The sequence below is a fragment of the Capsicum annuum genome, chromosome 7, assembly GCF_002878395.1.
Source record: "Capsicum annuum cultivar UCD-10X-F1 chromosome 7, UCD10Xv1.1, whole genome shotgun sequence".
In the NCBI taxonomy this organism is placed as follows: domain Eukaryota; kingdom Viridiplantae; phylum Streptophyta; class Magnoliopsida; order Solanales; family Solanaceae; genus Capsicum; species Capsicum annuum.
Genome location: NC_061117.1, coordinates 163,936,841 through 164,008,929, shown reverse-complemented (window position 1 = coordinate 164,008,929; position 72,089 = coordinate 163,936,841). Strand labels below are relative to the sequence as shown.

The 72,089-nt window shown below is 36.3% G+C and overlaps 1 protein-coding gene and 1 long non-coding RNA gene across 10 annotated transcripts; both read left to right on the top strand.

Annotated features, from left to right (window-relative positions):
• The first annotated feature begins 38,753 nt into the window (after positions 1-38,753).
• Positions 38,754-39,589, top strand: LOC107877093. The gene is made up of 3 exons (XR_001676154.2): positions 38,754-38,952; positions 39,035-39,108; positions 39,199-39,589. It is a non-coding gene; the product is annotated as an uncharacterized LOC107877093 (long non-coding RNA).
• Positions 39,590-48,495: 8,906 nt separating this feature from the next.
• Positions 48,496-64,442, top strand: LOC107877805 (pentatricopeptide repeat-containing protein At1g71210, mitochondrial). Of its 9 annotated transcripts, XM_047415285.1 has the most exons (5): positions 48,496-51,421; positions 51,841-51,992; positions 52,074-52,156; positions 57,018-57,288; positions 57,408-57,629. In XM_047415285.1, exon 1 carries the CDS (start codon positions 48,700-48,702, stop codon positions 51,373-51,375), a length of 2,676 nt encoding a protein of 891 aa, XP_047271241.1. In that variant the 5' UTR covers positions 48,496-48,699; the 3' UTR covers positions 51,376-51,421; positions 51,841-51,992; positions 52,074-52,156; positions 57,018-57,288; positions 57,408-57,629. The 9 variants fall into 9 exon arrangements, with proteins under 9 accessions (XP_047271241.1, XP_047271236.1, XP_047271233.1 ...); XM_047415280.1 differs by lacking the exons at positions 51,841-51,992; positions 52,074-52,156 and adding an exon at positions 64,098-64,374 and having other exon boundaries at positions 57,408-58,411; XM_047415277.1 differs by lacking the exons at positions 51,841-51,992; positions 52,074-52,156 and adding an exon at positions 60,880-61,358 and having other exon boundaries at positions 57,408-58,411.
• The last annotated feature ends 7,647 nt before the right edge of the window (positions 64,443-72,089 follow it).

The following is a 72,089-nucleotide window of genomic DNA, read 5'->3' as shown; positions in this document are numbered from 1 at the left end:
TTTGGATGGCTCTATTGGAAGCTCTTGATGGTAGGAGGTGCAGATCTCCAATTGGTTGGTTCAAAGTTAGTGAGGCCTCATTTATATGGTCGGAGTTAGTATTCGATGCCTTAGAAAAAGTCTTGTTGATCAGAGAAAGACTTCAGGCTGCTCAGAGATGACAGAAGTCTTATGCAGATGTGTGTAGAAAGGATCTCAAGTTTGAGATTGGTGACTATGTCTATTTAAAGATTTCCCCCATAAAGTGAGTGAAGAGGCTCTACATGAAGGGAAAGCTCAGTCCCCGATATATCGGTCCCTTCAAAATCCTCAGTTACTTCGGCAAGGTAGCTTGTGAACTCAAATTTCCTTTAGATCTAGCCTCAGTTCATCCAGTCTTCCATGTCTCTTTGCTCAAGAAGTGTATAGGTAACCCAGCAGTTGTAGTCCCTATTCAGAGCATAGATGTTCAGATCAACCTATCTCATGAGGAGTTTCTAGTCAAAATTCTAGACTACCAGACTCATAGACTGAGGAACAAAGAAGTCCCTCTAGTCAAAGTTCTTTGGCGGAATCAGTCTGTTGAGGGAGCTACTTGGGAAGCAGAAGCAGACATACATACCAAGTACCCTCACCTCTTCTCCACTGACTCAAATCAAGATCAAGGTAACAATTCTCCTTAAGCTTTTCAGTTTTCATGTCCAGATTTCAGTTACATCTTGGTATCAGTCTCATGTTTAGGATTTCATTTTTAAACTTCGTACTAAGTACCATTGCATATCCAATTATATGTTCATGCATCGGTTTAGCCATGTTTTCACGCATCAGATATGCATTCTCCTTGTGAGAAGACTCATTTATTAGAAATCTCATTCATGTAATCAGTTTCATCATGTATTCATGCATCAGATATGTGTGATCAGCTTATCAGTAATCTCAGTCATGCATTAATGTATCAGGTCAGTCATAAAATCATGCATCAGATATGCATGCTTAGTATGAATCTCTGAAATGTCAGTTATGTCACTCATGTTTCATTGTTCATGTTAAGTATGTACTTTGGCTTATTTTTTTCCTCTCTCAGCCAGTCTCATTTGAGGATGAATGTTCCCAAAGGGGAGATATTGTAATACCCCAAAGTTTCCTAGCTAATTTTATCTCAAGAATGTCAAATGTTAGCTTCTAAATTTAATGGTGTTTACTCCATGAGGAATTTTCAATATTTTCACCTTTTGTCATGTGGGAAATTCAAGAAGCTTTCCATCGATATAAAATTTTCCTAAATCCGCTAACCGGGTGAGAATTATGACTATTTAAAGTTCCTTTCATAAAAATAGTGCCAAATTAGTCTATGGCGTGCCGTGCCACAAGATAAAATAACAATTGTCCTTTTTCTAGTGTCGCAGCGCTATTTATCCACATCGCACCAAACTTTCAGGTCAAAAATGAAGTGGCAGCACTATGGCTCTGTGTCGCACCATCCCTCAATTTCCCAGTTGTCAAATTCCAGTGACACGATGCAATAGCGGTGCGTCACGCCAAGGGTCCAATTCGGGAAATTTTCACTGAAATTAAAAGATGCACCCAGGGTTAAAAGGGTCAATTTCCCACCCCTATTTAAGCCCTTTATGCATGTCACATGTTTGATGAAATACTTCAATAATTGAATTATGAATTGTGATATGGGTCATGTATTCAAGAAAGTCATGCATTGTTAGTTTCTTACTATCGAGTCCTAGGGGTACTTGTACTTGATAATTTAGTTGTATGCCTAGAGCCAGTGTGATGTTCTTACGATATCCTCAGTCAATCCATGATCCATAAAACTCATTCAGTCATGTGACTCAGGACAAATCAGTAATACATAATCTCAGTACTATTCCATTAGTCAACGGAACTCAGTTAATTCAGTCCAGTTCAGTTCAGTAATCCATGATTAGTATCTATTTAGATGGGAGTGGAAATTAGCACCGAGTGAACCCAAGGATGGGAACACACACTTTTAGATGAGGGTGTAATTCTTAGAAGTCATCCTTGCATTCTAGAACTATGTAGCTAGTATAGGTTGAGAAATCAACACTGTCAGATGAGGGTTGATGAGGTGGCTAAGCACTATCAGATGAGGGCCCCACTGTTCTCTTTTGGGGACACTGTCAGATGAGGGTCACTCACAGCTTATCCTTGCCAGTAGAGTGGTATTGAAACCCTTCCAATTAGGGTTACAGATTGGACCCCAACTCAGCCATAATGTCGTATTAGGGGCATGTCGGTTAGATAACTACTTCCCACAGTTTTAGTTACAAAATCAGGACTGTCAGATACAGTCAACCAGTCTCAGTATTAGAACTCAGATAGTTCTATAAAATTTAGGACTGTCAGATATAGTCAACTAAGAAAGTACGAAACTCAGCTAGTTCCATCAGATTTAGGACTGTCAAATACAGTCACTCATTTTATTAGTTATATCAGCCATTAGAACTCAGTTATCAGTCATGTTAGTTATCAGTTAATTCATGTTATCATAATCTTAGATACAGTTAGTAAGTATTCATGCATGTATTCTCATGTTCATATTAGTCAGTTAGCTAGTTTGTTCATGCATATGAACTCCATGTATTCAGCCTACCACACATGCATACCAGTACATTCAAAGTATTGATGCATTTGCGCTATGGTGTCTTATACCATAGGTTTCGAAGCACGAGCTCCAGAGCATCAGTAGATTCTAGATATTAGTAGTCAGTTAGCACTGAGTCCTCATACTTCGAGGACATAATTATTTATTTATTATCTCATTAAGTAATTTATTAGTTAGAGTTAGTTGGGGATATGTCCCATCAACTCCTTATTTAGACAGTTCAGTCAGTTAGAGGCTTTGCAGACTATCAGGTTCAGACTATCATGTTTAGACAGTTTTGTTTTGGGTATTTATACCTCATCCCAGATGATATGTTATAGTTTTGAACCTGATGGCCTTTCAGTTCATGTTTCCACATTTATACAGTATATCATGCAGTATACAGGTACAGATATTAGTCATGGGTTAGCTTGTGGTCCTCGGGGTCACGAGCACCGTGTAGCATTTTGGATACCAGATTCGGGGGGTTTACAATGTGCCTGTAAATTATCACTACCTTACTAACACCTATTATCTGGCTTTCTCAGGAAAGGAGCGCTAGCATTAGAGAATGAACAAGAACTCCCCCACTTTTTTTTAGTCATTTGCTGCCATATCAACCACCGTGAGACTGAGCACCTCTCTAATAAAAAAATCTACTCCTCTTACCTTACCGATCTCCAATATCCACCTATTTTATTTTCTCATCCTCCACCTGCTGTATATGAACAATCAACATGGAATGTCCATATCTTTAATCAGCAAAGCAGTTTTGCATTCCAAGATCAAATCCCAATTAAACCTAGAAGCAAACTTTCTCATCTTCACTCTCATGTCAGCCACTAAATCAGGAGCATAGCTTGACAACTAATGAAATTTCAAGGCCTATTCCTTTACAAACATCTTACCTTGCTTGAGATTCACAAGTTCCTCCACTATTGCTTCCCTCAGCTCTTGAGGAGAGAAACAATCCAAAAGAGTACCAGAAAAAATATCCCATAAGGATGACTCCTCCACATCAACTCTATATCTATCCCACTCTTCATACCATTGCTATGCAACATCTTTGAGTTGATAAGCTATAAATTTCACACCTTACACATTTGTAGCCTACATCACCCTAAATATATTATCTATTTCATCAAAGGAACTTTAAGAATCCTCCTCCACCTTCACACCAATAAAGGTAGAAGGATTCAATTTCATAAACTTACCAACCCTTGAGTCCTCAACAGACGATCTACCAAACGCATCCCGCTCAGCCTGAGCAATAGCCAATTGAGCAATAGTATGAATACACTGGTGAAATTCTGCATTAGTAACCTCACCCTGAGGAGGAAGTGTAGAAACTGGAGTAACTCTATAACAATAAGAGCTAAGACCCTGAGATCAAAGATGAACTCCAAACGTAGGACGTACCCCATTAAAATTATCCCCAAATGGGACTGAAGAGTTTCCTTGTATTCCAGATCATCGAGGCATAATTTGAAAAGTGAACAACCAAGTATTAGAGAAGAATTCTAGGAATTAGACTCCAAGCTTTAAAATTAAATACCAAGAAAGTGAAATGTCCCTAAATGCCATGTAGCCTCTTTTTTATGAGTGTGGGATGCTACATACCCCTAAAAGAGACTCTACAAGACACGAATTTATGGACTCCCAATTGAACATGAACCTAAAGCTCTGATACCAACTTGACCCGACCTGACCGAAGCCTTGTCGTAATATGTGTCCCAAGTCAGATCAGGACCAGAGACCTTCGCCGTTACCTAACCCAACCTCCAACAGTCTGTCCTGAGTTGGCTGAATTTTGAACATATATAAAGATAGCGTAACTAGACAAGGACTGACTTTGGGATAGGTCTATTGCAAAACCAACCCTACCCAGTTTTCCCATCCACCAAACCGTACCAACCAAAGCACCAAGCCAAACCAATACTGAACCAAGGGCCATAAACCTGACCATAACCAAATGAGATACAAAGCATAATATAACTAATACCAAAATAGAATATGATGGAAAGTGAGAAAATATGTCTAATGATGTTATCCCAATACCAATGCCAATATTAAGGCCTACACTAATACCGATCGTACTAATACCAACCCATAGCAGTACCATAAAGACTCTAACCAAAAGAGTAAGAATATCTAAATGGGACATACTCCCAACCATAGGCAAAACCAATATCCATAAATAGATTAAAATTTTTAAAAATATCCATATCTTGAAATAGATCCTTCCAAAATGATGGAATCTCACCACTTTAATCCAAAAACTATTCCTAAGTCAATCACTATGTAGGAGAAGTAGAATGGTCGGTTCCTGTGTAGCATAGGTATATAGCCGCTCGAAGACGGGTTAGTGGGTGAACGCTAGCATGAACTCAAGATAAGCATAAAATAATGCCATTTATAAAACCAAGTAAAAACCATCCATATCCACACACTATACATATATATATAACCATTCTGGGAAGGGGAACCGAGTTTAGCATACCTTAAAACATTTAGCTAGGTTGTGTAGCTCTACCAACCTAAACCACCCATAGCTATATGGGTTCAGCTCCACTGTTGAAAGGCCCCAATGCGTGAAGTCACACGACCAGGAAAGAAAAACCTAGGATTACTAGTACATCCCCCCTCATATAAAGTGTGACAATATACATAGGATCACTTGGACCAAACCTCACATCGGCAAAATATGAGTTTCTAGTTTTGGTCTCCTTGGGTCCTCTAACTTCCACAGCTTTGCTATAAACCACACCAATTTTGCCCAATTAAAACCATTACCAAACAACCAACCAATCCATTAACCATTTATTAACCAACACCATTAGTAGTGTTATCGCCATAAAGATTATACTTGCAAGTTTTGTCCATAGCCTACCATATATAAGCTTAAGGGATTCTAGGTCCCCTTCCATTAACCAATATTAAACAACTTGGGGGATTCTCGTGTACCCTACAAGCATAACCATTAATCCGTTTTACCTTTCTAAATTATTTAAACCATGCATAATTCCTTTACCAAGTTTAAAACAAGTAAGATTTCCATTAAAAATATTAAATGCAATGAAAACATCCTTATAGGCATTCTATCAAACACATTGGGGGCACAATATAACCCAAACCAATTAAAATTACCATTTAACTATTCCCATGCAATCCAATTATTAAAAACCACAAATAAAACACATAAATAAATAATTAAAATCATGGAAAACCATAAATAATCATTTATAATAAAAAAACCCAAATCATAGTTGAAAACCCAAAATCATACAATAATGAAATAATGAAAACCATTCATAAAAACCATGCTTTTAGTTGGAACTAACACTGAGGGAAGAGAACTTGGATAAATTGACAAATTAGAAGGAGAGAAACCACTAACAAGATCCCTAATTTAATCCTCTAGTTGAAACCACAACTTTCTTTCCCAAAAGCTTTTGGGAGAATTATAGAGTGTTTAGAAAGAGTTTCTAAGTGTTAATGAATAGATTAATAGGGTAAATAACCTCTCAAGTAATATAGAAGTCATGGGACCTTATTAAGGTAAGTGGGGAAATGTCCATATTACCCCAACTTACGTTGCACACAAATCTAATCACAGGGTTATGACTGACCCTCACAAGTCGTACCCTTCGATACAAGTGGTACCCACCTCTCATGTCTAAAGCCTCAACCATAGGACTCAATATAGTCAAATGTAGGACTCATCCTACCCAAGTCATATTAACAACATACGATCCATACCCTTCACCCATATCCCTGAAAAAATAGAACCCATAAGAGGTTCGAACACTAGCCACCATATGAGTCCTAGGTATAACTCTTACCCTGGATTATGACTCATGGTGAGCCACTCATAGTCAAATCCAACTGTAGTTACCATGTATAGGAATAAGCTAAGGAAAATCTAAACCAAAATGATCTGTATCCAATCGTACACCTCGTACCATACAAGTCGTACCCTTTCTAGTAACAAAAATCCATCCTACCAACCAACACTGGCCAACATACAACTGGACCATACCATTTACACCCCAACATAAGACTCATACCTTTGAGTCATATTGGGTTCAGAGACTAGAATTCTAAGAATTTTCCAAGGTCCAAAAACCAAGGTGTTTTAATTTATTATTATTGTGTTTCTCATTTGGGGGATGGCAAAGTTGGGAAATTATTATTATTGTGATGTCTGAATGGGAGCTTTAATTGATATTATTGACCTTATTTGACTATTATTTTCCTTACTATTATCTCGATTCCTTTGCGTGGGGCTTGAATTAATGTTATTTGTCTTGTTTCAACATTATTTTCCCTTATCATTATTGTGGTGTATAAGTTAGAGGCTTTGATTGATATTATTAGTGTCTCACCTGAATTTTTATTACATTGATGCAATGTGATAGCTTATATCATGATCTATTGAGTTTTTAGGAGATGTAGAGCTCATTTATACCATTGTTGAGTTAATACGTTACATGATATTGGTTTGGTTATGAGTGTCATGAACCAACCCGCCAAATTATGCCGAAAACCTACCTATGCCTCCTCTAGATAGTAGAATATTTAATATCCCAACATTAACCAATGTAGAAGTTCCTACAATGTTCACTTAATAAGTATTGTGTAAGACCCCACAAAGTTCTATCGTAGTCCGAGCCTTTAGAGCGTGTCAAGTGAAGTATAATTCTAGACCTAAAAGATTAAGGAGTGACTTCCAAAGTGATTAAGTGTTTAAACCTTGTTGAATTTACCTAAAAATGACTTTTTAGTATGTGGGAAATTGAATTATCTTTCCAACGATACCCATTTTGTAAAAATTCGACATCGGAAGAGAAAGATATGGCCATTTTACAGAAAGTAGTAAAATCGCCCAGGTACGACAGAAAGGGACAATGGACCGTCGAGCTTGCGACGGACCATCGCCCAAACTATCGTAGATGAGGCATTAAGACCCCATTCTAGTTAAGAAAAACTGTTAGGGAGACGTACCATCGAGACATCGATGGACCGTCACACCCATCGTCGTTGACAGACAGTGAATCAAGTTCTGGCCCAGGTGCGATGGTCAGGAGTGATGGACCATTGAGTCCTCGATGGACCATCGCACCCACCATCGCATAATTTGTTTAGCGATTTTAAGTCATTTTTAAAGAGGGATTTTCGGTCTTTTTCCACCCTTTTAACACCTTGATATAACTAACACGAATTAGATAACTTTATTATCTCCCAAAACATCTCCAATGCTAGGGTTTCTCTCTCAATAACAAGAACAAATCCTTTCTTCAAGTACTCCAAGAATCCACCATAGCTTTCACAAATTGAGTTAAGAGTTGAGGTTCCCAAGATAAAAGTTTCAAGAACCCTTGCTCAAAGTACAAAAAGCGAGTCTCAAGAAAGCTTCTCCATCCACAAGTCATAATTTAAGGTAAGTGGGGTTTTAATAAGGACACTTCTTTCGTCCTTGTGCCCAAAAGTTGTTCTAATTATGAGAATATATGATTTTCTATGTTTTCTTATGAAATTGAAGTATAGGTTTATACCCTATGTTTTATTCCTTGAGATTTAATAGTTTCAATGTTCTAGAAATTGAAATACATAAGTATGTTGAGATTTTTAAGGCAAAATGCTGAAATTTCCAGATTTCTATATGATTTATGAATCTTTATGACACCTAGTATGCATTTTGATGAGCCATAACTTGAGATTGAATTATGGGTCACTAAGCCCTTCTTGAGATTTGAAACTTTATTAACTTTTATGCCATAAGCAACCATGAATTGAGTACTTTGAGATTATTGAGAAAGATTTTGGCCTTTTGGTCATAATAGAGTTGAAATCCTCTTTGAGTGTGATTTAAAGAAAATAGAAATATGTCTTGGTTTTCATTATAGACCCTTGAGTTATTTTGAGGTGGATTTTCTAAGAGTTCTGAGCTGATTATGGGAGTAGTATTTAGCACTGAGTTGGGTATGATTCACAGGTCTCATACCCCAGAACTACGTACCACCATAGGTTTGAGATTTTTGGGCCCTAGGCTGAGATAGTGATAACTAAAGATGAGGTTCTACTCCAATGCCAAGGATAGAATAGATCTCCCCAATGTGGGCGAGATGTTGGACTCCATGTAGCTCACATGGTTTATGTCAGTTAGAAGAAACTCCCGAGTATAAAAGAGTTTCAGAGTTCCTAAGTGTTAAAAGTTCCTAAAAGTTCTATAAGCTCTAAGTTTTAAAGAAGTTTTACCCTCCACAAGATAAAACCATGAGTTAGAAAGTATTGTTTAAAGCTTTCTTTAGCTTTCAACTACCAAGAATAAGAGGAGAGTATAGATTTTAAAGTTAAGTGTAATGACTCACGAGATTTGTATTACATGTTTCACTATTTATGATTTATGAGTTCTATATTTTAGGCTTATTCAAGCCATGTGAGTCATTCCTATTTGCATGCATGATTTTATTAAAGAGTATTGATATTGTTTTATGTAAATGCATACACCCCCATATACTCAATACATTCTCAAAGTGCTAATCCACATATACGTCTTTGTGCTATATTGTCTCATAATGTAGGTACAAGTGCTTAGTCCTAGCAGTGACAATAATCTCTGAGAATCTCATCTACATCCTTTTCCTTGGTTAGTCCTCATGGTTTGAGGACCTATATTTACAACTTTTCCTCTTTTGTAGTGTTTTGATTTTTACTTTCAGATCATTGTGAGTCGGTTGAGGGTTAGTCCCAATGGCTCTCTAGTCGAGTAGCAGAGGCTTTGTCAGACTAGATTGTCAGTTGAAGTTGTGTTCTAGACTATCAATATTTTTGCTATCCAGACATTGTTTCCAGTTATTTTGGATTATAGTTGACATAGTAAGGCATCATTGTTTAGATTATTTATCCTAAATAAAATGTTAGAAGTAGTAACAGGCTCAAAGGGTTAGATTAGAGCTACTTGTAGCCTTAAGCCTCGTGTGATCTCTTGGGATGAGATTTCGAGGCATTACAAACTTGGTATCAAAGCCTAAGGTTTAAGGAGTCCAAAGGACTCTGACAAGCCTTATTTAGTAGAGTCTTAATCATCGGTGTGTACCATGCCATATCTATAAGGAAGAGACTACAAGACATTTTCGGAAAAAGTCATCACTTTCATTCAGAATCTATCGTGCTTCTAGTGTATCTCTTTCTGCTATTAATTCATGCTCTGTTTTTTGAGAAAATGCCTCCCCGAAGAGCAAATGCCGACAGAAACAATGATTAACAACCTCAGCCTGTTGATCCCTTAAATGAGATTATGTCTTATGCTGAGTTTATGGTGGCCTTTCAGGCATTAGCCCAAGCAGTCACAATGAATGTTCAAGCCAATAACTAGGCTATAGTTCCACATCAGTAGGGAGATAACTTAGCTGCTGCTAGGATTTATGATTTTATGCGGATGAATCCGCTAGAGTTCTATAAGTCTAAGGCCGGTAAGGACCCGCAGTTGTATCTTGAGGAGGTGTAAAAGATCACCTAAGTAATGCATATTTTTGAGAAAGAGAGGGTAGAGTTAGCGTCTTATCATCTTAAAGACATTGCTTATGACTGGGTTGTTGTATGGAGGAAGAATAGAGGGGAGAATGCTGCTCCTATGACTTGGCAGGTGTTCCAGTATGCATTCTTGAACAAATTCTTCTCACTTGAGATGAGGGAAGCAAATATTAAGGAGTTTATGAACTTGACATAGGGTTTCATGATTGTTACGAAATACTGCCTTAAGTTCAATCAGCCTACTAAGTATGCTCCTTAACTGATTGCTAACAACCAAGCTAGTATGAGTGAGTTTGTGACTGGGTATTTAGGTTGGTATTGATAGAGTGAGAGGTAACAGGAGGGCTAGATTCGAGTAGCATGAGTATAGTTAGGCTAGGTCCCATGAAGGGAACTGCCCACAATTCTAAAGCCATTCATCTATGGCAACACCTGCATCAGCAAGTGCTCCCATGCCTAGAGGCAGGCAGGAGCAAGGGAACAGGTTTTCTATGTATTGGTCCTAGAATAGTGTAAGTAATAGACCTCACTATCCTTTATGTACCAAGTATATTCGGGACCATACCGATCGAGTGATTAGCAGACCAGAGGGGTTATTTTCATTGTGCTAAGCTGGGCCACAGACTTAAAGAGTGTTTGCATGCTAGATAAGGGAACCGAGATGCCCGACCTCAGAAACAGGCAACTAGTACACTAGCTCCTGTAGCCCATCCCACTCCTTCTCAAGGCACTTCATCTATCACTGTAGGCGGTCAGTGCCAAAATAGATTTTATGCTCTACCATCCCGTTAGGAGCAGGAGGACTCTCACAATGTTGTCACTGGTATGTTTCCTGTATTCCACTTTGATGTTTATGTGTTGTTGGACCCCGAGTCAAGTTTCTCTTATGTAACCTCACTTGTTGCTATGAATTTTGAAATGAGTCCCGAAAGGATTCCTGAGCCTTTCCTAGTTTCTACTCCAAAAGGGCAGTCAGTTGTTGCTAAGTAAGTGTATAGAAATTGTCCTATTACTCTTCATCATAAAGTCATACTTACTAATTTGATAGAGTTGGACATAGTGGATTTTGACCTTAGTCTAGGTATGGATTCGCTTCACTCTTATTATGTATCTATAGACTATTATACCCATGTGGTTAAGTTTTAATTTCTTGATGAACCAGTTTTTGAGTGGTCAGGGAGTATAGTATCTCCCAAGAGTCATTTTATCTCCTATCTTAAATACAAAAAAGTAATATCCAAGGGTTATATCTATCACATAGTTAGATTTAAAGACACTAAGTTCGAGGCTCCAACTATTCTGTCTGTCAACATTGTTAATGAGTTTCCTGATGTTTTTCGGAAGATCTCCCAGGGGTACCTCCCGATAGAGAGATAGAATTTGGGATTGAACTTCCTCTTGAAACTCAGCCTATTTCTATTCCCCTTATCGTATGGCACCTATAGAGCTTAAGGAGTTGAAAGAGAAACTCAAAGATCTTTTAGATAAAGGTTTCATAAGGCCTAGTGGCTCTTTTTAGGGCGTAACCATCCTATTCATGCAAAAGAAAGATGGATCTTTACGTTTGTGCATTGACTATTGTCAGCTTAGTAAGGTAATAGTTAAGAATAAGTACCCTCTTTTGAGAATGGATGACCTATTTAATCAGTGGCAAGGTGCAAGTTATTTCTCCGAGATAGACCTTAGATCCGGCTATCATCAACTTAAATTAAGGGATTGTGATATCCCAAAGACAGCCTTCCGAACCCGTTATGGTCACTTTGAGTTTCTAGTTATGTCTTTCGGGCTAACCAATGCTCCAGCGGCTTTCATAGACCTCATGAATCGAGTGTTCAAGCAGTATCTTGATATGTTTGTTATAGTGTTCATAGATGATATCCTTGTTTAATCCCGTACTAAGAATGACCATGCGGATCATCTTAGAATTATCTTGGAAACTCTTAGAGATCATCAGTTGTTTGCTAAATTCAGCAAGTGTGAATTTTTGCTAAGGTCAGTAGCCTTTCTAGGTCATGTTATTTTAGCCGAAAGCATTAGGGTCGATCCCCAAAAGACAAAAGATGTAAGAAATTATCCTAAACCTATTTCTCTGTCTGACATTAGAAGTTTCTTAGGTCTAGTTGGCTATTATCACTGTTCTTTTGAAGGTTTCTCTTTTATTGCATCTCTCATGACCCGGTTGACCCAAAAGAAAGTTAAGTTCCTTTGGTCAGATTCTTGTGAGAAGAGTTTTTAGGAGTTGAAGACTCGATTACCTCAGCCCCTATGTTGACTTTTCCTGATGGTACGAATGGTTTTATGGTGTATTGTGATGCCTCTAGAGTTGGTTTGGGTTGTGTGTTAATACAGTGAGGTAAGGTTATAACCTATGCCTTTATATAGTTAAAGTTGTATGAAAAGAATTACCCAACCTATGATCTTGAGTTAGCTGCTGTGGTCTTTGCCTTGAAAATATGGAGGCACTATTTATATGGTGTTTATATTGATGTGTTTACTGATCATAAGAGCCTGCAGTATGTGTTTAATCAGAGGGATTTAAATCTTAGATAGAGAAGGTAGTTAGAGTTGCCAAAGGATTATGATATGAGTGTGCTATATCATTCGGGCAGGGCCAATGTAGTGGCAGATGCACTTAGCAGGTTGTCTATGGGTAGTTTCACTCATGTAGAAGAAGGTAAGAAAGAGTTAGCTCGTGATGTGCATTATTTGGCTAGACTGGGTCTTAGATTATTTGATTCAGCTGAAGGGAGTATCTTGGAGCAGAGTAGTTCTAAATCCTCTATAGTTTTTGAAGTGAAGGAGAAGCAAGACAGAGATCCTAGTTTGGTCAGACTGAAGGAGTCAGTTAAGGACCAAAAGGTAGAGGTTTTCTCCCAAGAGGGAGATGGCATATTGAGATTATAGGGTAGATTGTGTATTCCGTGTGTTGATGATCTGAGGTAGAGGATTATGGCTGAAGTGCATGGCGCATGGTATTTTATTTATCCCGGCGCTACCAAGATGTACCCCGACTTGCGGGAAATCTATTGGTGGAGTGGCATAAAGAAGGATATAGTAAGGTTTGTGGAAAAGTGTGCAATATGCCAATAGGTTAAAGTAGAGCACCAAAGACCTGGTGGTAAGTTTCAAGAGTTTGGTATACTGACTTGGAAGTGGGAAGAGGTGAATATGGATTTCGTGACTGGTCTACCCCTTTCGCATCGTCATCATGATTCTATTTAGGTTGTTGTAGATAGGTTGACTAAGTCAGCGTACTTCTTATCGATGCATACATCTTATACAGTTGAGGATTATACTAGATGGTATATCCGGGAGTTAGTCAGGTTGATGGAGTTCCCTTATCTATCATCTCCGATAGGGGGTACTAAGTTTACTTCTCAGTTTTGAAGAGTATTTCAGAAGGGTCTTGGTACCCAAATACATTTGAGTTCCACTTTTCATCCATAGACAGATGGTCAAGCTGAGAGGACCATCCAAACTTTGGAGGATAAAGTTTGCTTATAACAATAGTTACCATGCTAGCATCAAGATGGCACCATTTGAGGCCTTGTATGAAAGGAGATGTAGATCACCCATAGGTTGGTTTGAAGTGGGTAAAAGTGCTTTGATTGGACCTGATACAATATTTAAGGCTATGAATAAAGTGAAATTGATTAGAGAAAGGTTGAACACAGCTTAGAGTCATTAAAATTCATATGCCGATGCGTGAAGAAGGGATTTTGATTTTGAGGTAGGTGACTTGGTGTACTTGAAGATTTCACCCATGAAAGGGGTGAAGAGGCTTGGTAGAAAAGGGAAGCTTAGTCCCCATTATGTTAGCCCTTATAGAGTTTTGAGTCGTGTTGGTAAAGTAGCCTATGAGATTGAGTTTCCCGCAAAATTGTCAGCTATCCATCCTATTTTTCATGTCTCCATGCTTAAGAAGCATATTGGTGAGTCCGTTGTAGTGGATCCTTCAGAGAGTACTGATATTTAGAATAGTCTTTAATTCGATGAGACTCCTGTTGAGATCCTAGATTTCCAGATTTGTAGACTAAGGAACAAAGAGATTCCCTTGGTCAAAGTTTTGTGGCGGAACCAGTCAATTGAGGGCGCTACTTGGGAATCAGAAGCAGACATGCGAGCTAAGTATCCGCACCTCTTCTCCGTGAGTTCAGATCAAGTCAAAGGTATTATTGTTCCTTAATTCAGCCCTTCCAATCTAAATTTCAGCTATGTATCTATTCTTACATGAGTTCTTGCAATTTCCAAAGTATTCAAGAGTTTAGAAAGGTATGGAACCAGCTAAGAAAATTGCTTTAGCTATGTGTACTTAGTTTTCTCTGTGTTCTAAGCCTAACTAGCAACATTCGAGGATGAATGTTTCCAAAAGGGAGATATTGTAAGACCTGACAAAGTTCCCTCGTAGTTTGAGCCTTTAGAGCGTGTCAAGTGAAGTGTAATTCCGACCTTAAAAGATTAAGGAGTGACTTTCAAAGTGATTAAGTTTTTAACCCTTGTTGAATTTTCCTAAAAATGACTTTTTATCGTGTGAGAAATTGAATTATCTTTCCAACGATACACATTTTATCAAAATCTGATATCGGAAGAGAAAGATATGGCCATTTTACAGAAAGCAGTAAAATTGCCCAGGTGCGACGGAGAGGGCCGACAGACCGTCAAGTTTGCGACGGACCGTCGCCCAAACTATCATAGAGGAGTCGGTGAGACCCCATTCTGGTTAAGTACGATGGTAAGGTCGATGAACATTAGAGACCTCTACGGACCGTCGCACCCATCACCACGGATGAGACAGTGAACCGAGTTCTGGCCCAGGTGCGACTGTCAAGACTGATGGACCGTCGGACCCTCGATGGACCATCGCACCTACCGTCGTATATTTCATTCAGTGATTTTAAGTCATTTTTAAAGAGGGATTTTTAGTCTTTGTCCACCCTTTTAATACTTTGATATACCCAACACGAATCAGATAGCTTCATTATGTCCCAAAATATCTCCAAAGCTAGGGTTTCTCCCTCAAGAACAAGAACAAACCCTTTCTTCAAGAACGCCAATAATCCACCATAGCTCTCACAAATTTAGTTAAGATTTGAGGTTCCCAAGACAAAATTTCCAACAACCGTTGCTCAAAGTACGAAAAGAGAGTCTCAAATGAGCTTCTCCATCCACAAGTAATAATCTAAGGTATGTGAGGTTTGAACAAGGACACTTTTTTCGTCCTTGTGCCCAAAAGTTGTTCTAATTACGAGAATATATGATTTTGTATGTTTTCTTATGTAATTGAAGTATGGGTTTATACCCTATGTTGTTATTCCTTGAGATTTTAATAGTTCCAATGTTCTAGAAATTGAAATACATGAGTATGTTGAGATTTTTAAGGCAAAATGCTGAAAATTCCAGATTTCTATATGATTTATGAATCTTTATGACACCTATTATGCATTTTGATGAATCATAACTTGAGATTGAATTATTGGTCACTAAGCCCTGCTTGAGATTTGAAATTTTATGAACTTTTGTGATATAAGTACAGTACTTTGAGATTATTGAGAAAGATTTGGCCCTTTAGTCATAATAGAGTTGAAATCCACTTTGAGTATTATTTAAAGCAAATAGAAATATGTCTTGGTCTTCATTATAGACCCTTGAGTTATTTTGAGGTGAATTTTCTAAGAGTTCTGAGCTGAGTATGGGCTTAGTATTTAGCACCGAGTTGGGCGTGATTCCAAGGTCTGATACCCCAGAACTACATGCCACCGTAGGTTTGAGATTTATGGGCCCAAGTCCGAGATAGTGATCACTAAAGATGAGTTCTACTCCAATGGCAAGGATAAAACAGCTCTCCCCAACAAGGGCAAGACGTTGGACTCCATGTAGCTTACATGGTTTATCTCGGTTAGAAGAAACTCCCGAGTCTAAAAGAGTTCCAGAGTTCCCAAGTGTTAAAAGTTCCTCAAAAGTTCTACAAGCTCTAAATTTTAAAGAAGTTTTACTCTCCACAATATAAAACCATGAGTTTGAAAGTATTGTTTAAATCTTACTTTAGCCTCCAACTACTGAGAATAAGAGGAGAGTATAGATTTTAAAGTTAAGTGTAATGACTCACGAGATTTGCGTTACATGTTTCACTATTTATGATTTATGAGTTCTATATTTTAGACTTATTCAAGCCATGTAAGTCATTCCTATTTGCAAGCATGATTTTATTAAAGAGTATTGATATTGTTTTATGTAAATGACTACACCCCTATATACTCAGTACATTCTCAAAGTGCTGATACACATATACGTCTGTGTGCTACATTGTCTCATAATATAGGTACAGGTGCTCAGTCCCAGTAGTGGCAGTGATCTCCGAGCATCTCATCTACATCCTTGTCCTTGGTAGTCCTCATGGTTCGAGGACCTATATTTGCAGCTTTACCGCTTTCATAGTGTTTTGAGTTTTACTTTTAGATCATTACAAATTAGTTGGGGGTCTGTCCCAAGGCTCTCCAGTTTGAGTAGTAGAGGCTTTGTCAGACTAGATTGTCAGTTGAAGTTGTGTTCAAGATTATCAGTATTTTTGCTATCCAGACATTATTTCCAGTTATTTTGGATTATTGTTGACATAATAAGGCATCATTGTTTAGCTTATTTATCCTAAAGCAAGTGTTAGAATTAGTAACAGGCTTAAAGGGTTAACTTAGGGCTACTTGTTGCCTTAAGCGTCGTGTGGCGTCTTGAGATGAGATTTCGGGGCGTTACATGTTGTCTGTTATCTTAATAAAAATTTAACATTTCAAAAATGATTGTTAAATCAATTCATTCCATAACTTGTTTTAATACATCAAATAAAAAAATAGATTTAGAAAACAGCTATAAGTGATTCCCTAGATCCAAATCAAAAATGATACAAGAGCATTAGACAATGAGAAGGTAAGTCCATGACACAACATCCATGCATAAAAATAGTAGGAGCTGCTGCTGAGTGATCAACATCGCTGCTATAGAAAATCCAACTAACTTACATCGTGGGTATACTCTCGAGTGGAGGTTAGTAAGTGTATCATTAGTACAACCACACGTATAGGTAAGCATCTATCATGACCTAAACCAGGTCCTGGCTGTGATGGGTATCTCAAATCCAAGGAGGAATGGAGACTAGCCCCTGCACCTAACCAAAAAGACATAATAACCCAATGTCGGATGAATTTGAAAAAAAATAGCAAGATAGTATAAGGTAAACTTAAAGACTTTAGGATAAGTCAATGGCCAACAACCAAATAAGGAAACCAAGAACCATCACCTCCCAAGTTCACAGTAATCTAACAAACACTTCTAAACAAATAGAAATCAATAAAGTCTAGGGACATGCCCCCGACCTTGACAATGAAAATAAAATGTTAATAATAATGTAAACTCTCAATTCTAATCTATGATATGAGCTGATGAAATGTCTATGCCTTTCGGAGAATGAAAGCTCACCACTTCACCACAATAAACCGTCAAACTGAGTTGATCCACCTAACTCTGCAAAGGAAAAGTAGAATTATCTCTGGTGCCTATAGCATGTGGGGATACAACGTTTGGAGATGGTTAGTAGGTTGAGCACTAGAATGTAACTCAGGTATAGGGGGTAAAATAAGTCAAGTCAAATCCAATTCAAAACAATGTGAACATCATCATATACATACATAAATAATATGTTGGGAAAGGGAACAAGGCTTAACACGCAGTTTAAAACTTTAGCTTAGATTGTGTAGCTCGAACATCATAACATAAGAAGGCGCCCACAGGCTATATGGGCCCAGATCTCCCCCAGTTAGAGAGGCCCCAGTGCATGTGGCCGCACGAACCAGAGGGTATACATATGCACTATGGGGGACTTAAACCTCGTGGCATACAAAGGTGACACAATTACCCAATCATGTAATATAATGTGGGGGACTCGTACCTCCCAATAATATGATAATAATAATGGGGACTAAAACCACCCGATTATACATTACCCCTACATCGGCAACTGCCATTCCAGTATTGGTCCCTCTGAAATTCCACTTTTACTAATCAGTTACATAACCCTTGTTAAAGCTAAATTAAATCATTTATCACACATTCCCATTAATTGAACCATGATACATATTTGGGCATACATTGTTGTTATCGTCATACCAACTACACTTGCAAGGTAACATTAACATCCTAGAATATTTTCATTATTTGGGGAAATTTATATCCCCCTTGGTTAAGTTATGCGTTAGCTTCAGGAATTACAACACCCCTTAATGTTCAATTCAAAATCATTATACTTTATAGACTTTTCACATTATATAATAGTTCAAGAGTATTTCAATAGACATACTTTTCATATTCAAAACCAATTTTGCAATATAGGGTTGGGATCATTTCCACTTCCAAAGTCACAAGTTAGGGGAAATCACAATTCCCTCATTTATTCATCATACATATGCACCCTACCAGTTCAAAACCATAATCAATGCATGAATAGTCATAACTAAAACATGGGAAACATTATTCAACAACAAACATTAAAAACCCTCAGCCTATGATTCAAAACCAAAGCCAAAACTATATGAATAATGCTTTAAAATGCCTTTTTTTAAACAAATAGCAATTAGGGAAGAATAACATGTCTGGAATACAAAGTTTCACGGAAAATAGTCAACACTTAAGCCCTTGGATGACCTACTTCTTGGAAACCCTAACTATCTTTCTTGAGAGGATTTGAGAGTATTTAATTATGTTATGGTTGAGAAATAATCCCCTTAAGTGTTTTATCAGTGTGGGGTTTTAATTGGGTAAGAAAAGAATTTTCTAAAGTGCCCTGAAATTAAAAGCTGGAATTTGGTCGTCGGTCTTTACGGGTCATGATACAACTCGTCACCATGATTCATAGACAAGACATTTTCAAGGGAACACACACCGTTGACTGTACTACTCAACTAATATGACTCATAAAGGGACTCTATATCTCGTGGGGTTTAGTCATAGTAAACATAATAACTATTTGAGGTAAAAACTAGACATCCTACGATTTGCAAAAAATGACTCGTAACGAGTCCTTACGACTCGTTGTGAGCCACTTGTACTCAAAATAGAACTTATTGACACATACACTAGTCAAGCTATAATTTGAGTCCAATGACACATCAAGACTCCCTATGACTCGTAGGGTGAGCCATAGTCAAGATAGTGAGGATAAAATTTCTGAAATTCTCAAAGATTAATGCCTGGGGTGTTTAATTCTCCCCATTAGGATCATTCATCCTCGAAGATAGGTCAATTCATCCCTTAGCATGATTTAACGTAGAAACATATCCAAACTAACCTTTAACAAATTCAGAAAACAAAAATATTATGATACACATACCTTAAGCATAATTTTCTTGAATAGGGAATAGGAACAAATAATTTGACTTCATGTCCTCCTCGACTTCCCAAAAGCTTCCTCAAACTTTTGGATCCTTCAAAGAACCTTTATCGAATCCACGTCCTTTATTCACAACCGATGGACTTGCTGATCCAAGATCTCCACTAGAACTTCCTCATATGACAAGGAATTTAAAATGCCCACACCTTCAAAAGGAACAACCAACGAAGGATCACCCACGTACTTCCTCAACATCGAGTCATGGAAGACCGGGTGAATGGAGCCCAAGCTTAATGGCAACTCTAATTCATATGAAATACTACCAACCCTCTTTAAAACCCAATGTAGACAAACATAACGAGGACAGTTCCCCTTCTTCTAAAACTGTAGCACGCCCTACATGGGAGACACCTTCAAGAACACCCAGTCACTAACATTAAACTCCAACTCTCTTTACCTCACATCCATGTAGGAATTCTAGAGACTTTGGGTGGTCTTATGCCTATCCTAAATTACCTTCACCTTATCCATGGATTGGTCAACAAAATTAGAGACAAATAACCTATTTTCACCAACCTCAAACCACCAAATAGGAGACCTATACCTCCTTCCATACAACGTCTCAAATGGAGCTATACCAAAGCTAGAGTGATAACTGTTGTTGTAGGAAAATTCTATGAGAGGAAAGTGGTCAACCTAACTACCACCATAGTCAATCACATAATATCTGAGCATATCTTCCAATGTCAGAATAGTTCTCTATACTTGCCCATCCGCTTGCGGGTGAAAAGAGGTACTAAGGCACATATTAGTCTTTAAACCTCTCTAAAAGGAACACAAAAAGTGAGAAGAGAACTGAGTACCTCGATCAAATATGATGGAAACTGTAGCACCATGCAACTTCACGATCTTCTCAATAAACAACTTGGCATAATCCTCAGAATAGAAATTAGTCCTTACTGGCAAGAAGTAAGCAGAATTAGTCATCCTATCCATAAAGATCCAAATTAAATCAAATTGTTTGCGAGATAATGTAAGACCGGTAACAAAATCCATGTTAATCATTTCCCTTTTCCACACAGACATCTCAATTTTTTGAAATAATCCATCAGGCCTCAAGTGCTCCACCTTTACTTTCTGACACACCATGCACTTAGCCACAAAATTGTCCATATGTTTCTTTAAGTTATTCCACTATTAATTTTCTCTTAATTCATGATACATTTTTGTCGAACAAGGATAAATAGTATAACATGACTCATGATATTTTGCCAAAATTCTTCCTCACAACCTATCAACATTGAGAATATATAATTTACCTTGGTACCTCAAGTTACCATCACCACCAATCTTGAAAGCCATCACTTTCTTCCTACATATATCTTTCTTGATCGGCATCAAGATAGGGTCCAACACTTGCTTCTCCTTTACCTCAACACCAACAAATGACTTGGAAACCTCTTGAACAATTACACCACCATCCTTAAAATCCAAGAGACGGACTACCAGATAAGATAAATGGTGAATATCCTTTACCAATTCCTACTTCTCCTTATCCATGTGAGATAAGCTCCCCATGGATAACCTGTTGAGAGCATCAACAACCATGTTAGCTTTACTAAATTGAAAGTTAAGATTTTTGTCATAATCCTTTAGCAACTCAAGCCACCTCATTTGCTTGAGATTCAGCTCTTTCTGTGTGAACACATATTGCAAGCTCTTATGATCAGAGTAAATATCTATATAGACCCCATAAAAATAATGCCGCTAGATCTTTAATGCAAATATCATAGATAACAATTCCAAATCACGAGTCAGATAATTCTTCTCATGAACATTCAACTGTCTAAAAGTATATGCAACCAACTATCTTGCCATACTGTATCAATGCACAACCCAATCCCCCTCAGTAAGTATCACAATAGACAAAAAAAACCATAAGTACCCTCAGATATTGTCAAGATAGAATTCGAAGTCAACTTATACTACAACTTCTTTAAACTAACCTCACAAGCATCATACCATAAGAACTTCACCCTCTTTTGAGTCAACTTAGTCAATGAGGCAACAATAGAAGTGAAACTTTCCGTAAACCTTATATAAAAATTGGCTAAACCCAAGAAGCCCTGAATATTTGATAGAGCCATGGGTCTAGGCCACATATTAACCACCATAGTTTTCTCTGGATCCACCATGATCCCTTCACTAGAAAAAACATGATCCAGATAAGTCACAACATTAAACAAAAACTAACACTTAGAGAATTTAGCATACAACTGCTGCTCCTTAAGGGTCTGTAATACTAAATAGAGGTGATCGATTTATTCACCTCACTCTTTGAATATACCAAAATATCATTGATTAACACAATGACAAACAAGCTCAAAAACTAACAAAAAGCCCAGTTCATAAGATCCATGAATGTTGCTGAGGCATTAGTCAAACCAAAAGACATCACCAAAACTCAAAATGACCATACCGAGTTCGGAAGGCATCTTAGGGACGTCCACCTCCCTAATCTTTAACTGATGGTATTCAAACTGAAGATCAATCTTAGAAAAGTACTTAGCACCTTGAAGCTGATCAAACAGATCATCAATTCTCTAAAGGGGATACTTATTCTTCATGGTCACCTTATTCAATTGGCACTAATCTATGCTCATCCAAAGGGACCCATCCTTCTTATGCATGAATAGAATCTAAGCACCCCAAGGAGAAACACAAGGTTGGATAAATTCCCTATCTAGAAGATCTTTTAACTATTTTTTGAGTTCTTTCAACATAGCCAGAGCAATTCTATAAGGACGGATGGAAATAGTAAGAGTGTCCAAAAAATGATCAATCCCAAAGTCAATTTCCCTATTAGAAGGAACACTAGCAAGATCATCGGGGAACACCTCAGGGAATTAACAAACCACATGGACAGTCTGAAAAGAAGGGCCTTTGGATCTAGAATACTTATCATGCACTAAGTGATAGAGGCACCCCTTATAAATCAATTTCTTTGCTCTAAGATATGAAATAAACCTTTTCTTAGGCACTAGGGAACTACCTTCCCATTCGATCACTGACTCATTAGGGAATGGGAAACTGACCATTTGAGTCCAAAATTCAAGAGACGCATTGCATGAATGCAACCAATCCATCCCCAATATCATATCAAAGTCTAACACGTTCAACTCTATCAAATCTACCAAGATCTCGCTACCACAAACTAACATCACAACCCCTATGGACCCTTCTACCTATAATGGAGTCACCCATAGAGGTGGACATAAATAAAGGATCCAAAATACTCCTAGGGTCAAATCCAAAATAGATAGTCAAATAAGAGGTCACATAAGAGAAGGTAGAATGGGATCAAGTAGACAATAGACATCACGAGTGAAAAGTTTGAGAATACTAGTTGTAATATCGAGGGATGCCTCAAAATCCTTGCAAGTGGAAAGAGAGTACAGATGGTTCTGTCCAGTGATGGAGCAAAAATTAGAAGTTGCACCCATTGGTATAGGAGTTGATGAAGTAGAAACAGGAACCTTATTTTCTCCTGAAGCAACCCTAGAAGGACAATCCCTCTACATATGACAAATCTGACCATATTTAAAGTACTTGTTCCTTTCCTCTTCACAAACACCACGATGCAGCTAACCGCCAAATCTATAAGAGGCATATGATAGAGCTAATTGAGCCCCATTAACCTGAGGCTAGGCACCCTATACCCTTAGACCCACACTATTCTTGAAATGATAATCATACGATGACTTCAGATAAAGAGCACTAGCTGTAAAGTAGGAACCAAAATTGCCCCACTTCTTCTTAGTCCATTTTCCACCATCTCTATAACTCAGATACTGACCACTACCTTGATTAGAATATCAGAACTTTTTACTCTACCTTTCACTCATCTCAACCTGCTTCTTATTTTCCTACTTAACCTGTTGCATGTTCACCACCAACCTAGAGATGTGTATATCTTTGTTTAACAGACCAACTTTGCATTCAAATACATATTTATGGCACCATCCGAAAGTAATTTTTTGCATTTGAGCTTTCATAGAGAACACCAACTCTGGATTATAACAATACAACTGGTGAAATTTCAAGGCATACTCCTTTACTGTCATCCATCATTGCTTCAACTTCATGATTTCTTTAGCCTTTGCCTTCATCAACTCCTAAGGAAAGAAGCGATCAAGAAAAGCACTAGAGAAGTTTTCCCATAAAGTAGACTCCGCATTATCACACCTAGACTATCTCATTCCATATACTACTGATACTCCACATCCTTTAACTGGTAATTAACAAACTCCACACCCTCTACTTCGGTAGCATATATCACACAAAAAATCTTGTCCAACTCATCAATTAAATTTAAGGATCTTTCTCAACTTTAGAACTAGTGAAAGTTAGAGGACTCAACCTCATAAATTAGCCAACTCTAGTGACTTCAAAGGATGAAGCAACAAAAGCAACAAGCTCAGTCTAAAAGACCACCAACTAGGTAAGAAAATGGATTAATTAGTGAAACTCAGTATTAGACTCTCCAGCTTGAGTTACCCGAGGAGGGATGGCGGAATTGGTGGAACTCCACTATAGAAATAAGAAGTCGTGACCCTAGATCGAGTCTGAACTCCTTGAGTAGGATGAGATCTGTCCACATTGTCCTCAAGTGTGACAAAAGTATGTCCATGAACATTATATCTTCTAGGAGGCATAATCTAAAAAGAAAACATATGAAGATTAGAGAAGATTTCAAGAACTTAAAATATATAGCCTGAATAGAACAACAAAAAAGGGAAAAATTTCCTAAATGCCTCACAGCCTCTCCATTATATGTGTGGCATGCTACACAACCATAAAAGAGACTCTACCTGACATAAATTTATGGACACCTAATGGCACCAAACCTAGTATCTGATAACAACTTTTTCATGACCCAAACTAGGGCCTAATCGCGATGGGTATCTTAAGTCTAACGAGAATCAAATACCACACCCTATACCTAACTTATAGAATAAAATACCCCAATATCAGATGAATTATAAACATATAACAAGATAGTATAAGATATACTCAAAGACTTTAGGATAATTCAATAGCCAACAACTGGATAAAGAAACCAAACAACATCACCACCAAGGTCCACAGTAATCTAACAAAACCTTCTAAACAAATTGGAATCAAGAGAGTGTCGGGACATGCCCCCAACCTTGATAATGACAATGAAAATATTAATGATAATGTAAACTCTCAATTCTAATTCATAATAAGAACTGATGAAATGTGTAAGCCTTTCAGAGAATGGAAGAACACCACTTCACCATAACAAACCATTGAACCGAGTCGATCCACCTAACTCTACGCAGGAAAAGTAGAAGTATCTTTGATACTTGCATTACATGGGGGTACAGTGTTCAAATATGGTTAGTTTGTTGAACACTAGCATGTAACTTAGGGATAGGGGTAAAAAAAGTCAAGTCAAATCCGATTCAAAACTATGTGAACATCATCATGTACATACATAGATAATATGCTAGTAAAGGGAATAAGGCTTAATATTCACTTTAAAACTTTAGCATGGATTGTGTATCTAAACTATCATAACATAATAAGGTACCAACGAGATATATGATCTCATCTCTCCCCCAGCTGGAAGGTCCCAATGCATATGGCCACACGAGCCAAAAGATATACATATGCACTATGGGGGACTCGAACCTCCCATCATACCAAGGTTACACAAACACCCAATCATGTAATATAATATGGAGGACTCAAACCTCCCAATCATATGATATTAATAAGGAGAACTCGAACCACCCAGTTATGTAGACCCCCCTGTTGACAACTATTGTTTCTAGTATTAGTCCCTCGGGAATTCTACTTTTATGACTCAACTACACAATCCTCATTAAAGCCCAATTAAATTATTTATCACACATTCTCATTCATTAAACTATGATACATATTTAGGCGTACATTATTGGTATTGTCATACTAAGTACACTTGCAAGGTAACATCAACATGCTAAAATAATTTCATTTTTGGGTAAATTTATAGACCCCTTTGTTTAATTATGCATTATCTTGGGGAATTACACACCCCATAAGGTTCAATTCAAAATCATTATATTTTATTGACTTTTCACATTATGCAATAGTTCAAGAATAGTTCAATAAGCATATTTTTCATATTTAAAACCAATTTCACAATATGGGGTTGGGGTCATTACTACTTCAAAAATCACAAATTGGGGGAAATCACTATCCCCTTATTTATTCACCATATACTTGCACTCCACCAGTTCAAAACCATAACCAAAGCATGTATAATCATAAGTAAATCATAGGAAACATTGTTCAACAATAAACATTCAAAACCCTCAACTCATTTTTCAAAACCAAAACCAAAACAATATGAATAATACTTTAAAACACATGCTTTTATTAGGATGAGTAACAAGCCTAGAACACCAAGTTTCCCAAAAAGAATTCAACCCTTGAGCCCTTGGAAGACCTACTTCTTGGAAACCTTAAATATCTTTCTTGAGAGGATTTTAGAGAGTGCTCAGAGTATTTAATTACGTTATGAATAAGAAATAACCCCTCTTTTGTATTCTATGAACCTGGGGTTTTAAAGACATTCATAAGACATACATGACTGAGATGACACGTGATATGGTATGTCTTATTTATGCCTTAATGCATGATGATATTTATGTGAATATAGGGGTTGTCATCTTTTCAGCTATGAAAAAGGCGAGGAGACATACGATGCGTAGATATGGTTTTAGTGGTTTACTGATGTTGTTTCTATAAGATCTTGGTATAGAGGAGGAGGACCTCGATTATAGGTCGCCATTGGACACTCATCCAGTAGATATATCCCTTACTAAGGGGGTCAATAGGACTCATGGTCTGATATTAACTATGCCCGAGCGTTGGGTTTGGAATAACAAGATCACAGCCCAAATATATGGGCTACAGTTGCTATATTTGAAGATAGAGAGACACCCAGCAACACAACAAAAAATTCAAGCTATTGAGCTTGACTAACCTCTTGGTGTACATGCAAGAAAAATATTATGGATTGGTCAAGACTTTTTAGATCCAGCAGATGATGGATGACATGCCCACTGACGGGGAGCATCGACTGCATGATTCAAATGTTGAGTCAGAGGAGAAGGATACTGATAACCCAAATATTGGAGCTGAGGCCTATGGTCTAGACTCTGATAATGACATGGACGAGATGTGACCATGGAGTTACCCCCCACCTTATACTTGGTTTACTTTACAAGCATTGGGACAGTGCTTCATTTTAAGTGTGGGGTGGTGATATCTCATTCCTTATACTCTTATTATTTTATTTTGTTGGATATTTTTATTTATTCTATTGGATGTTTTGGATATTTTTCTTTTTGTGTGTTGTATTTAGTCATTCTAACAATTTGTAATGATACGGTCTATAATAGTTAGTATTTAGTAGTAGTTTGCTTATTAGTTGTATGATTAATAGTTACTTTTGTTTAAAGCAGGAGTAAAAAAAAAATTCCCTCAAGGCAATTATTAATAAGTCGTCACAGTTAGGTGCCCTACCCTATGATGGATGGATGATGACCGTCTTAAGGCGAGTTAGTCGTAGAAAATTAAGAAGTGAAAGAACTAAATCGCAACCTTCAGGATAAATGCTTTGTGTTGGGCCTTGTGGAGCATTAACTTGGAATATACTTGTTTTAAAATAGAAGAATGTCATAAAGTAAAAAGGGGTCTAGTTTTTGACACCTAATCTCAATAGGTGTAATTTTTGGTTGGTTGGCTTAAATTTAAATTTGACAAGTGTGGGACCGGACCAATAGGGATCCAACTTGAATCTAGCATGCACTAAGAGTGAGAGAGGTGTTTAGTTATTCTACATGTATAGTGATATCTAGAACTTTCTCGGTGTGTTTACGAAGAGAAATAAAGGATGTTGGGTTTAGAAAATTATGTAAGCATTTTTGTTGATAGCCAAATTTTTAGACCTTGTTTACCTAACCTTGTGTATATTCCTAGTTAGCCCCATTAAGCCTATAGCTTAATTTCTTTGATAGCCTCATAAGTAGCCTATTCTCCTTTGTTCTTTAACCATAATTTGATCCAAAAAACTCCTAAGCATTTAGTTGAAATTATTAGAGTAAGGAGTAGAAATTTGAATAAGGATGATGGTGAAATTGAAGCCCTTTAGAGATTGTTATTGAGATAGAAAGTTAATATCGGTGGTGGTTGAGCTTATGAAATAAAGAGATGAAAAAAAAAGAAGAGAAAAAAATGGTGAATAGATGACACTCCACCATAATGTGTAATAAGTTTGAAAAGAAATGGCTAAAGCAAGAGAAGAAGGGAAGGTTGTAAGGAAAGAATTTGGTTGTTAATCTGATGAAGGAAATGCTTATATGATGTACTAAAGTGCTTAGGGAGATTAGTCACTATTTACCCAAATAGTTCCTACCCGTACTTTAGCCTACATTACAACCTTGGAAGACTTAGTTGATCCTTCATCTCAACATTCGACTATTAGTATAGTAGTACACTAAGAGCAAGCTTATGGTTCATTGTCTATTATGTATGAATCCCTTATTGAAAGTGAGCGATTTATTTTTTACATTCTCATTCTGTTGTATATTGTAGGATTGTAAGTGAATGTGGGAAACTTTCTTATTGTGAGGGTGAATGTAGATGATAGTTAGATGAATTATAATGTTCTTGATCTACTAACTTGATTGAGTTTGCCAGCAAATTGGATGTTCACCTTTGAGGTAAGTATTTTATTGAAAAGAATAATCCCATGTTTATAGAAATGAAATGACATTTTTAAAGAAAAGTCATTGTTCGGTTTATATGGCCAACACAAGTATTTTGCCTAGGTTTGTTAAGCTTAATTGAATTTAGTGTTGCATGAAGTTGTTTGAGAACGAACAAGGTTCTAAGTGTGTGGTAGTTATCTTAGGTGTATTTATATGTCTGAGCACTAATATTCACTCATAATAGGACTTGTTCTAGAGCTAAAATGTGTTATTCTGATTTTGTTTAATGTGTAATTACATGACTTAGCTAATGGACATGATATGTAGGGTGGATTTTTGGTTGAATTGGACGAAATTGGATGCATGACATGATGCGAGTTATGATTGATGCTTTGGAATTGACTATATGAATGTGAGAAGAATTGGAATGAGCTTGGAATGCAGGCATTTAAATTAGGAAGTAGAGAAAGTAACAATAAACTGAGAAGGAGTAAAATTGAGGAAAAGAAGTAAATTCTAATGGGGTCTCGCGATGAGCTCGCATCGCGACCCCCATTCCCGTAAAATAATCCTCGCATCGTAAGCACCATTTCCTTAGAGTTCCCCTCATGCCGTGAGACCCATTTCCTAGCAGTGACCCTCGCGGTGCGACCCTGGTTCCCCACTAGGAAAAAATCATCCCACTATAAAAGGAGCACTTGAGCACAATTGAGACTACTTTGGAAATGTACAGCAAAGGTAGAAACACTTTCAATTTTTCTCTTAGGGTTCTTTGAACTTCATTATTCTAAGATTAATTTATGGTATGTTTAATTAATTTATTTGATGTTAAATTCGAACATCAGTGGCTAAACACCCGTGTGCTGGGGTTGAGGCCGAACACATGATTGCACTTTGATATTCTTTATCGTAGTTTATTGTTGAATTATCATATGGGTTATTCTTAATCTCTTGTGCTTACTATTTCGATGATTGGCCACTATTAAAATAAATCTATATTCCTATATGAATCCAAGAGGAGAATCATAGGTTAGAACGCGGAGGTTAAGGAGCAAGGTTCTTATTCTTTTACAAAATAAGGAATTTGAATTAGCATCTAGGATAGAGATATACCTTGAAGCCTTGTTTTGTTCACTTGAAGGATGATAGCTTAGTGTATCTAATTGGATTATTGCATACCCGCTCAACGATGTAGTTGTAATGACTAGTTAGGTAGAAGAATAGAGGATCAAGAGACCATGATCATACTCTAAACCCTGCGATCAATAACTCGATAATCAACTGAACTACGAGAATAACAGAGATTTGTAAGGTTATTAAAAGTATCTCAACCCTGGAATTCTCACAATTCTGGTTTAAAACTCTTTTTATGTTGCTATTGTCGTATTTTGTTATTTCTTTGCTAATTATATTTTTATTTGAAAATTCACAATCATCTTGATACTTTGAAACACTTAAAATATTCTTGTCAAAAACTAAAGTTTTTTGAATTGTTAGTTACATAGTCCTCGTGGGTGCGATATCCGACTATTCTAGTCACTATGTAACTTGTACAATCGCGTACACTTGCGTGTGCATTAGACCGTAACAGTGGGTCCCACACTCATTTCTTATTTTCTTTAGTTTTCGGCCAACAGGTCGAAATGATCCCGGGTGCCTCGCGACCCAAACCAAGAGTTCACCTAGCCTAAAATCGATATTCCGGAGCTGTTAGAACAGTCAGAATTTGCATACGAGATTATTTCACTAAAGTTTTGACCTGATGGCCATTTGGAACCAACGAAGACTTCAAAATAGGGAATTGGCTCTAAAACCAAACAAACTGCCCAGTACCCGAACTGCCAGTCCCAATAAGTCATAAATGACTTAGGGCAGCTATAGAAAAGCTCTAACTGTGAAAATAAACGAAAATATGGAAAAGATCTGAAGGGTGAGGATACTAGGTCCGGATGTCACTCTTAATCTCCCAAGTGGCCTCCTCCACTAGATGGTGCCTCCACTGAACCTTAACTATCGAAATCTCCCTAGTGCGCAACCGTCTGACATCACTAGCCAAAATGAGTACAGGCTTCTTTAGGAAGGTCAATTGCTCATCCAACTGGACTGAATCCCATCTACGCACATGATATAGATCAGGGATATATCGTTGTAACAAAGAAACATGGAAAACTGGATGGCCAGTAGCAAAATCAAGAGGTAAGGCTAAATTATAAGCCACTTCACCATTTGTGTGAAGGATCTCGAAAGGTCCTATATATTTGGGGTTGAGCTTTTCCTTCCTCCTGAATCTTATCACAATAATTGGTGATACACGAAGAAATACCCGATCACCAACTCCAAATCTCAATGCATAAAGCGTACAGTCTGTATAGGCCTTCTGCCTACTATAAGCCAATCTCAACCTATCCTAAATTACCCTGACTCTATCTAACAACTCCTGAAGCAAATCAGTACCGTGGGGTCTAACCTTGGAAATCTCAAACAATCCAATTAGAGAACGGCATCTCCTACTATACAAGTCCTTAAAAGGCACTATCTCAATACTCGAATGATAACTGTTATTATAGGCAAACTCTGCCAAGGCTAAGTGTTCCTTTCATTGACCTCCAAAATGCATAACACAGGCTCGGAGTATATCCTCAAGTACCCGAATAGTTCACGCAAGATGACCATCAGTCTGCGGATGAAAGATCGCACTAAGATCTACCTGAGTACCTAACTACTATTGAAAAGGTCTCCCAGAGCTAAAAGTGAACATGGAACCCTGATTTGAAATGAAAAATATGGGCATATCATGCAAACGGACTATCTCACGTACATAGATATAGGATAACCTCTCAGCACTAAAGGACATCTAAATAGGAATAAAATATGCCACCTTGGTCAACCAGTCTACAATGACCCAAATACCATCAAAACCATGGGAAGCATGAGGTAAATCACAAGCCCATAGTAATCCGCTCTTATTTCTACTCGAAAATGGGTAATCTCTGAATCAAACCACTCGGTAACTGATGCTCGGCCTTCGCCAGCTGACAACAAAGGTAATGAGCTATAAAGCCTGCCACATCTCTCTTCATGCCACTCCACCAATAATGTTGTCTCAAATCTTTATACATCTTAGTTGTACCTGGATGAATAGAATATGTAGAGTTGTGAGCCCTGTGTAAAATCAACTAAATCAAGTCATCAACCCTTGGAACACAAATGCGACTAGCTAATCTCAAAACACCCTCAAAATCTATGGTAACTCTCTTGGATTATCCACTAAACACCTAACCACGGAGAAAACGAAGCCTACTATCCTCAAACTATCGATCCCAAATTTGCTCAAATAGTAAGGACTTAGCCTCAACACTAGCAAGAATCCTCCAAGGGTCTAAAATATCAAAGAGAACCATCAAGTTGGATAAGGACTAAATGTTCCATGCCAATAGACTCTAAGAAACTAAAATACAAGCCAAGCTACCCACACTCACTATCATTCGACTCAAGGCATCTACTACCATATTTACCTTGCCCGGATGATACAAGATAGAGATATGATAATCTTTAAGCAACTTTATTCATCTACGCTGTCTAGCATTAAGCTTTCTCTAGGTTATAAGATGCTAAAGGTTTTGATGGTTAGTGAGTATCTCACAATGCACATCGTAAAGATAATACCCGCAAATCTTAAGCATGAAAACTACTGCTGCCAACTCTAAATCATAAGTAGGGTAGTTACACTCGTGCACGTTAAGTTTCCTCAAAGAATAAGCAATAACATAACCATGTTGCATCAAAATACAACCTAAACCAACACCAGAAGCATCACAATACACTATGAATCCCTCATCCTCAATAGGAGGAGCCAAAATAGAAGCTGATGTAAGAAAATCCTTGAGCTTTCTAAAGCTCGACTCACACTCCTCGGACCATCAAAAAGTAACCGCCTTCTAAGTCAATCTGGTCATAGGTGCTGACATAGTAGCGAAACCCTCAATGAATTGTCTATAAGCCAAGCCAATAGAGATACAAACCTCGGTCGAAAATGTAGGCCTAGCCCAATCATGAATGACCTCAATCTTCATCGGGTCTACCACAATCCCATCCTTAGACACCATATGCCTAAGGAATGTCACTGACTCAAGCCAAAACTCACACTTAGAGAATCAGCCAAAAAGCATATGATCTTTGAAAGTTTGGAGCATAATCTTTAAATATTGTGCATACTCCTTTCTACTCCTCGAATACAAATAGATGTCATCGATGAACATAATCATGAAGGAATCCAAATAATGCCTAAACACTCGGTTCATCAAATTAATAGACGAGGCTGTGGCATTAGTCAACCCAAAAGATATCACTAGGAACTCATAGTGACCATAACGGGTCCTAAAGGCTGTCCTCCAGATATCCTCGTCTCGAATCCTAAACTGATGGTAACCAGACCTCAAATCAATCTTAGAAAACACCATTGTACCTTGAAGCTGGTCAAATAAGCCATCAATACAAGGAATAAGATAACGGTTCCTTACTGTCACCTTATTAAGCTACCTATAATCAATATACATACTCGTAGAGCTATCCTTCTTCTTCACAAACAATACAAGAGATCCCTAAGGGGATTCACTTGATCTAATGAAAACCTTACCAAGAAGATCTTAAAGTTGAGAATTCATCTCCTTAATCTCGATAGGAGCCATAAGGTTCCATAGAAATAAGTTAGCTGCCAGGCTCTAGATCAATAACAAACTCAATCTTATGGGCAGAAGGTATACCAGGTAGATCGATAGGGAAAATATCAGAAAACTCATGGACTACAAGAACAGAGTCAAGTGACAAACTCCCCATACTAACATCACGAATATAAGTTATATAATACTCGTAATCCCTCAAAATAAGTCTCCTACAACACATATAATAAATAATCTTCATCGGCTCACGGTTAACAGCTCTCTGCCACATGATTAGAGGTATGCCAAGCATGGCTAAGGCAACGGTCTTGGCAAGACAATCCATGAATTCATGATAGTGAGATAACTCGTTCATGCCTAAAATCACATCAAAATCCATCATGTCTAATATAATAAGACTAGCATGAGTATCAACATCTCTAACAGTTATAACATAGGAACTAAAAATCTGATCTACTACTAAAGAATTACCCATGAGAGTAGATACACGTAATGGCACAAATAATAAATTCCAAGACAACTCTACTTGTAGAGCATAATAAGCAGACACATAAGAATAAGTGGATCCCAGATCAAACAAAAAACTAACTAACGGCATACCAAAAATGAACCTATAACAACAGCATCCGAAGAAGCAACCTCAAGTCTAGAAAGTACTGTATATAACTTACCACGTCCCCCACCTGACTGGGGTTCTAACTGAACTCTTATACTACCAGCCTAAGAACTACCTCGAGTACCCTGAGGGCTACCCCTATAACTATACAAACTACCTCTAGCTGAGAGATGAACTGCTTTAATAGGGGGAACACTCTGAGCTGAATCAATAATTGCCCTACGACTAGGGCACTCTCAAAAATAATGGCTAAAAACTCCCAACTATAATATGTCACCTAAGCTGAACCAGAACCAGAAGAATTGGACGACCCAAAATAGCTGCCTCAACTAGAATAACCAGAAGATAAACCCCTCAATAAATGACCACTACCCTGACCAGGGCGATCACTAACACAAGACTAGCCTCCGTCAGTAATTTGAAGCACTACATGAATAGGTATGCTAGGCTAAATTTGAGGATGATACGACTGACGTGGAGGATACCTACCCTGAAAACTATTGCCTCAAAATTGGGAACTGCTACGACTCACACTAAAACTACCCTGATATCTACACCTCTTGTTGTTGTCCCCTTGGGCCTCATGATACATCTCTTTCATCACCTGAGAAAAATTAGAAACCTTGGCAAAAGACATACCTGCAACAACCTAACTCTAAGTAGACATACAAAGAAAAAGTCTCAATCTTCATACAAAGCATCAAACCCTCTCATACTCAGTATCCAAAATAGAAGTAACGTGTCTAACAACTCATAAAAATAAGGTTCATACTCCACAACCATCATGGAGCCCTTCTCCAACTGAGACTCTTAGCACGAAATGAGTGAAAGAAGTAAAGAACTCCTAAGAATTTCCCGTAGCCTCCCAAAGTAGGAAACAAATGTCATCGTTCCAATCCATAGGACTCTACTAGACACTTTCTCTTGTACTCAACAATACTGAAGAAAACTAAGCTCTAATACCAATTTTTCATGACCCAATTTATGAGTCATAATGACACCGACTAAATCCCACTTGTAGGTAAGCCGAACAGTAACCCAAAGATAAATGTAATAGGTTAACTTAGTGGAAATTTACTCAAAGGGGCAAAAAGAAACAACATAATTTATAAATAAATAAGAGAATAAAAATAGTACAAAGGTAGCTAATCATAAAAAACCAATCTTATGATCTGGTAGAGCTAGTACAAGAGCATCTAGTAATAATATAACTTAAGTCTTAAAACAGTCAACACAATTTTGTCTTGAAGCTAAAGACTAGACATAAATAAGATAGAAGAAAATGGGAAACTCTAACTCCAAGAGCTTACCCTATCTCTAAAATCCCATGCAGCATGATCTATAGATCAACAGCGGCAACTAGTACTCGAATATGCTTAAAAAGGTACAGAAGTGTAGTATGAGTACCAAAACCATAGGTACTCAGTAAGTATCATCATCCGACTAAGCTAAATTATGATATAAATAAGATAAAACGCAAGATAACATAACTAAGTCAAGGTAGAGACAAACCTAAATCAACACCAACACTGCTATACATAAATAAGTAAATAAATCAAAAGAATAATATAGCATGACATAAGGGATCAAACACATGCAATTGTAACTACAAAATTGACCCTCATAAGCCAACTAGTATGGAAAGTAAATAGTCCAACGCAAGCCCCCATAAGCTTGGTGGATATAAATAAGATAATACCACCCGAGCCATCATATCTCAACTCTCAATATACCCCTAGAATCCATTTATATCATGCCTCATTATAAACATTTCCTCATTTTCAGACTTGGTTAGAATTACTATTGTTAATCTCGTACCCCGATATTGGCATATTATAATAAGTATATCATCATAGTATAATGTGTATATCCAGACTCGAATTGATAAATATAATCAATAATCGGACTTGAACTGGTAAATATATCATCAATATCATTATTGTTTTTTGGACTCGAACCAAGTATATATCAATATATAAATATAATTAATTGTATTATCAATATCACAGGTAATAGCATAATCAATAGAAATTAAATCTCACATCAATCATCATAACCATCAATTGCTAAAGTTTTTCAATATTACCTCAATAAGAATTTTTAAGATGTACAACAAGCGTATAAAAGTCTACAAGTGCTAACATGTATCTTAGCCTAAGGTGGGCCAAGGGCCCATGTCTAATCCTCAAAGTTTTATTTTAGGCAAATTCCACCCTAACTAGACTAAGATTTCTAAATCCACTTTTAGATGTCAACTAAGTCATCATTATCCTAAGATAGAAGTTTTGCCTAAAACATGAGCAACTAGATCAATTATGCCTAAATTATGGTTTTCGGGTAGCCTAAAAGGTTCAACTAATCTTAAGTATTACCATTCATCACACCATTTGTGAATTAGCTCAATCTAATAAGGGGATGAACCTAGCCTACCTGGATGTCGAAGAAAGCTCAAAAATCTACTAAATCATCAACTTTTCCTTACGAGAAGCTTTCACAAGGTGCCAAGCTATCAAAACCATAATTTAATCATCAACACGAGCCTAATGATACCCATATTGCACCATTGTGCTTTGGATCCAAAAATCATACCAAAATCCTATGTAGGTCCCATTTATGAAAATTACATTTTTGAAATCAATCCAACACTCCTTTATGCTCAAGGAGTAACTACCCTCAAAATAGGTGAAATCTGAGCTACTTTGGGGTTAAAATCAAGCCTCCAAGTTTCAGGGATTTTCAAAAAGAAAAGGGAAAAATCAAAACTTGAAGGAATCTTACCATAATTGCAAAGGAAAATTATGTAATAATAGTTAATCAAGCTCCCCGAATCACCCACAAGATTCAATCCCAAGTTTTTCCTCTCTTTTAAGGTTTTAGTCTCTAGAGAATGGGTGAGAAATGGGAAAAATGAGCTGAAAGAGGTCTACTTATACCCATTCTAGGGGCTCGGGTGTCACTATCGCGACCTGAGCCTCGCGATTGCCACATATTTTGGTTGTCCATGCTAGTACCAATTGGGACATATTCACCACGATCATGACACTTAATGACTACCAAGAGTATCACGATCGTGACCCCTAGCATCGTTATTAGCGATTGCACTAAATACAGTTGAGATTTCAAATTTCCAAGTCTCCGCTAGGCCCTCGGGATTTATTCAGAATCTCATATATGCAAATAGACTATCCAAACATACCAAATTCAATATTTCAAACTCAATGCCACAGTCAAAATTTCCCTCTAAGGTATTTTGAAGGAAAAAAGGGTCCCACATTCATTTCCCATTTTCTTAAGTTTTCGACCAATAGGTCAAATGAGCCCGAGTGCTTCAAAACCCAAACCAAGAGTCCACCTAGACTAACATCAATATTCCAAAACTATTGGAATAGTTAGAATGTTTTGCCCGATAGCCATTTGAAGCCAACGAAGGCTTAAAAATAGGGAATTGGCTCGAAAAACCAAACAAACTATTCGATACCCGAGTTGTTAATTCCAACAAGTTATAAATGATATGGAGTAGCTATAGAAAAGTTCTAACAGTAAAAATAAGTGAAAATATGAAAAATGACCTGAAGGGTCATTAGATAAATATAAAGTTAACTATAGTTAAATCAATTTGTTTATTACTAGTGATGATTTAATATGAAGCATTTCACATCAAATTAAACAACTAATCACTTTATTTAGGAAGAATATACTTGTTGATCATGTAATTATTATGTAATTCATTGACATTGTAATGGAACTTATTAATTAAAAGCTAATTATAGTAAAATAACTTTGTCTATTTCTAGTGATGGTTTAATGAAGTATTTCACATCAAACTAGTCAAATAGATATACATATCTATTACAGCAGATAACTAACATGTTGCAACAGATGACTTGTCTATTGAAAATAATCAGATAGATATAGACATTTGTTGCAACATATTGTAATTTATTTCAATAGGTTATACACTTAGTTTATCATGTAATTACTACATAATTCATTGAGATTATAATTAAACTTATTAATTGAAAGCTAATAATAGTTAAATAACTTTTTTTATTACTAGTGATGATTTAATGAAGCATTTCGCATCAAATTAGTTAATTAATCACTCTATTTAGGACGAATACACTTAGTTAATCATGTAATACTATATTATTCATTGAGATTGTAATTGAACCTATAAATTGAAAGTGAATATAGTTAAATCAATTTATTTATTGCTAGTGTGGTTTAATATGAATCATTTCACATCAAATTAGTCAATTGATCACTCTATTTAGGACGAATACACTTAGTTGATCATGTAATTACTATGTGATTCATTCAGATTGTAATTGAACTTATAAATTAAAAGTTAATTATAGTTAAATAATTTTTTATTACTAAACATGATTTAACATGAAGCATTTCACATCAAATTAGCCAATTGATCACTCTATTTAGGATGAATACACTTAGTTGATCATGTAATTAATGTGTAATTTATTGACATTATAAGTGAACTTATTAATTAAAGTTAATTATAGTTAAATAACTTTATTTATTACTAGTGATAGTTTAATGAAGCATTTCACGTCAAATTAGTCTAGCAGATATGCATATCTGTTACAATAGATACCTAATATATTGCAACAGATGACACATCTATTGAACATAATCAAATAAATATAGACATATGTTGCAACAGTTTGCAATCTGTTGCAATAGGTTATATACTTAGTTGATCATGTAATTACTACATAATTCATTGAGATTGTAATTAAACTTATTAATTGCAAGCTAATTATAGTTAAATAAATTTATTTATTACTAGTGATGGTTTAATGAAGAATTACATTAAATTAATCAATTGATTACTCTATTTAGGACGAATACACTTAGTTGATATGTAATTACTACTTAATTCATTGAGATTGTAATAAAACTTATTAATTAAAAGCTAATTATAGTTAAATAACTTTATTTATTACTAGTGATGATTTAATGGCGCATTTCACATCAAATCAGTAAGCAGATATAGATATATGTTGCAGCAGATGACTTTTTTTTTAATTTAATAGTGGTATTTTACTAATAATAATAAAATTAAATATTTCTACATTTTGTGGACCACCCAACTAAAAAATAAAGCAATGAAATTGGGCTTATTTTGGGTCCAGCCAATTGGTGAAAACCTGATCCCTTCACACATATATAAAGGTGATTAGGGTTTTCTAAAGCTCTAGTTTCCCTCATCTACCGTTTAAGCTTAGTCTCAGGTGAAAAATAATGTTGGCTCTTCTTCTGAGTCTTCAATATTTGATATTGCTTCTTTGGGTCATCAACACAGTGCCCTTGATTTGCTCCTCCTCTTTATTCTTCAGCTCTTAGAAGTATTCTTTTGCCTCATTGCTGATTTCATGCATTGTTTGTTTCTTTCTCCTTTTTTGATCTGATTTGTTGCTTGTTTGATAGACTTCGTCTGAGTTCTCTGGTGGATGGGATGTTTTTTGCTTTTTGGTGCTAAATCGAAGGGTCTAGACCCCTAGGTCAGTTTGCGTGGCCAAGTAGGTATTGCTGTTAGCTTCCACATCTTATACCTTTGCCTTGACTATATTGACCTGCTCATTTCTTTGCAGGTATGGATCGGATGGAGAATTTGGAATGCTCGGACCCGTAACTGCTTGAACATGAGGCTTACACACAGGTGTAATAGTTGCATAGATATCCAGTGACCCTTTCCCTTTACTAAGAGTCCATTTTGATGGTTGAAAGTGTATAGGCTAGTCAGTTTTTTTATTATTTTATGCCCTTTGGGTATGTAAATACTAACAGTGATGACTACTTTTTGTAAATATTGTAGCCTTCAACACCTTGCTCCCCTTTTATCCTCTTTTTGTTGTTATTATGATGTAAGGACATTGAAGTTTGTCATTATTTAGGACTTTCTTTCTTTGTTGTCCAACTGTTGGAAAGATGTAAAATTGAACTCCTCTTTATCTATGGCAAGATTTGCATATTAATCAGCCAGTTGGTTTTCTTCCCTTATTATGTGCTTAAAGTATACCTATTTGTCTTTCAATATTGAACTGATATGATCTTTAGTATCTATTAAATTCCATGGACATTGCCATTCATTAGTCAATACCTTCAACATATGCATTGAATCTATTTGAATAATGATTTTGTTGAATTTGGCTTGACTATAATGATTTGTTGCTCTGAGAATTGCATATGCTTCTGCTTTAGTATTTGTAGTATCTTCAATTCATGCACTTTCTACATATATCAAATCATTTTTTGCATCCCTTAGACAGAATGCATATGAACTGACCCTTGGATTACCCCTTGATGCTTCATCAGTATTGTACTCTATCCATCCCACATATGGAAATTTCCATTCAATTTTAATGAACTTCATCTTCATTCTTCTTTGCTCTAACTCCTTCTATATGTATGGCCACAATAATTGGAATACTTTTCTAGGGTTCTCACTTTAAGTAATAATCCAATATTTTTGGTAATATTGAATATTACTTTATGAGTTGACAAAGCTTTTCCTTCATGTTTTTAGCTATTTCTTCTCGTCCAAAATTCCCATAGTATCATACTAGGAATAGCTTGATAATAAGCTTTAGTCCTTCCATGTATCTCAGTATTTCACCATATGAGAATTAGTTCTCTGAGACTGTGACCTTTCCCTATTATAACTGCAAAATAAGAAAAATAGGACCAAGCCCTGTTAGTAGTAAATGATCTTAGAAACACATAACAGAGTATTTCCTGATTAAGTGTAGTGCAGCACCAGCATCTAGTAGGACCTCTATTCCCCATCTCCTCAACTTTTCTTCCACTGGAATTTTTCCTTTCCACATCCTCTACATCAGAAATGCCATTTTAAAAGGCATTCCTTTGACCCATATATTGTTGTACATTCGATTTACCTCTTCCCTTTGTCTAATGAAGTTCTAGGCTGACTTCACTGTAAATTTACTTGTTCCCTTTGTGTAATAAAGTTCTAGGATGACTTCACTGTAAATTTACTTTCCTTCTCCTATATCATGTTTGGTAATCTGATTGTTCGGATAATATAATCTGCCAAATCCTTAGAAAATAGTTGATTAATCACCTGTACATTCCACTTTCCTCCCTGTATTACATCTTTCACCTGCTGGTATCCTGTATCCCATTATCTTGAGTTCTGCACCGTAGTATATAAATCCTCTTCCCTGATCAAATTATTAAACCAGAGGCTAGAATTTCCTCATTTGATTCTCCAATAAATTTGATGCTCCACTAAGTCCCTTGCCTATAATATTTTCTTTCATACTTGTGTTCCTTCTCCAGTTTTCCACATAATTTTATTTGGGTGTTGTTTTTTACAATACTTATTAAGCTATATCTACTCTATATTGAGTCCTTTGTTCTAAAATTCCACCACAACTTACAAAACAACGCCATTGATACATCTTGAACCTTTTTTATCCCCAATGTACCTTCCTCTTGTGGAACACAAAGGTTATTCCATTTAACCCACTATTTGTTCTTCCCTTCTATATGACTACTCTAAAAAAATTGAGCAAATATTTTTTGGATTATAGTTATCACATTTAAAAGAGGGTTCATCACAAACAAGTAATGTATTGGAATGCTTTGAAGCACATGTTTTATCAGTAAACCCTTCCTCCAAATGACAATAGTTTCCCTTTCCAGCCTTGTAATTTCCTACTAATTTTGGTCATTATTGATTTGTAGTAATCCTTCTTTTTTCTCATATGAAAAATTGGGCATCCAAGATATCTGAAAGGGAATTCTTTTCTCATTATCCCAGGAGCCGCTTCAGCTATTATCACAACACCATGAGAGACTCTTTTATGTAGATATAGAGAACTCTTCTCCTTATTGACTTTTTTACCAGAAGTTCTTTCATATTTCTCCAATGTTGTAGTCACCTGCTGCATTGTGTGAATTTCATATTTGCATACAATAATTATATCATTTGTAAATGCAAAGTGGTTTACCTTTGGACTCCCCCTAGGCAGTCCAAACACCTTAAAATCGTTGGACTGCATCAATGACTTTTGTGCCCTCGACATTACTTCTGCTGCAATAATAAAGAGGGTGGGTGATAGGGGATCTCCTTATTTTAATCCTCTATATGACTTGAAGAAACCTTGTGGTTGTCCATTAACAAAATAGAGTACTAATTGTTTCCAACAAGTCTATATACCATATCTATTAGCATTTCACTAAAACCCATTTTTCTTAATACTTTGGTAAGAAAAAACCAGTCAACTCGATCATATGCTTTCATTATCTCTAACTTGATTACCAGATTAGGAATCTTACCTCTCTTTCTGATATCTACAACTATTTCTTGCTCCATCAATATGTTCTCTGTTATACTTCTTCCTTTCACAAATCTTGCTTGTTCTTTTGAGATTATATCTGGTAGCACTAATTTAATCCTCTCATGAATAATTCTTCAAAATATCTTGTTCAAGAAATTACTCAGTGAGAGTGGTCTCGCGTCTAAAGAGGTGTTAATCACTAACTTTTTTGGGTAAAATTACCAAATTTGTATGTGTTACAAAGTTAGGTAATTTAAACCCACAAACGAAAGCTAGAACCATATTGTGAATATCTTTTCCAATAATCTCCCTGCATCTTGGAAAAAATCCCCTATTATGCCATCTCTTCCTGCATCTTGGAAAAAATCCCCTATTAGTCCCATTACTACTTGTTGGACTTTTAGAATGTCAGGAATCCTGTTTAGCTCCTCTATGTTGCTTTGAGACTAATGTAGGTAATTTATTCAGTATTTCAAAGTTAGTATTATCCTCCCCCTTTGAGAACTATTCTTGAAAAAAATTGGTTGCCTTATCCGCAATCTGTTATTGATCCTCTAACTAATCCCCATCATAATTCTGTATTCTAGCAATCTTCAGTCTACTTCTTCTCCCTTTCACTATTTCCTGAAAAATATTACCAAAGTATTCTTTGCTTCACTTTGTCAAAGCTGTTTTAACCCTCTTCAATTTAAGATGAAAGATGATGAATGGATTCCCAACTACATCCGTATGCCAATTATCCTTTATCACTTCCATACAATTTTTTTTTCAGCCACATATTTAGAAACCTAAAAGGTTTATAAATATATTCATCTGTTGTACTGAAATAAATCTTCAAAGGACTATGATCTGATCCACTTCTCACCAAATGCTCTACCTCTAAAAGTAGGAAAAGATCATGTAACTTATCATTACACATAACCCTATCCAATCTTTTAACGATACATTCTCTATTTATTCTTCTATTCCACCAAATGTATTTAGTACCCTTAAAACCAACATCTTCTAGTCCACACGGATTAATACAATGATTGAAATCATATGTCTCAGCTATTATCACTGGAAGGCCTCCTAATTTCTCTTCTTCACTAACAATCACATTAAAATCTCCCCCTACCAGCCAAGGTTTCTGAATTGATTGAGCCATGTTCTTCAAAGAATCCCAGAGTATTAATATCTCATATTGAGAACACTTAGCATAAACTAAAATGACTACCACCGTAATATTAGTCTGCTGATTGACTAATTTAATATTCAAATATTATTCCTTATACTTTATTACCAAACATTCCACTACATCATCAATAAATACCCAGGTCTTACCTGAAGAATTAGTTGTTACCTGTTTCATTCCTAATCTCTTCTTGTAATCATCTATATTATGTTTGTCTTGGAATAGTTTCATTAAATCAATGAATGAAAACTGATGTCTCTTCTGTAGTGTATAAGTCTAGTGAATGCTTTCTGTGTATTCACTGGTCTGATATTCCATATTAGTGCATTCATTTAGACTTATTCTTCATAGAACTCCTTATCTGCATTATTGAAGATTTAGTTCCTTTTTCCTTCTTCTTTCTTATTCCTTTATTGGATTTCAATTGATCTATTTGTCTAGGAGATAAGTTTTCATCTCTTCCCACCTTTTTAATGGATTTTCTTAAATCTCCTTTATCTAGAGACAACTTATCTTTATTACAGTACTCAACCTGATTCTCGACCTGTATTGCTAACGGTAAAACATTATCCACCACTTTTTTAGGTACTTTCTCATCCATATATTTCACCATTTGCAGTTCATTTATGTTATATTATTGATGTGCTTCTTTCTGCCCTTTTTTATTTTTATGGTCTGATTTGTCTACCATGCTACTATCCATCTGTTGATTCTGCTCTACATGTTCCCCCTCTTTATTTTTCTCCTCTCTTCTGATTATTGATTGAATCCCCTTTCATAATTAGTGATTTATTTTTGAAACTGTTCAACACCTATTCTTTTGTGGCAATGCACCAACTAGGTCAACTTCTACTTACTCTTACACAGCTCGATCTGGTCTGATTCATAGTTGCCATATCTACTGTTAATGGTTTCCCTACTGCTGAAGCAACTGAAAAAATTACTTCTTTAGCAAAAAGGTTAGGAGGTAAATCCGGCATTGATATCCACGTTGTACCTATAGTTGTTTCTATATTAGGCTCAAACCATGCATCTCACTTCAATGTCCTCATCTTCCAATACATCTCTTTGGATTTTATATAATACACAACATTTGATATCATATTCACATAATCCTTCAATATACTTAATTGAATGAGTATTTGTCTTGAATCCATCACCTCAATATTACAATCTCCCTTAATACCACATTGAATGGGTATACTCTTTCTCAACTCCATGATGTCAGGTTTACTGTAAGAAAACTTACCAATTACTGTGAATTGCAAATTTTCTTGTATGATCAAGCTTTTAACCTCCGAAGACTTCTAAGTTATACTTGGTTCGCCTTCAATCATTACAATAGGTTTTGGAGGGAATTTTTCCCTACTACTTTCAGCATTTCTTGGTTTGAACAGATATGCATATATGAGCTTTTTGTTCGTCTCTCCTACATTATCTGAACTACTTTTGTCTTTCTTTTCATGTATTTGATTCACCGGTGAGTTTACCCCCATCGAAGGTGGTGGCCATGGAGGCCGAGCTCGTATGGAAATTAGGTTTGTAGGTTTAGGGTTTTAGCCAGAGAGCTTTTATGGGAATTAGTCTCAGTAGATGACTAACCTGTAGCAATAGATGACTCATCTGTTAGAAATAATCAAACAGATATAGAAATCTATTGCAACTGCTATAATCTATTGCAACTGGTTATAATCTGTTGCAATAGATAATACACTTAGTTGATCTTGTAACTACTACATAATTTATTCAAATTGTAGTTGAACTTTTTAATTAAAAGCTAATTATAGTTAAATAACTTTGTTTATTGCTAGTGATGGTTTAATGAAGCTTTTCACATCAAACATATGTAGAGTATGCCGGAAATAATCAAACATATTTTTCATGCTAGTGATGGTTTAATGAAGCTTTTCACATCAAACATATGTAGAGTATGCTGGAAATAATCAAGCATATTTTTCTTCTGCTGCAACAAATGCGTATAGTTATTTGATTATTTTCAATAAATTAATCATTTGTTGCAACAGATATAACATATATTGCAACAAAAGTTGTTCCCATGCATACAATAGTTGTTGAACCATAAATAAAAATATATTTTATCTAATAAATAACATATATTAATAACTAAAATCAGTAAAATTATCAAGTTCATAACTAAACTAACAAAAAATTTATTTACTATTACAATATTATGGAGCATTTCGATCCGGACATACAATTTTTTCGTGGCCAACCGACTTTCATATAAAGAACTTTTTTTCTTGTTGGAAATGATTTGCTGATTTCACGCATCCTCTTCATTCATCTTCTTCTGGGTTTGCTTGGGTCAACATATAGAGGAGGTATTTATCTTTCCATAATCTCTAAAGGACCAATTCAAGAATCTTTAGGAGGCACCAAAGTAATATCCTCATAATATGTAATTATGTATTTTTTTCACTGAATAATATGGAGATGAGTACTCATAATCTGATTTTCAAATTGTGCACCATATTGGGCTCAAAGCATTGTCATAGCATATGGACAATGTATTTTATCCAAGTCAAAACTCTACATGTGCAAGTTCTTCTTTAAAAATCAACCGTGGCAACATCACCATGATCTTTGATACTGAATTTGTAATTGGCTATTTGTTGAGTCAATAACTTATTACCTGAATTGATGTACTTTAATATTTGTTTTTCCATTTAAGGAACAAGTTGTCTAGTGAGTTGACTAACTCCATATGCCTCACGTGAAATAATTTTGCTAACCTCATATTTATCTCGTCAAATAGAGCGACAATGAAAAATTCTCTTTCAAGTCAAAACTCTACATGTGCCTCATACAACAACCATAATGAGCTGAAGAGTAGACAATGGAAATCATCTTTATGATACTTGGATGTCTATTAGTAATTATACGCAACTCATCGATATCATCTACATAGCTTCTCATTTATTCAACATATTGATATGAGGCATCACATTTCTTGTCTACTACACAAAAAGCTACTGAAAAGATGTGATTTTCTGCATCTTGTGGCACTGTCGATAACAAAACTCCTTCATACTTGCTCCTCAAGAATATTTCATCGACAATTATGACTTTTTTTATTGAATACCAAGAATCCAAGCCTCATAGGGTATAAAAAAGTACTTGAACCTTTTATTTTCATCAACCTATAATACTGGCTTACTTCTAGAATTTACAGGCTCAAGCATATAATGGTACACATTAAGTATTGCATACCTATGCTCATGTATTTTCCTAATCAAAGACTTTGTAATCTCCATGCCCTTATAAATCTTCTAATAACTCACTTTACAACCTATTTCATTACAGAGTTGATTGATCATATATCTTGTAGACGGGCCTTTGCCTTTAGGAAAACTTATTTTGAAGTATTTACCGATGATCTTTGTTGTGGCGTGCAGCTTATGTCTCGTAATATGGTCTGAACCATATGTGTGTTACTTTTCATAAGTTCTAATGTAGAATCTTTCAGAACTTATGAATTTCACAGCCCTCAGCCACCACTTGCACTTCGAATGTGCACATCTAACAATACATACTATATAAATTAATCACCTTCTTGAGTTTGAAATCTTTTTTCAAGCAAGCAATATTCTATGAAGTGACTAGTTCTTCCTGGTTCTTGAATGTCAATCCCTTGAAAAAATCTATTTCATCATCTTGAAGATTGCTCAACTGTGTTGATTAAGAACTACCTACTGTATTGCTCATATAACTGGTGTAGGTGTTTGGTCCTCCTCCACTTCATCTCCACTCCAATCATCTAAAATATTTATGTCCATACCATCCAATTCATGGGTTAACATACCTTGTTGGTCTTGTTCTATATTCTAATTCTCTATCGATTTTTCTACTATGTATACCCTTAAAATGGGATTAGCTACATCACTCGGATAAGCACATAAATGAACATGATCGCTTATCATAAAAGATCTTAAAAGGTAGGACTCTATATTTTTCAAAAGAGTTGTGCATGTGACTGATGACAAAATCTTTCAATTGGCTATTTAATCCACAACAGCTGATGATTAAGTTCACAAAATCATCATACAAAATATTTCTTTAGACTGTTATCACTATCCTCTAACATTTCACCATCCTTTCAATGCCAAATAAATCAATTGTTTTTCTTGATTCATCATGACAATCAACTCCTATTGTTATTGATTCCTCCATTAATGGTACTTAAAGAAATTTGTTAAAAAGGTTAATAAAGATAGTATAGTAAAATTACTAATGATAATATAGTATAAATAAATAATAATACTATAGTATATACAATACCAAAATTATACGCATTATCATTATCATTGTCCTAATAGATGACTCATCTATTGAATTTAGCTTCTGCTTCTATACCAATATTGTCACCTGTTGTAACATGAATCCAACAGAGCAACAAATGACACATATGTTGCAATAGATGACTCATCTGTTAGATACATATTCACAATCTTAATCCAACAGGTAAGTCATCTTTTGCAACAAATGACTTTGGACTAGCTTTGTCAGCTGTTGTAAGACGAATCCAACAGATGAATTATCTGTTGCAATAAATGACTCACCTATTGCAACAAATAAGACATATGTTGCAATAGATAACTTACCTGTTGGATTTATATTTAGATTCAGTAACTTAATCCAACAGGTAGGTCATCTGCTGCAACAAATAAACAGATGAGTTATCTGTTGCAACATATGACTTATCTGTTGGAACTACTTTAACAGTAGTAGAAACTATCCAACAACTGTTATAAATGAATACAACAACTGTTAGATAAGCTATTGAAAATTGTTGAAGAAATTGAACTAAAAATCATTGTTTTACTTACCAAAATTACCTATGAAGTAATGCTAGTGATATACAAATAAAATTTGATCTAGTAGTAGCAGTAGTGGCAACAACAACAACGGCATGACAAACAGTAGAAGAAGATGATGAACAAGATGATGATGAAGAAGAAAAACAGCAGCAACAATGAACAACAATGGAGAAATGCACCAAAAGCGAAGAGAGAGAAAACAAGAGTAGCAAGTGCATTTTCCCCTCCATTTTTAGTTATTAGGATTTCATATTACTCTAAAATGTAAAATAAAAAACATGAGTGCAATTTTCACACATAAGTCAAAACTTTTTATTTCATCACTTAATTTTTTGTCACTCTACTTAAGTCACCTATGCTGATTTTGAAATTTTTTAGTCACTCTTAATTCTTTACCCCATGTATCGTATATTTTGGAGCGATAGAGAATTATTTTAAGGAACTAAAATTTTAGATAATAATAAGTTTAGTATTAAGTAATTTTTTTCAAAATTAAAACATTAAAATTGAGGGTAAAAATCAAACACCATTCGGGTAAAAATGATGTCCAAATTGGCCCTAAAGGCAAATTCCATACATTTTTGGAAAATGAAATAGATTGCACATAATCTCAAAAGTAATGAGAAAAATACGAGGAATAGTAGGGTAATATTTTGACAGTGCCGCCGATCTACTGGGCTTGCTATCTCCATGGGAGCTTCATGAAACTAGCTTTATCAACTTCATCGCTACTATCACAATCACAATCTTAGATTGAGAAATAGTGAAACATCAAAAATGTTGCTGACAATCAGACAGGCCAGGCAGAAAACTAGAACCCTCTTTAACCGTCCTCCATATGCCAAATCCATCACCGACAAGAATACCCTTTTTTTCTATCTATATTACTCCACCAATACTCCTCCTACCACAAAGCCAATCCCTGCATATCCATATCCCTTCTTAACTCCACTTTCTTCTAATGCTTTATTAGCTTTCCAATTGCAGCCCAAAGATGTCGTTTTATCATTTAAAGAGTGGTTTGCGACCAGAAAAAACCCCATTTTTGATCGGATCTTTGAGATATTACGCACCCAAGATGATATTACAGCTGATATTGCATTGTCTCGATTCAACCTTAGACTCTCCGAGGCGTTGGTTCTTCACGTGTTGAATTATGAGAAGAACAAGGATGTTTTGTCGTGTTTGAAATTTTTCGATTGGGCGGGTCGACAACCGGGTTTTCATCATACTCGTTCTACTTTTTATGCCATTTTCCAGATTTTATCGAAAGCTAAGTTGATGTCATTGATGGTTGAGTTCTTGGATAATTATATGAAGCAAAGGTATTTCCATAAAGATCATTTTTACAGTACTCTGGTAATTGGGTATGCGATGGCAGGCAAGCCCGAGCTTGCACTCCAACTGTTTGGTAGAATGCGGTTTCAGGGTGTCGATTTGGATGCATTTGCTTATCATGTTTTACTTAATGCTTTGGCGGAGGATGGTTTCTATGATGGTTTTGAGATGGTTTTGAAGCAGATTAAATTTAGAGGGTTCGAGGGTGAGATAACACATGCGATATTTGTTAAGAGTCTTTGCCAGCAAATGGAGCTCGATAGAGCTGAGGAGTATCTTAGAGGGTTGTTGAGAAATGGAGGGGTAGGATTGAGTGGGATTGTGGTGGCTAATCTTGTTGATGCTTTATGTAAAAATAAGCAGTTCACAAGAGCTGCAAGTTTGGTGCAGGATTTTAGAGAGTCTGGTTTGGTTCCAATGGAACAGGCATATGGTGTGTGGATTAAGGATCTTGCCCAGGCTGGGGATCTAAGTGAGGCACTTGAATTTTTGAAAGGCAAGAAACTGGCTGATGGGTATGTTCCTGATGTTTTTCGCTATAACAGCTTAGTGTATCGGCTTTTAAGAGAAAACAGGCTAGAGGAGGTTTATGACTTGTTAATGGACATGAAGGATCAAGATATAATACCTGATGATGTTACCATGAATGTAACTTTGTGCTTCTTCTGTAAGGTGGGGATGGCAGATGTTGCCCTGGAGTTGTATGTTTCGAGAGCAGAATTTGGCCTCTCTGTAAGTAGTATGACCTATAACTATCTTATAAATACTCTATTAGGTGATGCAAGTGTTGATGAAGCGTATATCGTGTTGAAGAATGCCATTCAACAGGGTCATTTCCCTGGCAGGAGGATATTTTCAATTATTGCTGATGCTCTTTGCCGAGAAGGGAAGCTTGATAGAGTGAAAGAGTTAGTTCTTGCTTCTCTAGACCAGAATTGCATGCCCAGTGACTCAACCTTTAACAAGTTCATATCAGCCTTATGTAGGGCCAGCAGGGTGGAAGATGCATTCTTGGTACATGGAGAGCTCAGCAGATTGGACAAGGTTACTAGCAAGACTACTTATTTTGACTTGATTGATGGCTTTAACAAGTCAAGTAGGGGAGATATTGCATCGAGATTGTTAATGGAAATGCAAGAAAAAGGTTATAGTCCAGACCGGCGATTATACAGGGAGGTTATTTGCTGTTTATGTCAAATGGATGATCCAGAAAAGTTATTTTACAGTTTATTAGAGGTTCAGTTGTCTCGGCGAGAACCTAATTGCCCTGTTTATAATTACTTCATTGATGGAGCTGGTCATGCTGGAAAACCTGACCTGGCCAGAGGTGTATATGAAATGATGAAGAGGAATGGTATCACACCAGATTTGCATTCTGACATTTTAATGTTGCAAAGTTACTTAAAAGCTGGAAAAATTGTTGATGCTTTTAATTTCTTCCGTGACTTGTCCAATATAAGAAGTCTAGGAAGAAAACTTTGGAACACCATGATTGTTGGGCTTTGTAAAGCTAACAAGCCCGAAAATGCATGGAACATGTTCTGGGAGATGAGGTCAACTCATTTGAAGCCAAGTATGGAATGTTACGAGGAACTTGTTAAATTGCTTTGCTCACGGAGAGATTATTATAAGGCTATTCTTCTGGTCGAAGACTTGATGCAAGTTGGTCGTCGAGTTTCATCCTTCATTGGCAATTTACTTTTGTTACACTCGTTACAAACTCAAAGCGTCTTTAGTGCTTGGATGCACTCAAGAGACTTGCATAATACGAAGGATCAAAGCTTAGTGCTAGGTGATTTGATCAAGACTTTCTCTGGTGGTAGTAATCTGGAGAGTGATATTTTGCAAATTGAAGAACTGATTCGGCAATGTTTTCCTCTTGATGTTTACACTTACAATTTGCTGTTGAGAAAACTAACCATAAGTGAAATGGATCTTGCTTGCGATTATTTTGAGAGATTCTGCAATAAAGGGTATGAGCCAAATCGATGGACTTATGATATATTAGTTCGCGGTTTCCTACAAGTTGGCCGGTTTTCTGAGGCTAGAAGATGGATGGATGAAATGTTAGGTAAAGGTTATGATCTGACTGAAGCTACGAAGACATTTGTTTAAACTATCATGAATCTCACTCTAAGATGTAATGGGGTTCCTCATTCAGGTATTAAATGCAACATTTTTTGATATTTAACTTTTGTTGGGTTCCTCTCGTAAGGAGAGAAGGTTTCATCTTCTTTTATTTTTTTCACATGAAGATTATAATAGATATCTGGTTGTTTTACTTCTTTCAGAATCCAACTCCTCTGACATGTAAAGACAATAGAACTAATCTAGGATCTTCAGTTAACTTCTTACTGCCTTCTAACATTGTGCAGACACCTGATCTATGAGTTTTGAGATCTGCACGACATTAAAACTACGATTTGTAATGTTTAACTGCATTGTCATTGAGTTTGTATGATTCTACGATGGTTTACATGGATTCTTTAGTGATATACACTTTTGAGTAGGTACATTTTTCAGCTTCAGATGACGTCTATTGTTACTGCTTTTTAAAGTTGAAGCTGTGTTATATTGTAGTGGCCAGCATTACGTGAAAATACTACTTGAGTTATTCAAAAAATAAGTGGGAGTGGCATAGCATTGATCAGGGACTTTTTCTTACTTCACCTGGTATTTGTCTCTTATGGAAGTGCTACGTATAAAAGTAAAAGCCTGATTTCTGTGCAAGTGTAAGTTGAATGGAGAAAATTTGCTATGAGTAAAAATTTAGTACTATGTTTGTTATATAAAAGAAGTTTCTTATTTTGCAGCCAAGGGTGTGGCCTAGTGATTGATGAAGTGGGAGAACAACCATGAGGTCTTAGGTTCAAATCTCAGAGGAGATAAATACTAGGTGATTCCTGTCCATTTGTATAATCCTTGGTGGGACAAATTTACCTGGTACTTGTTAGTGGGAGGTAGGTAGGTATCCCGTAGCAGTCGAGGTGCACGCAAGATAGCCTAGACACCACAACTATAAATAAATGAACTTCTTTTAACCATAAGAAAATTTATTTATTTAAGGTGTCTTCTACATATTCCTTTGCCATTGTAACATTCATTCATAAAGGCTTGTACCATCTTACTTGAGCTTAAAACTCGTGATACGAATAGTATGCAAAATTCTACTTGGAAAAGGATTGTAATGTAGTGTCTATAAATAGGGTGTCAATGAAATTATGTAGATACAACAATTCAATGATATTTTTCTCCAATATTTCTCACGTGGTATTATATTATATTTCTCACATCGTACCATAGCAGGTTTGGTAGAAACTTACTGGGAAGAAAACTCAATCAGACAGTCACCTTGTCAATTTTACGGCTACTGGCAAGGCTAACTTAAGCCCGCGTCTATTTTATAATGTTGTGCGAAAACCAACACTACCACGAGGTGCACAACACTCAGGCGAGCAAACCCCCCCACTGATTGACTCTCAGTTTCGGTCGCACGCCCCGTCATGCGCCGCTGGAAGTCTCAGATCTGCGCATCACGCGTTGGCGCGTGTAATTGATTCCAGCTAGTTTTCGGCAAGATTCCTTTTCCAGTGAGGTCTCGCCTTCATTCTTAGGCTGCACCTTTAGCTATTTCTCAATTCCAGCCAGTTTCCAGTGATCAAATTCAATTTTTCAACAACTGATTTCAATTTTTTGGCAAATGTTTTTCTTCCGGTGATGACCAATTTTCTGGTGACTGCCTTTTTTTGCTCAATTTAATCCTATGATTAAATCTGAACCCTTAATGAGGAGATCAGAAAATCAAATGTCACAATCCATGAAAAATCAATGAGGGGGAGGTCGATTTGGAAGATGTCAACCTAGGTGTAGTTATTGTAAAAGGTTTGGACATACTCGCGGCGTATGCTATTCTCGACCTAAGTGTAGTTATTGAAATAGGCTTGGACATACTCGTGGAATATGCTATTCTTTGTATGGTCGACCACTTAAAAATGCTCATGTTGCTTGGTCTAACACCATAGGTGATCAATGGGTGTATTTATCTGACAAGGAATATAATGAGTATCTTCAGTATCTAGCAAGTAAGCATATATCTCTACCAATAGCCTCAACTGCACAATCTCCTACCTTTGGATCATGGGTTGTGGACTCAGGTGCTTCTGATCATATTTCTGGTGACAAATCACTTATGTCTGATATTGTTTGTTCGCAATCTCTTCCTGCTATTACTTTAGTCAATGGGATCCAAACAAAGCCAAAAGAAGTTGGACAAGCCAAACCCCTCTCTTCTGTCACTCTGGATTCTGTTCTTTATATCCCTGGTTGTCCTTTTAATCTTACATCTATTAGTCGTTTGACACGTGTCCTTTATTGTAGTATAACTATTTTTGGTGATTCTTTTCTAATGCAGGACCGCAAAACGGGACAGATGATTGTTATGGGACATGAATCACAAGGCCTTTATCATCTTACCTCTTCAAATTCCTTCACAGCATGCTCCATTACAGACCCTTCCGACCTTATTCACAAACGTTTAGGACATTCGAGTCTATCCAAGCTACAGAAGATGGTGCCTAATTTGTCTAGTTTATCCACATTAGATTGTGACTTGTGTCAATGTGGGAAACACCCACGTGCTGCATTTTCACATAGTATTGAGAGTCGTTCAAAGTTTATTTTCTCATTAGTTCATTCTGATATTTGGCGTTCTAGTGGAGTCAGTTCACCCTTAGGATTTCGTTCCTTTGTTAGTTTCATTGATGATTTTTCAAGATGTACTTGGGTTTTCTTGATTAAAGATCGTTCCTAATTATTTTCTATATTCAAAAGTTTTTATGCTGAAATACAAAATCAATTTGGTGTTTTTATTCGTACTTTTCATAGTGATAATGCCTTAGAATACTTATTCTCCCAGTTACAGGAGTTTATGACTCATCAAGGAATCATTCACTAGACATCATGTCCATACATCCCTCAGCAAAATGGTATAGCAGAAAGGAAAAAGAGGCATCTCATTGAGACTGCTCGCACTCTATTCATTGAATTTCATGTTTCGCTGCTTTTTTGGGACGACACAGTCCTCGAATCTCGCTATCTCATTAACAGAATGTCATCATCTGCAATTTAGTATCAGGTTCTTATCCCATACTATTTCCTCGGTCACATCTCTACTCTATCCCCCTCGTGTTTTGGGGGCACATGTTTTGTTCATAACTTAGCCCCAAGAAAAGACAAATTAGCCTTTTGTGCTCTCAAATGTGTCTTCCTTGGTTACTCTCGAGTTCAAAAAGGATATCGATGCTATTCACCTATTTTGGGTCGCTATCTTATGTTCGCCGATGTCACATTCATTGAATCTCAACCTTACTATACATCTTCTGATCATCTTGATATCTCTGAGGTCTTACCCATACCTCTAGTCTTACCCACACCAATCTTTGAGGAATCTGCGGTTACTTTTACATCTCCAGCTGCAGTGCCACCACTTTTGACTTATCACCGCCGCATTCATTGTTAGACCTAGATGATTCATGTCATGCGCCTGAAGCTTCCCTTACTGTGGACCTGCCTCCTCTTAGCCAATCAGTTGCACTATAAAAAGGTATAAGATCCACTTGTAATACTAACCCACTAACCCACATTATACTTTCTTGAGTTATTATCATCTATCATTACCTCAGTATGCTTTTGTATCATCTTTGTCCCTATTTCCATCCTAAGACTACATGTGAAGCACTTTCCCATATAAGATAGAAACATGCTATGATTGATGAGATGTCTGCTTTATATACGAGTGATACTTGAGAGCTTGTTTCCCTTCCTGTAGGTAAATCTACTGTTGGTTGCTGTTGAGTTTATGCAGTCAAAGTTGGTTCAAATGGTCAGGTTGATCAGTTGAAAGCTCGCCTTGTTGCCAAAGGATATACATAGATATTTGAGCTTGATTATAGTGACACTTTCTCTCCCGTGGCTAAAATAACATCTGTCCGCGTTTTTCTCTCTATGGTTGTCGTTCGTCATTGGCCCCCTTTATTAGTTGGAGATTAAGAATGCTTTTCTGCAAGGTGATCTTAAGGAAGAAGTCTATATGGAGCAACCACCTAGTTTTGTTTCTCAAGGGGAGTCTAGTAGTCTTGTATGTCAATTGCGCAAGTCACTCTATGGTTTGAAACAGTCCTGTCGAGCCTGGTTCGGGAAATTTAGCGCAATGATTCAGGTGTTTGGCATGATTTGTAGTGGAGTTGATCATTCAGTGTTTTATCGTCATTCTGAACCAAATTTGTGTATTTATTTAGTGGTTTATGTTGACGATATTGTTATCATCAGCAATGATCAAGAGGCCATCACTAACTTGAAGCAACATCTCTTTCAACATTTCCAGACTAAAGACCTTGGCAGACTGAAATACTTTTTAGGTATTGAGGTTGCTCAGTCCAGATCATGTATTGTTATTTCTCAACATAAGTATGCCTTAGTCATTTTTGAGGAGACAGGGGTGATGGGATGTCGACCCATTGACACTCCTATGGATTCAAATGCTAAACTTCACCAGGACAGGAGGAGCCACTCAGTGATCCTAGAAAGTATAGGAAGTTGGTTGGAAAGTTGAATTATCTCACAGTGACTAGACATGACATCTCTTTTCCTGTGAGTGTTGTAAGTCAGTTTATGACTTCCCTTTGTGAAGTCATTGGGATGTAGTAGTTTGTATTTTGCGATATATAAAGTCATCTCCAGGTGAAGGACTACTCTTCGAGGATCGAGGCCATGGGCATATCATTGGATATATAGATGTTGATTGGGCAGGATCACCATCTTATAGACGTTCTACCTCCGGATATTGTATTTTAGTAGGAGGTAATTTGGTGTCCTAGAAGAGTAAGAAACTGAGTGTGGTTGCTCGATCTAGTGCGAAAGCAGAATAGCGAGCAATGGATGCAACAACTTGTGAGCTGGTTTGGATCAAACAATTACTGAGAGAACTAAAATTTGGAGAAATTGATAAAATGAAACTTGTATGTGATAATCAAGTAGCCTTTCATATTGCATCTAATCTGATGTTCCATGAAAGGACTAAGCACATAGAGATTGATTGTCACTTTGTTCGAGAAATGATACTCTCAGTAGATATTGTTCTAAAATTTGTGAAGTCAATGTTCAACTTGTAGATATATTCACCAAGTCCCTCATCGGTCCTTGTATTTATTATATTTGTAACAAGCTAGGTACATATGACTTGTATGCACCAGTTTGAGGGGGGAGTATTAGAATATGAGTAGGAATAGGAATAGTATACAAAATCCTACTTGGAAAAGGATTGTAATGTAGTGTCTATAAATAGGGAGTCAATGTAATTATGAGCCTTACGCCCTCTTCCACTCCTGACTATGAGCAATTGTCAGCTATTGATTTCGACTTTACTAAGCTAGTTCGGTAAGTTAAGGTCCATGCTTGAAACGGAAAAAAAAAAAGGAAGGGGAAGGGGTCGCCCAAAGCTCTTTATACACAATATCTTTCAAGGCAGTGAATTAGGTAAGAAAATACAAGCTTGCCTATTCTAATTTTCTTCTGGCATTTAATGATTTTTGTTGCATTTCATGTAATACCCCATATGATGAACTTATCTTTTCAAGATTTTACTTGTAGTCCCACTCTCTGTATTTTATACCATCTTAGTTGTTATTTCTCTGCCCTTTACTTTCAATTTTATATATCCAAGTAGCCTTTGTATCTGACTTTGACATTCTGCATCTTAGGTTGGTCTGCTGCTGTGATTGTTGATGTGGCTGTCTGGAAGTAAGCTGGCACATGAAACTAAGTAGAAATATCAGTGCACTTTTGAAGATGGAGTACTGTTGGTATCGGTTGTCCTAATTCCTACAGAGTTATGGGGCTGGGCTGGATAAATTCTTTGAACTAATGCATGAGTCAGTGAAGTAACAATTATAAGGGATGCCATGTCCTATGCTCAGAGTGAATCTTAAAGATAGAGAAGGAGTAGCAGGAACATGGAGAAAAGCCTCAAAGGTATGATGCTAACTAATGAACAGGTTTACCTGCTTCAGGTTTGAAACCACTTGATTTTAGATGATTTAATAAATACTCTTAGCTTTAGATTTGAGGCGATTTTCATCTTGTAAATACAGGTAGTATATGAGCTGATCTAATATCTTCATGTCGTGGAGTCTACCTGGAACTTTGACCATTCTATTTGATAATCTCCTAAAAACTAAGGGTGTGTATGGTATGATGGAAAATGTTTTCCTGGAAACAGTTTTTTTTCTGGAAAATAAGTTGGTTTTCTACTTATTTTCTCATGTTTGGTTGACGAGTGAAAAATATTTTTCAGAAAATATTTTATGGTGTTTGGTTAGTGAGTAGAAAATATTTTTTATATTTTCTAGTGTTTGATTAGTGAATGAAAAAATATGTTTTAGAAAACACTACTAACTGTTAACTAGTATATTAGTGCCTTTAACAACTCAACAATTTGTAAGAACTAATTTAAGTATAACAAATAATATCAATATCGAATACTAAAATATTACAATCACTAAATTTAATCAACTACTAATTAGCAAATATAGGAGACATTTTTCAACATTTTCTTAGGACAATTTCAAGATACTAGAATCAATAGAAATACAATAGAACGACAAGCTTATTCAACCTTGTGAAACAAGCTACATCGATGACAATGAAATATGCAATTAGCAAAAGTAGCATAGGTAAGTCTTCCTCTATGCATATGGAAATAACAATACATTCAATGAGCATTGGAAAAGGAAAAAAATTTGGGCTTCACTATTTTTTATTTTAAGCAGTGAAAAATTGAAGCAAAGCACAGTGAAAAATATTTTTGAGTAATGTGAATTTTTTGAAAAATGTGAAAATTAGTGTTGATGGGGTGGGGAAGAGGGGTGGGGGTGGGGGCATAAGTCACATTTGTCATTTTCCGGAAAATGACTTCCCTTGGTCCATGAGAGAAGTCATTTTCCCTCAAATGGAGAAAAATGAGTTGTTATGGAAAACATTTTCCCAACATTTAACTACAACCAAACAAGAGAAAATAAGAAATATTTTCCAGAAAACATTTTCCATCATACCAAACACACCCAAAGTTTCATGAGAACTTTTGTGCACCAGCAATGTAAGTTATTTATATAAGTTGTGTGTGTGTGTATAGTAACTCATTATGTTGTATAGAGAGTTATTTGTTTTAATCTATTTTTATACTTTTGTAATCTAGATATCTGTTTTAATTTTAGATTATGATTTTCATTTAGAGAGGCATTTATGAGTACTCTAACCCTGTTGATTTCCGAATTATTTAAATAATTTTTTAATCTATATAATCTATTAAGGTAATTTTTTAAACTTTTTATATTATGGTTATAAAACCTGATTTTTATTTTGGTTTCCCAAAACCAATTTCAATATTCCTTTAATACTAGTTGTACAACCTTCATATTAAAAAGTATACACTATTCATGATTTTAAAATTTTCTATAGGTACTATGTAATACAATATGTATGAATGTATAAGGTAGATATGAAAACTAATTTTTCCTATGCTAATAAGTTCATGAGACTATAGAGTATATTCATTTACCTTTCGTCTTTCCTTTACGTTGGTCGTATCAACACCGCAGTGTTTCTCCTTCCGACTATGAAGAACCCCTTTAGCCTTTTTTGTCCTACCGTTTTGGCTACTGTTCCGTTCTTCCTCCGTTTAGGCCGATGATCTCAACCATCACTTTTACCAGCATAAAAGATTGACAAGGTATATAAAACAAACTTTTATTCCATGAACTTATTACAACATAAGAAAAATCTTTAATCAGATCTTTCTTTATACTTATACACACTATTATTACCTTTCCCTGGCGGGAGAAAGTGCTCACTCATATACGATTTTGGTCTTGAGCCGGGGGTCTATCGGGAACGGCCTCGCTACTTCCTCGAAGGTAGTGGTATGGACCGTGTACATTTTACCCTCTCCAAACCCCACTATGTGGGAATACATTGGGTTTATTGTTGTTGTATAAATATGATTTTGTCATATAATTCTTTGATCCGTCGATCATGTCTTTCTAAATGCATCTATTTCCAAATTATGGTTGGGTATTGTTGTTATCTCCAACTCAGATTTTTGATTGCTCCTAGAGCTTGAGAAGTTTCACAATAGCAATAATTAATATTTCATGTGTCCCCCAATTCGAATTGGACACGCAGTTTAAGAAAGAAAAAGAAGGATCTTTTCAAAATTTAATTAGATGTGGATAATATACCAGAAGTACTTTCGTACCCGATAATTTGTCTTTGTGACCAATGGGCCTACGCCAAGAATGTCAACTACAAAATGGGAACAAAAAAGAACTGGTTTCACGCAGGGAAAAAAAGGAAATAGTGCCAAAAATTTGGGACAGAGGGAGTAATTATAATAAGAGTTATCATAATTATTTATTGTCGTGGTGAAGTGCATATTTAAGAATTCAACAAATGATTATGCATCATATCATCATAGTTCTCCTCCTCCTCCTCCTCATCTTTCTTGAGGATGGTAATATTTATCTTATATATTCACAGGTTTACTACATCCAAAGCATGTAGTTCCCCTTCAAAAGTATTACAATCTACTTATCTTGCCCCCTATCCACAGCTAAACTTTTATGAGTAGTCTAAAACATCAAAATATCATCTTCTTGGGCTAAGACATTCTGTTTACACCAAAAATAATACAAGGAAAGGCAATTCATTTTGAACTTCTGAAGACCGTTCGGCTTATCTACAAAGAACCTATGATTTTTGTTGGAGTCCCACATCGGTGGGTTAAAGGGTCCTTGGTCCCCTTATATGGTCTTGGACAATCCTCCCCTCATGAGCTAGCTTTTGAGGTTGAGGCCCATTTCTTTATCATGGTATCAGAGTCAGGCCCACCTAATTCATTGTTTTCGATGTTGGGCCCCCCGTCTTATATTGTCCACGCTCCAGATGTCCAGCCCTGGGCGTGCAGGAGTGTTGAAGTCCCACATCGGTGGGTTAAAGGGTCCTTGGTCTCCTTATATGGTCTTGGGCAATCCTCTCCTCATGAGCTAGCTTTTGAGATTGAGTTAGACCCAAGGTCCATTTCTTTATCAATTTCTTTCCATCCACATTGTCCACCATATACAAGCTGGGACAATCTTCCATCTTTCCTCCTTTGTTCCTGCGTTTCCTGCTCCTCATCATCATAATTCCTGCACTATTGTGGTTGTCGTCTCTCATCTTCAAGCAGCGATGTCTTTTTTCACCTGCTTAGCAGTTCATACCATTGAAATTGAGCTGCTTTGCAGGCTGCCCCTACCGATTAACAAGTTCCTTCCACCTCTACTGGCTAGCAATATGAGTATGACAACTATTGGGGCCAATATCAGCAATAAAGGCCTTGACTAAGTGGATGGATCACAAAAATGTTCCTGTTCTTTTGCTTTTTCTGATTCAAAATAGACTTTCTCAGTGTCATGTGGCGATCAGACTTTTCCCAGACCTATCAAGACCACTTCCGTACACGAGATGGTCCTATAGTTAGTGAAGTCCTAGAGTAAAACTGATATTGTTTTTCACTTTATATGACAGTTCTTGCTAGTTTGCACTGTCGTAGGAGCTTGTAAGATTATCAAGAGGAGCTAGTGCCGCGGAATGTTAAGGAAACTATGGAAAGCTGGAACCTTTGGGTAGTTGACAGAGCCATCAAGAACATCTGGCAAATGATACCAGCTTGCATTTTTTGGAGTATCTGGATGGAAAGAAATCGTTGAAATTTTGATGGGATTTCAACTCCTTACTCTTCTCTGAAGTGCAAGTGTTTGATTTTTCTTTTTAGCTGGAGCAATTTAACCCCTGTAAACGATGTTATTCCGCTTGTAGATTTCTTTAGTTCCTCGTCTTTGGCTTAACAGCCATACTTTTTGCACATTTAGGGAAATGACTCAATGTTGTATCTGTAGGTTTTTGTGTCTAGGAGCTTTCCCTAATTTTTTTGGTACTGTTTTCAGCATCTTCTTGATGCCAGTCAATATAACGATTACTTAATCAAAATAAAAAAAGATTATTAAGAGGAGTTTGTCACTAATTTTCTAGATGGCTATCTAATACAATATTTAAACTGTCAGGCATCATCAAACATAATGGTAAATAGATGATATTCTGTTATATATTGCTGCAGAATCCTTAAAAAGCTTCACTGTCTATTATCATGATAGCTGCTTGTGCAGAGGGTAAGGCAGTTGCTTATGTAGTGAGTGGTTGATTATTGATTAGTATGTTCTATAGAATGATAAAACACTGATTGAAGCAAAACATGATTCTCAAGTCTTAGTTTGTTGGTGGATTGATAAGACTAGAGGGCTGTGAGTTATGTAGAATCCTGTTATATAATTTGAACTATGAGTTGAATTGCTATTCTCAAGATCTGTATGCTGTGAAGACATTTTAAGAAGTTGCTTCTTTTGAAAGAAAACATTCTTGGCTTTTATTTAGCTTCTATTCAACAGTTCTCCTCCCTCTTTGCTGGCAATATATTTCTCTATTTGTATCAATAATTGTTATATTTACCTGGGAGAATTTTGCTGCCTCAGTTCCAGGGATCAGTTATTGATGTAAGCATCACATATGAGTTCTTTGACCAAATTTTGAAATAATAATAATAATAATAATAATAATAATAATAATAATAATAATAATTATTATTATTATTATTAAACCCTTTCACCAAACAAAGGAGGGAGTCCATCTATGAACTTAGCCTTCCAATATTGTAAATTAGTTTCTGGAAGGTCCATAACTCGATTTAGAAAGGTGTCTTTATACCACCCTAATTCGCCTAGGTGTCTACATCTAAGGTCATTAAGGAGAGTGCGAGTATTTTTGTATTGGTTAGTAAACCTACCTCCAAAATGCTCCATAATAGTTAACACAAGAGTATAGCGTCTTCTCGTTCCGCAGGTAGATCTCTTCCTAGATTGTCTTTCCCAGGTTTCTCAGTTTTAGCGGTGAAGATTTTTAATCTAGCTTCTTCAGTTAAATAATTGTTCCATCAACCACGAAGTTGGCCAGTAAAACCAACAACAATCATTTTACAGACTGTAGAATAGTGCGCTTATCTTTATTTTCAGCAGATGCCGTATTTTTTGCTATAGTAGAATACATAAGCATGCGATGAACTTGAATAGAGATTTGTTTTTCACTTAAACCATCTATATTCCATTCATAAATTGATTCTCCGCAATATGACGTATTCGTCAAATTCCACTCTCGCTCTGCTAGCAGAACATCTTGAGGAGTTGGTCGTGGATAATACGTAGTAGTCATTCTTGGAAGATCAGCATATTTTCTAGGTTGTTTTTTAATCATGCCTCTGAGCTTATGAAGCTCTGAGTAATTGCTATCAATAGCAGGAGAAGAATCATTTTTGAAAGTATTTTCAAGTTGCTGTAAATCAAAAAATTCATTAGAAAAATCCATCGGATTGATATTTAATTTTGAAAAATTTTCGTCAAGCAATTTTTCTAGTGTTTCTATATGAGAGTTTTGTAAATCCTTCAATATTAGCGGGCCTTTGAAAACAAGGTTTGATAGTCAATTCTTCAGATATCGATGTGTCTGAATTTTGTTCTACCATTTTTATCAATTTACTTCGAATCTCTGCTAAGTATTTTTCAATCATTTCCAATTTGTCACTTTCTTGAGCTGAGATTCTTTTGGAGATGTAATTTAGACCTTTGTCATCGATAATTTCTTTTTGTGGAGCGTGAGAATTTTCGACATTTTTTCTGAGAATGGTTTCGCACAATTCTTTGCCATAGGGGACCTTTGTAATTGGGTCAATGCGAGTCAATTTGTCCCTGAAGTTACAATAATAAACCCTATATAGGCCGAGTATTTGTTCTTTGGTGAATTCAAATTCAACACTCCACTTGTGAATCCATAGAAAAAATTCTATAAAAAAAGTACATTTGATCGATGGTGTCTAATACATTTGATCGATGGTGTCTAATTTACAGACATGTTCTGGTAGATATAAATCAGTTAGAAATGGTGAATGCTTCTTCCATTCTTGGTAGAGGTGAAAGTATTCTGATGGCAGGATTTTAATGGTGGGGCCATGATATGACCACCATTGGATAAACCAGTTGGGAATTTGATTTTCAAAGACTTTTGCATAAACCTTTAGAAACCAAGTATGCGAGTGTTTAGAATTATTGTAATAAAGAGCTTGAGTAAAAGCTTTAATATAATCCCAGTAGGTAAAAACGACTTTTGAATCTTTCATGGTTAGTATCTTTTAGCCGTAGAGGTTGTGGCCCAATCTTCAATAGAAAGGAGTTTTTTAATCACCATTTTAGAATAGCCATGCACATATTCAGTCGTTGCTCCGGCTAATTGATGATGTTCTATTTCTGCGCTACCAGTGGCGACTAAAATATTTTCATAATAAGCTCTTGTTTTAAATGATTCTCCTGCAAAATAGAGATGTGTTAATAAATATTTTTGGAGCAATCTCCATGGATCCTCCTGTTTCCATATTTGAGAGTTTTTAACAAGGAGCATCAACTCCCTTTCTTCGAGCATTTCATAATTGGGCTTATCTGCAGTATTTTTTGAAGCAATTGCTACAAATGAATCAGTCTTTTTGGCAGATATATAGGATTGTATTTGTTCATATAAAGGATGATCTTCTAGAATATCATCAAAACAGTTTGAAGGGCTTATATTCTGAGTTTTTGAAGACGATGATTCTGCAATATGCTGTATTTTCATATTTATCAAACTCATATTTCCTCTTTGTAATACAGGGAAATTCGAAGAGCTTAAAGCATATGAGGATCCTCTTCCGATGGTGTTTTGACTTTGGCTTCTGCCGTTATTTCCTCTTCCTCGGACCACCAGCCATGGGGGGTCGGTACCCATACTGCAAGTGCAAATGAGATTAGAATCTATCAAAGTAACAGTCAATGTCCACCCAATCAATTTCATCACGCATATCTTCCCAGTTTGAAAAAAATGAATTTTCTTGTATTAAATCATGAACAAGTTTTTCTAAGATAACAAAATGTATATCTTCATAAAGAGGAATACATTTTTTGATAGTGATAACTAATTTTTTAGAAAGGTAGAAAGTATAGTAATTCATTCTCCTTGGTTTTTGTTCTTGTCTCAAAGTAATCTGCAAAAAAAAATTTATTTATGAATTATTAATGTATTCGCGAGATAGAAAATCAGGTGAAGAATTTTCATTACCCTTTTTATATTGTATTTCAAAATCAAAAAGGGCTAATTGAGCTTGCCATCTTGCAAAAATTAATTTGGAAGCATCATGTTTAAAGTCTTTATCAAACATATACTTAACAGATTGTGCATCAGTTTTAACAATAAATTTTTGATTATATAAATCATCTTGAAATTTTAAAATGCATTTAACAATAGTTAACATCTCATGAGCCACGGTGGCATATTTTTTCTGACTATCAGACCATTTTCCGGAATGAAATCTAATAAGACTTTCGGAATTAGCATAGCGATTTACTTGTTTTAGAATTCCACCATAACCAATGTTTGAGGCATCAGTCTCGACAATTTTTAACCATGCAAGAGTTGCTAGAGTTACACAAGGTAAGGACTCAACACATTTTTTAATTAGTTGGACTAGTTTAGTGTGAGTGCCAGTCCACGGTTCTTTGTAGTTCTTTTTTAATCTATCATACAAAGGTGTCAAATCATGAGATATGTTTTGATAGAAAAGGGAAATATAATTGAGACTGCCCAAAAATCTTTGTAATTGAGTTTTATCAGTAAAAATATCAGAGAATTTTTTTGAAAAATCTAAAGATCTTTGAATTGGCTCAATTTGACCTTTAGAAATATAATGCCCAAGAAATCGAATGTTAGTCTGAAATAATGACATTTTTGGTTTAGAAATTGATACGGGTACGATCATGATTAGGGTCCAATGCATCAAGACTCGAGCTCGGGGGGCTTCCCATCCAAGGAATAAGCTTTGAAGTGTAGAGATCAAGTTCCACAAGCTCCAAAACTATTTTACTGTTCACCCGCGTTCACTGTTCATCCACCCTTTGCAAGGGTTCTTTAGTCATTTGTAATAAGTTAACCTAGGTATAAATAGAACCTCATTAGGTCATTTTTGGGAGGTTTTTGGAGAATATATTTTGTAGCCTCTTTGAGAGTCTTTAGCAAGGTAGAGTCCTTGGACAAGGTGGAATCCTTGTGTTAATCATTTGATTAGAAACGGAGATTGCTTGGTTCCCTTGAGGTCACGTAAGAGATAGGTTTACGTTGTGTGTGATATTAAAGGTCCAAAAGTGGAATAATCTTTTGGGTTGTTAATATTATACCATCCCTTTGTCTATCTATCTATCTTTACTTTCTTGTAATCATTTGTCTATATCTATGTAATCCGTTTGTGTTCTTCTTGTAACCGTGTGTTGTTGTTATTGCATCTTGTTCATCAAGTGTTGTTGCTATTTTAGTGTGTTTTAATCTTGATATCACTTCCTTTCTTGTTCTTCTTGCGAATCCGAGAGAGGTCATCAAAAGGGTCCATAGTTCTTGAACTAGTGGACTGATTTTGGTGTTTGTGTTGTTGTGTTCTTGGGGAGTTTGGTATCACTATCTTGGTGGACTGATTTGTATCACTTGGTATCAAAGCAAGGCTGGTTGTGTTCCTACGCTACCAATCTTGGGTTCTCTTCGACAAAAATTAAAAAAAAAAAGTTGAAAACTGGAAAAAAATTCCAAAGTGCAAATCTATCCATTTTGTGTTCTTGGCCGAAAATTGTGTTGTTGTTATCTTGGCCAAGATTTGTTTGTTGTGTGTCTAGAACTTGTAGTATTTTGTTTGTTTAGAGTGTTTCTAGTGTTGGTTTCTTTCTCATCAACACTAAAAAGTGTCCAAATCTAAGATTGAACTTGAACTTGTTGAAGTTGTTGATGTGAACAAGGTGTGGCCGAGTTGGATGTTGTTGTTACCTAAACCTTGGCCGATTTGATGGTTTTGTTGTAGTGGAGTTGGAAACTGAAATTGTTGTTGCTCTTGGAGTTGTTGTTGTGTTCTTAAGGTTCTTCACCCTTTCATCATCTTGTTAATCCTTAAAGTGCAAACTAGATCTGAAAAGGTGAAAGACAAGCTTGTAGTAGTTGTTAGTGAAAGATTTGTCCCAATCACTTCAAAGACTTTTCATTTACTTTTCCTTGATTTAAGAACCTTGTTTCAAGGAGAAAGTTCAAAGAAGTCAAGTTTTGCTTTTGAAATTTGAACAAAAAGGCTCCAAGACCACTTTTCCCTCCATTAACCAAATCCACCAATTTCAAATTGTATATTGATCAAGACTTGAAATTGGGAAATAAATTTTTGATAAAACTCGAGGCCAATAGTGGATTGCCATGTCACTAAAGTACTGTTCACGCAATATTTTTGAGTTTAAATTTTAGATTTCTTAGTTTCATTTTATTGTTTCCTAGCTTCGTTTGTTTGCTCGACACTAATTGACAACCTAGTAATACCCTACTAGCTTGTAAGTTAGTTTTGCGTACGTTCTTCGTGTTAATGTTGTTTGTTGTGTGCTTTTCTCGTTTTTTATTCGTAGTATCTTTTTTGGTTCAAGTTCGTACATTTCTTATTTGAGTCGTTTCAAACAAGAATCTACTCCGACCTTGGGCCACAATTGGGACCAAGTAACCTCGTTGGAGTATAAGCGAGTTATCAACACTTGTAAGGACAATAGAGTGAAAAATCCAAAGTGTGAAAGTAAGGGATTGTGGACTATTTTGAGACGCATTGTGGACTATTTTGTGACGAATTGTGGACTGATTTTTGCTAATCTTTAATGTGTTTGTTGTTTTCGTGTTGTTTGCTTAGTAGCTCTTGATGGGTACAATGGAGAATTAAGCTGAAATGCCTAGTTGGGTTAAATCCATCATGGCAAGGCTTGATGCCATAGATAGGCAAATAATGGACAGAATGGAAGGAAGATTGAAAGGGACGGAAGGCTCTCTATGCAAGAAGTTGGATAACTTGATGGAGCATCCAAGCCTTCCTAATCAAATTTCCGTGAGTGGCCATGCTCCACATGAGCTACAAGGTAATCAAACTAACTTTTGCGCTCTAGTGAATGAGGATAATAGCCAACTAAGTGTGAATGATAGTTTGTCTTTAAGTGAGCCGAATGTGCCTTCATTTTGTGATAATAATGTACAACTTGAGATTGTGGATACAATAGTTGATTCACCTAGTGTTGAAGCCATTGTGGAAAGTGGTAGTACATTGTCTTATGAAAGTCATGAAAACCAATTTGTGTGTGAAAATGATGATGTTGAACATGTTGGCCGAATGACTAAGGATGACCCTCTAGTTTTTTTTGTTATTGACCATGATAGTATAGAGGGGACATTTGATCATTATTGTAGTAGTATTGGGGTAAGGAAGTGTATTCCCAACCCGTGCCCATGGACACTCTACCTATTTGATTCCGGTGATTATCTGAAGTATGGTGATGAGGATGCCTTTTGGAATGACTTGAATGTGCATGGGGTGTATGGCTTTCCTCTCTCGGCTTTCAAGTCTAATTATTGTTCCAAGAAGAGTCTATGTTTTCCACTTGATAAGCGATGCTTGTTCCTTGTTTTTTGTCACACTTATGTGGATAAACTAGTTGATTCTCCCTTGGTATGATATTCAGGTAAGAGGGATGTTTGGGTATATGTGAAGTTTGAGCCACCTTGACAAGATTCTATGATTCATTACACTAATCCTAACCCTCATACCTTGAGGAACTTTGGTTTGCTTGTCCTTCCTATTGCTTTGCAAGGTTTGGATTCGAGGACGAATCCTTTCTAAGGAGGGGAAGATGATACGGGTACGATCATGATCGGGGTCCAATGCATCAAGACTCAAGCTCGGGGGGCTTCCCATCCAAGGAAAAATCTTTGAAGTGTAGAGAACAAGTCCCACAAGCTCCAAAACTATTTCGTTGTTCATCCGCGTTCACTGTTCATCCGCCCTTTTCAAGGGGTTTTTAGTCATTTGTAATAAGTTAACCTAGGTATAAATAGAACCTCATTAGGTCATTTTTGGGAGATTTTTGGAGAATATATTTTGTATCATCTTTGAGAGTTTTTAGCAAGGTGGAATCCTTGGACAAGGTGGAATCCTTGTGTTGATCATTTGCTTAGAAACGGAGATTGCTTGGGAATTCCGATTCCCTTGAGGTCACGTAAGAGATAGGTTTAGGTTGTGTGTGATATTAAAGGTCCAAAAGTGGAATAAGATTTTGGGTTGTTAATATTATACCATCCCTTTGTCTATCTATCTATCTTTACTTTCTTGTAATCGTTTATCTATATCTATGTAATCCGTTTGTGTTCTTGTCTTGTAACTGTGTGTTGTTGTTATTGCATCGTGTTCATCAAGTGTTGTTGCTGTTTTAGTGTATTTTACTCTTGATATCACTTCCCTTCTTGTTCTTCTTGCGAATCCGAGAGAGGTCATCAAAAGGGTCTATAGTTCTTGAACTAGAGGACTGATTTTGGTATTTGTGTTGTTGTGTTCTTGGGGAGTTTGGTATCACTATCTCTTACGTGACCTTAAGGGAACCGGAATTCCCTATCTCTTATGTGACCTCAAGGGAATCGGAATTTCCAAGCAATCTCCGTTTCTAAGCAAATGATCAACACAAGGATTCCACCTTGTCCAAGGATTCCACCTTGCTAAAGACTCTCAAAGAGGCTACAAAATATATTCTCCAAAAATCTCCCAAAAATGACCTAATGAGGTTCTATTTATACCTAGGTTGACTTATTACAAATGACTAAAAAACCCTTGCAAAGGGCGGATGAACAGTGAACACGGATGAACAGTGAAACAGTTTTGGAGCTTGTGGGACTTGTTCTCTACACTTCAAAGCTTGTTCCTTGGATGGGAAGCCCCCCGAGCTTGAATCTTGATGCATTGGACCTCGATCATGATCATACCCGTATCATCATCCCCTCCTTATAAAGGATTCCTCCCCGAATCCGAAGCTTGCAAAGCAATAGGAAGGACACACAAATACAATCTACTCATGGCATGAGGGTTAGGGTAAGCACCACAAATCACATCAACATGCCAAGGTTGCACATGTTTAGAATATAACCAAGGATCCTTTGAACTAAATAGTACATAATTAATGAAAAATGCATAAAGGATTTGGCTATAGAATTCACCAAAAATGATACTTTGCTTGTCATGTAAACCAAGCAACAAGTTGGGTGCACGATCATCACCAATTCTATATTTGGCACCGGGGTCAAACGGGAAGAGTGGACATAGACACGAGTCTAGACAACACTCCCCTTTCCCGTGGTCTCCATCCAAAATAAATGGCATACTCTCTACAATAGCATACATATTATCCAAGGAAAATTAAAAGTGGAGAAAGGTATCACTCAAGTCGACTTCTACTAAGGTACCCTCATGTGTGTATTCACTACTAGTTTTATAATCATCACCATGAGTACTCTCAAGAATAAAGTCACACAAAGTAGAAGGAGAAGTAGTTTCCATAACCACACATCCCTTACCCTTAAGAGTACTCTCATCTTCCAAGAAGATATTTTCATCTTTAGGAGAAATGTTGTCACACCATAGTGGGTTAGCATATCGGCTATAGGTTCTAAGAAAAGCTATATCATTTCCACCACTAAGTTCATTAGGAGTGGTTATATCATTTTCAAAAAAGACATTATACCTTAAGAGAGCATGATCTATTTCACAGGCAGATTTAGAACAAACACGTTCATCACTCTCTAAAAGATCAATATCAAGTTTCAAAGAGATTTCAAGTGCAAGATTATCCCAAGAATAGCTCTCGGGTTCACTCCTATTCCTTTGATCAATATTTTCAACATCATCACACACTTGAGATTCATTAATCACATCACACACATCCTCAAGTGGTGGACAATTTTCACATAAAAGTTGATCAACATAAATTTCACAGGATGATGTACTTTCATTCAACACAATGGTTTTACTACTAGGTGGACATAAATCAATCTTACAAGAAGAGTCGATTTGGTCATCAATAGGATCAACTAGTATATCCAGACTCACAACAAGTACATCATCATCAAGTGGCAAAGAAACAATAGACTCACATATAGGCAAGCTATAACTCACACTCAATGGTCTACTAGCCACACAATTATCATTCACATGCACAAAAGTGTAAGGGTTAGCTATTTTACCTTGACGTTCATGAGTATGTTCGTCTTTACCTCGGTGTGAAAGTTCATCAGAAGATTGGGCAGCAACTTCCTTCAGAAAGATCTTATCGCATGTTGTTTGGCCAATTGGATTTTGAGGGAAGAGTTTGGGTAATAATTGGCATATAATTTCAATGTGTTGTTGCATATCTTCAAGATTGTCATGGATGAGATCACACGTGGACTTGAAGTTATGTGCAGCCATGGTACCTAACAAAACAAAAAAAAGATAACAACAAACAAAAGAAAACAAAAAGCTCCTTACCAACACTCGATACACTCACTTTTGTGATTGTCACAATTGGAGCGACAAATATTGAAAATTGCTTATACTCCGATAGTCAATAAGATGTCAATCCTACTTGGCGGCCCGAATGGATTGTTGTTTTGATTGACTCAAGACACAAAAAAAAATTCACTTATGAACTTAAAATAAAGAAGTTAATACGAGTTACAAACAAGAAAAGCACACAAATAACGAAGACACGAAAGAAACGTATTCAAAAACTAATTTACAACTTAGTAGGTATTAACTAGTCGCCAATTAGTATAAGAATAAAAAAAATGAAACTAAGAATCAACAATAAGAAATTAAGTATCCAAGATTTTGAGCCCTAAGTTTCGGTATTGTACAAAAATTGGTGATGTGGCGGTCTAGGATTGGTTGCGGTTTTTGAAAGGTTCTTATTTTTTCAATTTTGAAATTTTGGTTCAATTTTCAATTCTTGAAGAAGTGTATTTCGGCCTTGGGGAATAAAAATATCAAGATTGGAGTCCTTTTTCACATTCAAAAAGGTTTGACTTGTCTTACACCTTTTGGGCAAGTCACCTTTTTGAAGGGTTGGTGGCCCTTTCCTCTTTTGGAAACCTAGAAAAGTGTTTTTCCGTCTTTTAGTACCAAGTTTTTGTAGATCTTTTTGTTCCCCTTCCCTTTTGGTAGGTCTTTGGGATTTGTTTTAAAGACTAACAAAGGCCTCACTTCTTTCCACTTGGCTTTTGGATCAAACAACACTATTGAAGAGCTTTTTTGCAACTAGACATGAAGATAGTCTAGAACAACAAGAACTTTCAATAGAAGTTTGAAAACCTAGCCTCACATTAAACCTCCAACAATCAACAACACCTTTTTCAAGCTTAAAAACCACAACAAAATACCAACAACATGAGGTCAAACCACCTTCAAGTTTTGGTCCACACAACAACACCAACAATGTTCAAGTTCTTGAAACTGTAACAACAATACCAACAACAATTTTCAAGCTCAACTTGGATCTAGACTCAAGTGTGTTAGTGAAGACAAAACTAACACTTAGAAACAACTAGGACAATTAAAACACACCTAGATTTATACACAAATCTCATCCAAAAAAACAAGAACAACAAGAACACAAACGGATTACATAGATATAGACAAACGATTACAAGAAAGTAAAGATAGATAGATAGATAGATAGATAGATAGATAGATAGATAGACAAAGGGATGGTATAATATTAACAACCCAAAAGATTATTCCACTTTTGTACCTT

Bases quoted from the DNA above. Each gene is read 5' to 3' on its own strand.
- LOC107877805 (XM_047415281.1), top strand. From the start codon at position 48,700: ATGTTGCTGACAATCAGACAGGCCAGGCAGAAAACTAGAACCCTCTTT.